The 72,089-nt window shown below is 41.6% G+C and overlaps 2 protein-coding genes across 2 annotated transcripts in view; both read right to left on the minus strand.

The window, feature by feature from the left end:
* Positions 1-26,488: 26,488 nt before the first annotated feature.
* LOC123081759 (type-5 thionin-like) lies at positions 26,489-27,363 on the minus strand. Its single transcript, XM_044504296.1, has 3 exons — positions 27,141-27,363; positions 26,693-26,770; positions 26,489-26,595 (listed from the first exon to the last, which is right to left on the minus strand). The coding sequence occupies exons 1-3, from the start codon at positions 27,361-27,363 to the stop codon at positions 26,489-26,491; spliced, it is 408 nt and encodes a 135-aa protein (XP_044360231.1).
* A 44,607-nt stretch (positions 27,364-71,970) lies between these two features.
* The window catches only part of LOC123081771 (uncharacterized), a 2,118-nt gene continuing 1,999 nt past the window's right edge, over positions 71,971-72,089 (minus strand). Inside the window, exon 1 of the mRNA XM_044504306.1 lies at positions 71,971-72,089. This exon is cut by the window's right edge and continues 1,999 nt beyond it. Coding sequence (XP_044360241.1) covers positions 71,971-72,089 — 119 coding nt within the window.

Consider the following 72,089-nt stretch of genomic DNA (forward strand, 5'->3'; position numbering starts at 1 on the left):
TGCACATGATGTGTTCGATGAAATGCCCGAGCCACACTAGTTAAGCTTTCTCCTCTCGAAGCTCGACCTAGGAGCTCCATTTTTTTGAGATTTGTCTAGATTTAGGGGTCCATCATGCCCCGTCCCCGTTCTCACCGCCGTTGATCGCCCGCGCCGATCTCGTCGTCGGCACCACCGTGGTGAGCCTCTTGTTCTTATCTTCTTTATGATACTTGTCTGATTTTCTTACTTTAGATAGATATTTGTCTGATTTTCTTAATTTTGACACACATAATTATATGTAATGCACACAGATGAACCGGCAATGGATGTATGGTGACAAACACACCTCTGAGTACAATAAGGGCGTGCATATTTTTCTCGAAGTGGCTGAGGCAAACAAGCAGAATGGTTTTATGTGTTGTCCATGCAGTAAATGTGGGAATACGAAGTCTTACTCTGACCGGAAAATCCTTCACACCCACCTGCTTTACAAGGGTTTCATGCCACACTATAATGTTTGGACGAGGCACGGAGAAATAGGGGTTATGATGGAAGACGGCGAAGAAGAAGAGGACGATGACAACTATGTGCCCCCTGAATACGGTGATGCTACAACGGGGGGAGCTGCTGAAGATCAAGAGGAACCAGACGATGTGCCCGATGATGCTGCAACGGGGGAAGCTGCTGAAGATCAAGAGAAACCAGACGATGTGCCCGATGATGATCTCCGCCGGGTCATTATCGATGCAAGGACGCAATGCTAAAGTCAAAAGGAGAAGCTGAAGTTCGATCGCATGTTAGAGGATCACAAAAAAAGTTGTACCCCAATTGTGAAGATGGCAACACAAAGCTGGGTACCGTACTGGAATTGCTGCAGTGGAAGGCAGAGAATGATGTGCCTGACAAAGGATTTGAGAAGCTACTGAAAATATTGAAGAAGAAGCTTCCAAAGGATAATGAATTGCCCGACAGTACGTACGCAGCAAAGAAGGTCGTATGCCCTCTAGGATTGGAGGTGCAGAAGATACATGCATGCCCTAATGACTGCATCCTCTACCGCGGTGCGTACGAGGATTTGAACGCATGCCCGGTATGCGGTGCATTGCGGTATAAGATCAGACGAGATGACCCTGGTGATGTTGATGGTGAGCCCTGCAGGAAGAGAGTTCCTGCGAAGGTGATGTGGTATGCTCCTATAATACCACGGTTGAAACGACTGTTCAGAAACAAAGAGCATGCCAAGTTGATGCGATGGCACAGTGAGGACCGTAAGAAAGACGGGAAGTTGAGAGCACCCGCTGACGGGTCGCAGTGGAGAAAAATCGAGAGAGAGTACTGGGCTGAGTTTGCACGTGACCCAAGGAACGTATGGTTTGGTTTAAGCGCGGATGGCATTAATCCTTTCGGGGAGCAGAGCAGCAATCACAGCACCTGGCCCGTGACTCTATGTATGTATAACCTTCCTCCTTGGATGTGCATGAAGCGGAAGTTCATTATGATGCCAGTTCTCATCCAAGGCCCTAAGCAACCCGGCAACGACATTGATGTGTACCTAAGGCCATTAGTTGAAGAACTTTTACAGCTGTGGAATGGAAACGGTGTACGTGCGTGGGATGAGCACAAACAGGAGGAATTTAACCTGCACGCGTTGCTGTTTGTAACCATCAACGATTGGCCCGCTCTCAGTAACCTTTCAGGACAGACAAACAAGGGATACCACGCATGCACGCACTGTTTAGCTGACACCGAAAGTATATACCTGGGAAGCTGCAGGAAGAATGTGTACCTGGGCCATCGTCGATTTCTTCCGACCAACCATCAATGTCGAAAGAAAGGCAAGCATTTCAAAGGCGAGGCAGATCACCGGAAGAAGCCCGCCATGCGTACCGGTGATCACGTACTTGCTATGGTCAATGATTTACACGTAATCTTTGGAAAGGGTCCCGGCGGACTAGCTGTTCCGAGTGACGCTGGGGGACACGCACCCATGTGGAAGAAGAAATCTATATTTTGGGACCTACCCTACTGGAAAGACCTAGAGGTCCGCTCTTCGATCGACGTGATGCACGTGACGAAGAACCTTTGCGTCAACCTGCTAGGCTTCTTGGGCGTGTATGGGAAGACAAAAGATACAGCTGAGGCACGGGAGGACCTGCAACGTTTGCACGAAAAAGACGGCATGCCTCCAAAGCAGTATGAAGGTCCTGCCAGCTACGCTCTTACCAAAGAAGAGAAGGAAATCTTCTTTGAATGCCTGCTTAGTATGAAGGTCCCGACTGGCTTCTCGTCGAATATAAAGGGAATAATAAATATGGCAGAGAAAAAGTTTCAGAACCTAAAGTCTCATGACTGCCACGTGATTATGACGCAACTGCTTCCGGTTGCATTGAGGGGGCTTCTACCGGAAAACGTCCGATTAGCCATTGTGAAGCTATGTGCATTCCTCAATGCAATCTCTCAGAAGGTGATCGATCCAGAAATCATACCAAGGCTAAGGAGTGATGTGGTGCAATGTCTTGTCAGTTTCGAGCTGGTGTTCCCACCATCCTTCTTCAATATCATGACGCACGTCCTAGTTCATCTAGTTGACGAGATTGTCATTCTGGGCCCCGTATTTCTACACAATATGTACCCCTTTGAGAGGTTCATGGGAGTCCTAAAGAAATATGTCCGTAACCGCGCTAGGCCAGAAGGAAGCATCTCCATGGGCCATCAAACAGAGGATGTCATTGGGTTTTGTGTTGACTTCATTCCTGACCTTAAGAAGATAGGTCTCCCTAAATCGCGGTATGAGGGGAGACTGACTGGAAAAGGCACGCTTGGAGGGGAGACAATAATATGCAGGGACGGATATTCTTGGTCTCAAGCACACTGCACAGTTCTACAGAACTCTACCTTGGTGACCCCTTATGTCGATGAACACAAGAACAGTCTGCGCTCCAAACACCCGGAGCAGTGCGACGACTGGATTACATGTGAACACATCAGGACTTTCAGCAGTTGGTTGGAAACACGTCTCAGAGATGAAAACACTGTTTGTGATGAGCTGTACTCGTTGTCCAGGGGACCATCTTCGACTGTTACGATTTGGAAAGGATACGAGATAAATGGGAATACATTTTACACGATCGCCCAAGATCAAAAGAGCACCAACCAAAACAGCGGTGTCCGCTTTGATGCAGCCACCGAGAGGGGAAAGGACACATATTATGGTTACATAGTGGACATATGGGAACTTGACTACGGAGTAGATTTTAAGGTCCCTTTGTTTAAGTGCAAATGGGTCAATCTGTCAGGAGGCAGGGGTACAGGTAGACCCACAGTACGGAATGACAACAGTGGATCTGAACAATCTTGGGTACACTGACGAACCGTTCGTCCTAGCCAATGATGTGGCACAGGTTATCTATGTGAAGGACATGTCTACCAAACCGAGAAAAAGAAAAAATAAGGAAGCGAATACATCATACGATGAGCCAAAGCGCCACATAGTTCTTTCAGGAAAAAGGGACATCGTGGGAGTGGAGGGCAAGACAGACATGTCCGAAGATTATGAAAAGTTTCATGAAATTCCTCCCTTCAAAGTCAAGGCTGACCCAAGCATCCTGATAAATGATGAAGATTATCCATGGTTACGGCGCAATAAGGAAAGGACACAAGCGAAGAAAAAGTGAAGACTTTCTCCACAACTATTATGATGATACCATGCCAACTTTCAACCTTTTTGTAGTTCATTTGAAATGCATGTTGTAACAGACAAGTTTCCGTATGAAATCCTGATACTTCGAAAGAGATTGTCCGTTTTGTACACGAAGTGCATCCAGTTTTTGTCGTAACCCTCTCAACTTTCTTGCATATGCTATGTGGATGAAATGATGATACCATGCCAAAATAAAAGAGAGGCGCAATGCTCACCTGCACGTTGCTTAGCTTCAGGCCAACGTGCAGGTGAGCACTGCGCTTCTCCCTTCATCGTCTCTACACTCAGGGCTTATAAACCGCTGCGAGTGCCTCTCGCTTGGCGAGGTGGGACTAAAAAACAGCTGCAGAAAGAATCAACTAAAAAACTCTTTTACCGGTTCATGCCACGAACCGGTACTAAAAGGTGCTCGTGGGGCCCCAGCCTTAAAACCTGTACCAAATAAAATGCCTTTGTAACAGCCTTAGAACTGGTACTAAAGGAATCAACTAAAAAGCTTTTATAAATCTCTAGTATTATTGAAACTAAAATTATATAGAATTTTGTTGCAAACTTTAATAGCAAAAAGAATTATCATAAAAGAAAATAAATAAGTAATTAGAATTTTGTTCAAAACATTAAAAGCAAAAAGAATTATCATAAAAGAAAATAAATAAGTAATTAGAATTTTGTTACAAACTTTAATAGCAAAAAGAATTATCGTAAAAGAAAATAAATAAGTAATTAGAAACAAAAAGAAAGCAAAAAAACTGGGAAAAATTTAAAAAAAGTGCCACCTACAGGGCCACCACGGCCTGCATACAACTAGAAACCCATTACTAGGGCCAGGATGCAGGCCCGCAGTAGGCCTAATAGGCCCACAAGTACAGAGAGTGATTTTAGGCCCATAAGCCTACAGTAGAGAGGAGCTCAAAGTGGTAGGTTCGGCAAGACTTATAAACCACTCTGAGCCCCTCTCGGCTAGCGAGGTGGGACTAAACATAGCACCGCACCGTGCCAGCACACGACCTTTGGTCCCGATTGGTGCCACCAACCGGGACTAAAGGGGTGCATTGGTACCGGTTGGTGGCACCAACCGGGACCAATGCCTCTCTTTTGTCCCGGTTTGTGGCACCAACCACGACCAAAGGTCTCTGTTTTCCGCCCTTTGGGCTGCTGAAAAGAGGCCTTTGGTCCCGGTTGGTGCCACTAACCGGGACTAAAGGGGTGCATTGTTCTCGGTTGGTGCCATGAACCAGGACCAATGCTCTGCCTATATAAGCAGCACTCGTGAAAATTTGGTTCAGTTCGTTCTTCCCCGCCGCGCGACGCCGCCAGGCTGCCTGTCCGTCTCTGCCTCGCCGTCGCCGTCGTCGCCCCGCGCCGCCCCGATGCCGTCACCGCCCCCCGCCCCGCGCCCCATGCCCCGCGACTCCGCCGGCCCCTGCCCGTCGCCGCCCCGCCCCGGCCCGCGCCGCACCTCACCGTCGACCGTCGCCGCGCCGCCCCGCCCCGCGCCGCGCTGTCGCCGTCGCTGTCGCTGACACCATCGCCATGAGAAAATATTTTGCTAATTTAATTTGATGTTAGTAGTAGTTAATTTAGATGTGTAGTATAATTTAGATGTATAGTTAATTGAGTTAGATTTTGTTAGATTTCTTTTCATATTTTTTTGTTACATTTTTTTGTAGTTCATAGATTTTTTTGTTAGATGTGTAGTAATTTAGATGTGTAGTTCATAGATTTTTCTGTTAGATTTTTTTTCATATTGTGTAATTAATTTGTTCATACTATGTTAGATTTTTTTCTGTTAATATTTTTTTTTTGTGATATTATTGTTGAATATGCATGTTTGTATGTTCATATATATGCAAAGATCGAATATGTCAAATTTTTATGATTTTTTTCTGTAGTAATTTTGTTCGTAGAATTTTAATGATTTTTTTGTTCATAGTATTTTCTTTGTCAATTTATGTATATGTTCATATTGTGTATGTATAGGAAAATTTTGCATGATCAATGTCATTTATGAATATGTTCATATTTAGAATAGAGGAAAAAGGAAAAAATAAGAAGAGAAAGTGTTTAATATAATTCGTTAGAAAAATAATAGAACTATAGTTAAACTAGTTTATTTTTAGTAAGTACTACTTTATTTTATTTATAGTAAGTGCTTCATATATAGTTGAACTAGCTAGTTGATTTAATAAACTACTTTATTTTACTATATATAGAAGTAGTTTGTTTTGAGTGAGTACTACTTTATTTATTTATAGTAAGTGCTTAGTAGTTGAACTAGTTGATTTAATTAATGAAACTACTTTATTTAACTATATATAGAAGTAGTTCCCGCATCGACGTCGATGATGCCTATCCCACATCCTCGTCGTCCTCGACTCGGCGGTGGAGGCCTGCTTGATCAGGGCCATGTTCGGGACTGGGCTCCGCCGGGCTGGTATTGGGAGGTGCTACCTTCTGGGGGACGTAGGTTGGTGAGGAGGCAGCCCGTTGTTGACCCGATCCTTCTTTGGTGGCGGTCGCGTGGGCCAGTGACGGTGCCGAGGCTTCCGGACACCGCGGAGGTGGTACGTCACCGTGTCAGCGAGGAGGACGAGCACGTCCGTCGCTACATGGTTGCATTGGAGGGAAGGTTCGACAATACCTGACAGGTTCTTCAGGGATCTCACTAGAGCTATGATCCTGTGATGGTTCCTTATCTTTGGGTGTCCACCGCCCGCGACGATACCCGTCGGGCGCTACGGTTCTAGCTGTATTAGCGATGCTATATGTATGATAGTATTCGAGGAGTATTAGTGATAATATTCGACGATGTACAGACACAAGAGATGATGTAGTTTTGGGTATAATTGAATGCATGCTAATTTGAATACTACTTTATTTTACGATTTGGTTTTGCTTGTTGAATGCTCATATTGGAAAAGTACTCCTACTATGAGTGCTAAAATTCAAGAGCACTCTATGCAGAAATCTAGGAGCCACCTCCATCATCCACGCCGTCGTGGGGGTAGCTTCTCCTTCATTTGGTGTAATAATGCACTCGGGAATGAAAGGAGGAGCTACCATCACCGATAGTCAACCCGTGATTAATAATAATGATCTAATTTAGGTTTTTTAGTACATATATTTAATTTTACAAGTTTAATATTTGAATTATGAACATAGGCCGGAAATGTCGTACTCGGACGACGAAAACCGCCCGGGGGAGTGCGACTGGTGCCACGACGACCGAGATATGTGCGACAGGTTCATTGAGCTAGACAAAGATCGGCGCTTCAGCATTAAGCTCGAGGAGACCTTCGATGTTCATACGGTACGCAACAACGACAATAGTTTTTTTTCGTAATTAAGCATGACTTCAAATATTTTAACGTGTATTTTTCATCTTTTCCAATTCGACTAGCTTATCCCATGCTAAGCAAGACGCTATGTCTTGGAGAGGATGGGTTTTGAAGACCATGAAAGTATGGAAACCAAAAAAATTCTCCTAAGGACCCATCATGGTGTGGATTTTAAAGTAAAGTTGTACAATGCTGAGAGTGTAACCCATTTTGGTTGCAAAAATTGGGAAGCACTTTGCAAGATGTATGGTTTTGATGAGGGTATGCTTGTCACCATGCATCTTGGTGATCCTACAATCGAGCAAGATAATATGGACATTTGGGTCCTTGTGGATACACCTCCAATTCTTCCCCCATGTAAGCTTAACATAGTTATTAAGTAATTTATATTGTTTATTTCAACATAATTGACAACTTATTTCCATTGATAGCTTATTTTCATTCTTCAAAGAATGTGCGGAAGATGGTAGACAAAACTCACTACACCAATGGCTCCAAATTAAGTTATAAGGAGAAAAATCATCTGATAGGATTTTGTACTGATCTTGAGAATTACAATGTCTACAATCGAACTCCTCAACATTATGGTCAATACGTGCCACTAGTGCACGTGTTGAACTACGGTAACTACCATGGAGATACCCTGGTAAGATTTTTTACTATTACGACATCCGTGCATCTTTTTGCATACTTCTAAAACTAGTACATCATTGCTAACTTATTACTATGTTTTTCAACAGATAATCCCGAATGATTGTGTGCCTCATCTGATGTATATGCACGGTCTCCTTGATGTTTTGAACATACAACCAGGTCGTCCTACGAATCTCAACTGTCCATACCGGATTTCTAAAAGAAGTGGAGACATGACAATCAAAGAATGGAAAAAATGTATGGATAGTCGTAAGGAGCTTCTTGGAAGCAAAAGGAAGCGAAGCGCAAGAATTGGAGACAGGATGATCTCCATTCTTCATAATGGAGAGTCAGGGTCTATATTATTTTATGCTATTTTATCTTAAGTGTGTTTAGGTCTACCTGATACTGATGATGTGCTAAGAACAATTATGTAGGGTTGGGTTCGATGACTATGAGTATGATGATCGTATGACTTGTTATTAATAACGAGTAGAAGTTGTATGATGATGCATGATTAGTAGGACTTGTTATTATCTATGATGATGTATGATGCGAGCATGAAGAGTTATTATATATCAGCGGGTGAAATGAACATAGCAGTAGCGTTGGTAAACTAAGCACGAAGATAAGAGAGGACACTTCTCTCTATTAGCTAGCTAATAACAACCTAAATTAACCCCCAAAACCCCTAAACCAGCCACTTTCAAAAAAAACCTCAGCTGCAGCCAGCTTCTAACGTGTGGATGCCTTTTGGTCCCGATTTATGTAACCAACCGGGACCAAAGGCCCCCCTGCCTGGGCTGCCCGCAGCGGCCACGTGGATGCCCATCTGTCCCGGTTCATGTAAGAACCGGGACTAAAGGGGGGAGGCATTAGTAACGACCTATTAGTCCCGGTTCAAGAACCGGGACTTAAAGGCCCTTACGAACCGGGACAAATGCCCTATTTTCTACTAGTCATCATATGCTTCTACATATTTCAATAATATCAAGTTTCCTCTCTATGTGCTTAAAGTTTTAAATTTATGCTTGTTTTGCCTTCCTATGCTAGTTGATTATTGTTCCCATAAGTTGTTTGCTCACAAAATCCCTACGCATAGGAAGTGGGTTAGACTTAAATGTGCTAGTCATATTCTTCATGATGCTCTCTATATGTTTCAATTCTTACCTTTTATACGAGCATCATTGAAATCATCATGCCTAGCTAGAAAGGCATTAAAGAAAGGCACTTGTTGGGAGACAACCCAATATTTACCCATACTGTTTTTGTGTGTTCACGTGATTAAGCTACTGTATTAATCATGTTTTGTAGCTTTTGTTTCAATAAAGTGCCAAGTAGAACCTTTGGGAAGACTTGGGTGGAAGTTAATGTGATCTTGCTGTAAAAAACAGAAACTTTGCACTCACAAGTTTAGCTGTCATATTTTACAGACGAGTGCTTTTAAGCTGATTCTTTTTATAGAAGATTAATAGACAAATTACTCAGGTCCACCAATTTATTTCAGAATTTTTGGAGTTCCATAAGTATACGTTTGATACAGATTACTACAGACTGTTCTGTTTTTGACAGATTTTGTTTTCTATGAGTTGTTTGCTTATTTCGATGAATCTGTGAGTAGTATCGGAGGGTAAGAACCATAGATAAGTTGGAATACAGTAGATATTACACCAATATGAATTTAGAATGAGTTCACAACAGTACCTAAGTGGTGATTTATTTTCTTATACTAACGGAGCTTATGAGTTTTCTGTTAAGTTTTGTGTTGTGAAGTTTTCAAGTTTTGGGTAAAGATTCGATGGACTATGGAATAAGGAGTGGCAAGAGCCTAAGCTTGGGGATACCCAAGGCACCCCAAGGTAATATTCAAGGACAACCAAAAGCCTAAGCTTGGGGATGCCCCGGATGGCATCCCCTCTTTCGTCTTTGTTCATCGGTAACTTTACTTGGAGCTATATTTTTATTCACCGCATGATATGTGTTTTGCTTGGAGCGTCATTTTATTTTATTTTGTTTTGCTTGCTGTTTGAATAAAATACCAAGATCTGAAATTATTAAATGAGAGAGAGTCTTCACATAGCTACATAATTATTTAACTACTCATTGATCTTCACTTATATATTTTTGGAGTAGTTTGTCATTTACTCGTGTGCTTCACTTATATCCTATGAGTAAATGGTTGAATGATTTGAATGTCATAAATCTGAAATTATATATGTTTCATATGTCTTTCCCATGGGAGTAATGCCTTCACATATAAGAAGTAGAGGTGGTAAATTTTTTGAAGGTTAGCAAACATTGTATTGGTCACTTGAACAATTCATGAAAGAATATTGAAGGAAGAGGGAGTTCACATATAAATATACTATCTTGGACATCTTCTATAATTGTGAGCCCCATTAATTATTTTCAAACCTGAGCAAATTAGTTGAAGCTGGACAAGGAAGATAAGATAATGAGTTATGCTTGGGTATATTTGTATAGAAGTTATATTGTTATGGATCCTCTAACATGTGGTGCTTGCTATTTAGAATCCTTTGCTAGCCAAAATATCTGTACTAAGGGGAATACTGCTTGTGCATCCAAATTCCTTGAACCAAGTTTATTCCATGAGTGTCCACCATATCTACCTATATGCGGTATTTACCTGCCGTTCCATGTAAATTTGCATGTGCCAAACTCTAAACCTTCAAATAATAATCTATTTTGTATGCCCGAATTGCTCATGTAGCGACTAGGGGTTGTCTGTATCTTCCATGCTAGGTGGGTTATTCTCACGATGAGTGGACTCCGCTCATCATTCGCGAGAAAATGGCTAGTAACTAGGATGCTCAGTCCTATGATCACAAGATCAAAAACAAATTCGCAAATAATTTAAACAAAACTCCCCCGGGATTGTTGATAGTTGGACGGCACCCGTTGTTTCGGACAAGCCGTGGAGTGTGATTGTTGGTGGAGGGGGAGTAAAATCTTTAACTTTCTGTTTGGGAACTGCCTATAATGCATCTAGTATGGAAGATATTGGGAACTCTTGGTTGTTATGTTGACAATGAAAGCATACCTCTCAAAATTATTTTCATCTTTTTTTTGCTTCGAGCTCTGGCACCTCTGCAAATCCCTGCTTCCCTCTACGAAGGGCCTATCTTTTACTTTTATGCAAGAGTCAGTCATATTCCTTCTCATTCCAACCTACTTTTTAGTTGACAAGCATCATGTGGTGGAGAAAGATCTAAGCATATATGGCCATTCAAATATATTTGATCATGAATTATTATTGTTGACAATTATCTATATGATAAATAAGTTGGGAGGCGAAACATTAAGCCCCTATCTTTCTCTGTGTTCAACGGATGCTATTTTTTCTAAAAATATGCTTTGAGTGGTAGCAATCATGGAAGACTATATGATAGTTGAGTATGTGGAATTTGCTAAATCAAAGCTCTTACATAGACCCTTCCTGAAAATAAGATGAATTGCAATTGTGTGATGATTGAGAACTGTTTGTTAGTTTTCAAGAAAGTTTATGATCTATACTTTAACATGTGAATAGCTTATCATGAGAAGTTTTATGATATGAGCTACTGTTATGACATATAATGATGCTAGAAAAAGTGATTGGAACTATCACTGATCAAACTTATGCACTTGCTAGCATTCTAACTTCATAATTATTTCTTTTATCATTTACCTACTCGAGGACGGGCAGGAATTAAGCTTGGGGATGTTGATATGTCTCCAACGTATCTATAATTTATGGAGTATTCATGCTATTATATATTTTGTTTTGGATGTTTAATGGGCTTTATTATACACTTTTATATTATTTTTGGGACTAACCTATTAACCGGAGGCCCAGCCCAAAATGTTGTTTTCTTGCCTATTTCAGTGTTTCGAAGAAAAGGAATATCAAATGGAGTCCAAACGGAATGAAACCTTTAGGAGAGTTATTTTTGGAACGGAAGCAATCCAGGAGACTTGGAGTATACGTCAGGGAAGCTTCGAGGAAGCCACAAGGCAGGGAGGTGTGCCCTACCCCCCTGGGCGCGCCCCCACCCTCGTGGGCCCCTCGTGGCTCCCCTGACCGACTTCTTTTGCCTATATATATATATATCCATATACCCTAAAAACATCATGGAACATAATAGATCGGGAGTTCCGCCGCCGCAAGCCTCTGTAGCCACCAAAAACCAATCGAGACCCTGTTCCGGCACCCTGCCGGAGGGGGGATCCCTCACCAGTGGCCATCTTCATCATCCCGGCGCTCTCCATGACGAGGAGGGAGTAGTTCACCCTCGGGGCTGAGGATATGTACCAGTAGCTATGTGTTTGATCTCTCTCTCTCTCTCTCGTGTTCTTGATTCGGCACGATCCTGATGTATCGTGAGCTTTGCTATTATAATTGGATCTTATGATGTTTCTCCCCCTCTAGTCTCTTGTAATGGATTGAGTTTTCCCTTTGAAGTTATCTTATCGGATTGAGTCTTTAAGGATTTGAGAACACTTGATGTATGTCTTGGATGTGCTTATCTGTGGTGACAATGGGATATCACGTGATTCACTTGATGTATGTTTTGGTGATCAGCTTGCGAGTTCCGTGACCTCGTGAACTTATGCATAGGGGTTGGCACACGTTTTCGTCTTGACTCTCCGGTAGAAACTTTGGGGCTCTCTTTGAAGTACTTTGTGTTGGTTTGAATAGATGAATCTGAGATTGTGTGATGCATATCGTATAATCATACCCATGGATACTTGAGGTGACATTGGAGTATCTAGGTTACATTAGGGTTTTGGTCGATTTGTGTCTTAAGGTGTTATTCTAGTACGAACTCTATGATAGATCGAAAGGAAAGAATAGCTTCGTGTTATTTTACTATGGACTCTTGAATAGATCGATCAGAAAGGATAACTTTGAGGTGGTTTCATACTCTACAATAATCTCTTCGTTTGTTCTCTGCTATTAGTGACTTTGGAGTGACTCTTTGGTGCATGTTGAGGGATAGTTATATGATCCAATTATGTTATTATTGTTGAGAGAACTTGCACTAGTGAAAGTATGAACCCTAGGCCTTGTTTCCTAGCATTGCAATACCGTTTGTGCTCACCTTTATCATTAGTTACCTTGCTGTTTTTATAATTTCAGATTACAAAAACCTATATATACCATCGATATTGCACTTGTATCGCCATCTCTTCGCTGAACTAGTGCACCTATACAATTTACCATTGTATTGGGTGTGTTGGGGACACAAGAGACTCTTTGTTATTTGGTCGCGAGGTTGTTTGAGAGACACCATCTTCATCCTACGCCTCCCATGGATTGATAAACCTTAGGTCATCCACTTGAGGGAAATTTCCTACTGTCCTACAAACCTCTGCACTTGGAGGCCCAACAACGTCTACAAAAAGAAGGTTGTGTAGTATACATCAGTGTTCCAGGTGGCGTGAGTTGCGAAACTATTCCGCATTGTTTCAAATGAAGACCAAACTCGTAACTCAAATATTCTCCTCTATGATCAGATCGTAGAAACTTTATTTTCTTGTTACGATGATTTTCCACTTCACTCTGAAATTATTTTTACTTTTCAAATGTTTCAGATTTATGTTTCATCAAGTAGATATACTCATATCTGCTCTAATAATCTATGAAGGTCAGAAAATAACGATACATGTCGCGAGCCTCAACACTCATTGGACCACATACATCAGTATGTATGATTTCCAACAAGTCTGTTGCTCGCTCCATTGTTCTGGAGAACGGAGTCTTGGTCATCTTGCCCATGAGGCATGGTTCGCAAGAATCAACTGATACATAATCAAGTGACAAAAGCCCATCAGTATGGATTTTCTTCATGCGCTTTACACCAATATGACCTAAACGGCAGTGCCACAAATAAGTTGCACTATCATTATTAACTTTGCATCTTTTGGCTTTAATATTATGAATATGTGTATCACTACGATCAAGATTCAATAAACCATTCACCTTGGGTGTATGACCATTGAAGGTTTTATTCATGTAAACAGAACAACAATTATTCTCTGACTTTAAATGAATAATCATATTACAATAAACATGATCAAATCATATTCATGCTTAACGCAAACACCATATAACATTTATTTAGGTTCAACACTAATCCCAAAAGTATAGGGAGTGTGCGATGATGATCATATCAATCTTGGAACCACTTCCAACATACATCGTCACTTCACCCTTAACTAGTCTCTGTTCATTCTGCAACTCCTATTTCGAGTTACTAATCTTAGCAACTAAACTAGTATAAAATACTGAGGGGTTGCTACAAACGCTAGTAAAGTACACATCAATAACATGTATATCTAATATACCTTTGTTCACTTTGCCATCCTTCTTATGCGCCAAATAAATGGGGCAGTTCTGCTTCCAGTGACCAGTCCCTTTGCAGTAGAAGCACTTAGTCTCAGGCTTAGGTCCAGACTTGGGCATCTTCACTTGAGCAGCAACTTGCTTGCCATTCTTCTTGAAGTTCCCCTTCTTCCATTTGCCCTTTTCTTGAAACTAGTGGTCTTGTCAACCATGAACACTTGATGCTTTTCTTGATTTCTACCTTCATCGATTTCAGCATCACGAAGAGCTTGGGAATTGATAACCCACAAGTGTAGGGGATAATTGTAGCCTCTTTCGATAAGTAAGAGTGTTGAACCCAACGAGGAGCTAAAGGTAGCACAAATATTCTCTCAAGTCCTATCTGCCACTGATACGACTCTACGCACGCTTAGTGTTCGCTTTACCTAGAACAAGTATGAAACTAGAAGTACTTTGTAGGTGTTGTTGGATAGGTTTGCAAGATAATAAAGAGCATGCAAATAAAAGGTAGGGGCTGTTTAGATAAAGATGCAATAAAGTAAATATAGCGAGTGTGGAAAAGTGGTGGTAGGAGTTGTGGAATTGTCCCTAAGCAATTGACTACTTTACTAGATTGGTAATCACTATTGCAATTCTATTTGAGGGAGAGGCATAAGCTAACATACTTTCTCTTCTTGGAGCATATGCACTTATGATTGGAACTCTAGCAAGCATCCGCAACTACTAAAGATCATTAAGGTAAAACCCAACCATAGCATTAAAGTATCAAGTCCCCTTTATCCCATACGCAAACAACCTACTTACTCAGGTCTGTGCTTCTGTCACTAACGGCACCCACCATGAGAAAATCATGAACATATTGCAAACCCTACAGCGGGGATCCCTCGCGCTTGAGCGACACGGAGGGCACTATAGGACAACACCAATGATAAAACATGCAACTCAAACCAATCATAGCAATTCATTAATCATCGATAGGACAACGGAAATCTACTCAGACATCATATGATGGCAACACATCATTGGATAATAATATGAAGCATAAAGCACCATGTTCAAGTAGAGGGTATAGCGGGTTGCAGGAGAGTGGACTGCTGAATATAGAAGGAGGACGGTGATGGAGATGTTGGTAAAGATCGCGGTGATGATGATGGCCCCCGGCAGCGCTCCGGCGCCACCGGAAGCAAGGGGGAGAGAACCCCCTTCTTCTTCTTATTCCTTGACCTCCTCCCTAAATGGGAGAAGGGTTACCCCTCTGGTCCTTGGCTCCCATGGAGTGGGAGGGGCGAGAGCGCCTACGAGGTTGGATCTATCTCTCTGTCTCTCTCTGTTTCTGTGTTCTTTGATTCTTCCCCTTCACCGTTTCTTTTATATCCGGAGATTCGTAACTCCGATTGAGGTGAATCATTCGCCCAGATCTTTCTCATAAAATTAGCTTTATTGCGGCAAAAGAAGAGCGTCAACCGCCGTACGAGGGGCCCAGGAGAGTCGAGGGCGCGCCTGCCTCCCTAGGGCGCCCCCCTATCTCCTGGCCCCCTCGGGCACCGTCTCATGTTGATTTTAAGTCCCAAAAAGCACAAATATTCCAAAATAATTCTCCGTTCATTTTTAACCCGTTTGGACTCCGTTTGATATGGGGTTTCTGCGAAACATAAAACATGCAACAGACAGGAACTGACACTGGGCACTGGATCAATATGTTAGTCCCAAAAAATAGTATAAAAAGTTGTCAAAAGTATATGAAAGTTGTACAATATTGGCATGGAACAATCAAAAATTATAGGTACGACGGAGACGTATCAGCATCCCCAAGCTTAATTCCTGCTCGTCCTTGAGTAGGTAAATGATAAAAAAGATAATTTTTGATGTGGAATGCTAACTAGCATAATCTTGATCATATGTCTAATTATGGCATGAATATTAAGACACGAGTGATTCAAAACAATAGTCTATCATTAGACATAAAAAACGATAATACTTCGAGTGTACTTAATAAAGCAATCATGTCTTTTCAAAACAACATGGCCAAAGCAAGCTTATCCCTACAAAATCATATAGTTTGGCCATGCTTCATCTTCGTCACACAAAATGCTTCCATCATGCACAACCCCGATGACAAGACGAGCAATTGGTTCATACTTTTTAACGCGCTTCAGCTTTTTCAACCCTCACGCAATAAACTAGCCCAAGCCATGGATATAGCACTACAAGTGGAATAGAATATGATGGTGGGGGTTTACGTGGAGAAGACAAAAAGGGAGAAAGTCTCACATCGACACGGCTAATCAACGGGTTATGGAGATGCCCATCAATTGATGTCAATGCGAGGAGTAGGGATTGCCATGCAACGGATGCACTAAGAGCTATAAGTGTATGAAAGCTCAACAAAAGAAACTAAGTGGGTGTGCATCCAACTTGCTTGCTCATGAAGACCTAGGGCATTTGAGGAAGCCCATCGTTGGAATATACAAGCCAAGTTCTATAATGAAAATTCCCACTAGTATATGAAAGTGACAATATAGGGGACTCTCTATATGAAGAACATGGTGCTACTCTGAAGCACAAGTGTGGTAAAAGGATAGTAACATTGCCCCTTTTCTTTTTTTTTTGTTTTTCTTTCTTTTTCTTTTTTTTGGGCGGGCTTCTTTGCCCCCCCTTTTTTATTTAGGCTTCTTTGGCCTCTCTTTTTTCTTTTTCTTTTCTTTTCTTTTTTTTCATGGGGTAATGCTCTATAATGATGATCGTCACACTTTTATTTACTTACAACTCAATATTACAACTCGACACTAGAACAAAGATATGACTCTATATGAATGCCTCCGGCGGTGTACCGTGATGTGCAATGATCTAGCATAGCAATGACATCAAAAACGGACAAGCCATGAAAACATCATGCTAGCTATCTTACGATCATGCAAAGGAATATGCCAATGAATGCTCAAGTCATGTATATGATGATGATGGAAGTTGCATGGCAATATATCTCGGAGTGGCTATGGAAATGCCATGATAGGTAGGTATGGTGGCTGTTTTGAGGAAGATATAAGGAGGCTTATGTGTGATAGAGCGTATCATATCACGGGGTTTGGATGCACCAGCAAAGTTTTCACCAACTCTCGAGGTGAGAAAGGGCAATGCATGGTACCGAAGAGGCTAGCAATGAAGGAAAGGTAAAAGTGTGTATAATCCATGGACTCACATTAGTCATAAAGAACTCATATACTTATTGCAAAATTTTATTAGCCCTTGAAGCAAAGTACTACTACGCATGCCCCTAGGGGGATAGATTGGTAGGAAAAGACCATCGCTCGTCCCCGACCGCCACTCATAAGGAAGACAATCAATGAAACACCCCATGCTTCAAATTTGTCACACAATGGTTACCATAGGTGCATGCTACGGGACTTGCAAACCTCAACACAAGTGTCTATACAATCCACAACCACCCACTAGCATGACTCTAATATTACCATCTTTATATCGCAAACTATTGCAAGGAATCAAACATATCATATTCAGTGATCTACAAGTTTATGTAGGATTTTATGACTAACCATGTGAATGACCAATTCCTGACATCTCTCTAAATAGATATAAGTGAAGCAAGAGAGAATTCTACAAATGGTGGTTTTCTATGTGAAGAGAAACATGCAATCCAGACTTCAAAAGATATAAGTGAGGCATGTGAAGCATTCTATAAAACCATACTCAAAAGATCTAAGTGAAGTGCAATGAGCATTATATAAATCAACCAAGGACTATCTCATACCAGCATGGTGCATAAAAGAAAAGTGAAAACTAAATGCAAAAGACGCTCCAAGACTTGCACATATCGCATGAACGAAACGAATACGAAAACATACCGATACTTGTTGAAGAAAGAGGGGATGCCTTCCGGGGCCCTAAGCTTAGACGCTTGAGTCTCCTTGAATATTTCCTTGGGGTGCCTTGGGCATCCCCAAGGTTGAGCCCTTTCCTCTCTTCCTTTTCCTCATATCGAGACCTCCTCGATCAAACACTTCATCCACACAAAACTTCAATAGAAAACTCGGTAAGATCCACTAGTATAATAAAGCAAATCACTACTCTAAGTACTGTAGCAAACCAATTCATATTTTGTTTTGGCATTGTGTCTACTGTAATATAGCTTTTCCATGGCTTAATCCACTAATATAAATTGATAGTTTCATCAAAACAAGCAAACTATGCATCAAAAACAGAATCTGTCAAAAAGAGAACAGTCTGTAGCAATCTGAACATTCACCATACTTTTGGTACCCCAAAATTCTACAAAAATTAGGAAAAATAAACAATTTGTACGGAAAGACAGTGCAAAAAGAAGCAGAACCATTTGGCATTCCAGTAAAACATGTAAAATCGTGCACTACAGCAAAAGTTTCTGTCCTGCACCGTACAAACCAACAAGCATTGTAAACATCCTAAAGGCAAACCTTGGCACATTATTTTTATAATACAATGGAATTGTACAAGGGGGATAATTATTTTTGATGAAAAATTTCTATAATCAAGATTCACAAAGTTTCCGTGAGCATGAACAAAGTTCAAGGAGCTCTCCCACTTCAACAATGCTTGTCTTTCTCACTTTCACTTTCCTTTTTGAAAAAGTTTTGGGTTCTGCTCTTTATTTTTTTTGTTTTTAAACTATATAAAAGCACTCAACAGAAATAAATTACTCTCTAAAACTTCTGGGTTGTCTCCCTGGCAGCGCTTTCTTTAAAGCCATTAAGCTAGGCATATAGTGCTCAAGTAATGAATCCACCCGGATCCCAAGGTATATCAAAGCCAATTTTAATTAACATTGATTTGTAATTTAGTAGTGAGCACAAAGTAACATATATCATGCAACAATGAAGTCTAACTCTCTTCCTATGCATCGGCATGTCATAAAAGAACAATTCATGCACACCAAGTAAAGGCCAATGCATAGTATAAGCAGTTTCTTGCAATTTTATCATATTGGAAACATAGAGAGGTGGAGATATAGTTCCTCTCTCATAATAATTGCAAGTAGGAGCATCAATCACATGCATATTATATCTATCAAAATCATCATGTGTAGTAGTAAAACACAACCCATCAATATAATCCTTAAAAAGCACAAACTTCTCCGATATAGTGTAGTCGGGAGAATTCAAAAAGATAATAGGACTATCATGCATGGGTGCAATAGCAACAATTTCATGTTTAACATAAGGAACTATAGCAAGTTCATCTCCATGAGCATAATTCATATTGGCATCTTGGCCACAAGCATAGCAAGCATCATCAAAAAGGGATATTTCAAGAGAATCAACGGGATCATAACAATCATCATAGCAATCGTCCTTCGGTAAGCACGAAGGGAAATTAAACAATGTATGAGTTGAAGATTTACTCTCATTAGAAGGTGGGCATGGGTGATCAATCCACTCTTCCTCCTTTTGTTCTTCTCTCTCCTCCTCATCTTTTCATCCAATGAGCACACAGTTTCATCAATTTATTCTTCCACAGACTCCTGCAAAATATTAGTCTCTTCTTGGACAGCGGAGACCTTCTCAATAAAAGCATCAATATTGGATTTATATTCATAATTCTCATAGCAATATTTCAATATAGCGGCCTATAAACATCATCATCTAAAGCTTCATACTTTTCAAACAAAGATTCAATTTCATAAGCACCCTTAAAAGCAACGAATTCTTCTATTTGTTCACATCATAGTAATCATATATACCATTAGCATAAGAAGCCAAGGCTTTATCATCATTAAATTTGCATGAAAAGGGAAGGTGTGGAGCCTTCAACCTAGAGCAACAAGTAATATCATATCTCAAGCATAGATCCCGAGCATACCAATGCAACATATAAATTTGATCCCATAATAGTTTCCCTTTTTGTGTCAAGCGATAATCCCTAAAGTATTCACATTGATCCAACGTGTCTCCCATAACAAAATTGAATGGGATTTTCTCAGGATTATCAAAGTAGTACATAGTATCTTGAACATAATGAGCATCGAGGGTTTTAGGAGGTTCCCCATCTCCATGAGTAGCAAGTACACCTAATTTTTTTGGTATTTCGTGTTCCATATCCATAACTAAAGGTAGAGAACAACTAAGAACAGCAAAATAAAAATTACTTCGTGATAAAGCAAACAAGCACACACGAGAATATTCACGCCACGCTATGACTCCCCGGCAACGGTGCCAGAAAAATGTCTTGATAACCCACAAGTTAGGGGATAATTGTAGCTTCTTTCGATAAGTAAGAGTGTAGAACCCAACGAGGAGCTAAAGGTAGAACAACTATTCTCTCAAGTCCTATCTTCCACTGATACGACTCTACGCATGCTTAGTGTTTGCTTTACCTAGAACAAGTATGAAACTAGAAGTACTTTGTAGGTGTTGTTGGATAGGTTTGCAAGATAATAAAGAGCATGTAAATAAAAGGTAGGGGCTGTTTAGATAAAGATGCAATAAAGTAAATATAGCGAGTGTGGAAAAGTGGTGGTAGGAGTTGTGGAATTGTCCCTAAGCAATTGAATACTTTACTAGACCGGTAATCACTATTGCAATTCTATTTGAGGGAGAGGCATAAGCTAACATACTTTCTCTTCTTGGAGCATATGCACTTATGGTTGGAACTCTAGCAAGCATCCGCAACTACTAAAGATCATTAAGGTAAAACCCAACCATAGCATTAAAGTATCAAGTCCCCTTTATCCCATACGCAAACAACCTACTTACTCAGGTCTATGCTTCTGTCACTCACGCCACCCACCATAAGCAAATCATGAACATATTGCAAACCCTACAGAGGGGATCCCTCATGCTTGCGCGACATGGAGGGTACTATAGGACAGCACCAATAAGAAAACATGCAACTCAAACCAATCATAGCAATTCATCAATCACCTATAGGACAACGGAAATCTACTCAGACATCATAGGATGGCAACACATCATTGGATAATAATATCAAGCATAAAGCACCATGTTCAAGTAGAGGGTACAACGGGTTGCGGGAGAGTGGACCGCTGACTATAGAAGAGGGAAGGTGATGGAGATGTTGGTGAAGATGGCAGAGGTGTTGGTGAAGATCAGGGTGATGATGATGGCCCCCGGCAGCGCTCCGGCGCCACCGGAAGCAAGGGGGAGAGAGCCCCCTTCTTCTTATTCTTCCTTGACCTCCTCCCTAGATGGGAGAAGGGTTTCCCCTCTGGTCCTTGGCTCCCATGGCGTGGGAGGGGCGAGAGCCCCTCCGAGATTGGATCTATCTCTCTGTCTCTCTCTGTTTATGTGTTCTCTGATTCTGCCCCTTCACCGTTTCTTTTATATCTGGAGATCCGTAACTCCGATTGGGGTGAATCTTTCGCCCAGATCTTTCTCATAAAATTAGCTTTCTTGCAGCAAAAGAAGAGCGTCAACCGCCTTACCGGGGGGGGCAGGAGAGTCCAGGGTGCGCCCCCCTATCTCCTGCCCCCCTCGGGCACCGTCTCGTGTTGATTTTACTTCCCAAAAATCACAAATATTCCAAAAATATTCCAAAATAATTCTCTATCCGTTTTTATCCCGTTTGGACTCTGTTTGGTATGGGGTTTCTGCGAAACATAAAACATGCAACAGACAGGAACTGGCACTGGGCACTGGATCAATATGTTAGTCCCAAAAAAGAGTATATTGGCAAAAGTATATGAAAGTTGTAGAATATTGCCATGGAACAATCAAAAATTATAGATACGACGGAGACGTATCAGGAATCGTTTCCGTTATCCCTTGCATATTATAGTTCATCACGAAGTTCTAGTAACTTGTTGATAGTGACTAGAGAACTTTGTCAATCACTATCTTATCTGGAAGATTAACTCCCACTTGATTCAAGTGATTGTAGTACTCAGACATTCTGAGCACATGCTCACTAGCTGAGCTATTCTCCTCCATTTTATAGGCAAAGTACTTGTCAAAGGTCTCATACCTTTCTACATGGGCATGAGTCTGAAATACTAATTTCAACTCTTGGAACATCTCATATGCTCCGTGGCGTTTCAAAAACGCCTTTGAAGCCCCGATTCCAAGCCATAAAGCATGGTGCACTAAACTATCAAGTAGTCATCATATCGAGCTTGCCAAACATTCAGCTGCTCTTGCAATCGGTCTGTTACCTAGCGGTGCATTAAGGAGATAATTCTTCTATGCAGCAATGAGGATAATCCTCAGATCACGGATCCAATCCGCATCATTGCTACTAACATCTTTCAACTTAGTTTTCTCTGGGAACATATCAAAAATAAAATAGGGGAGCTAAACGCGAGCTATTGATCTATAACATAGATATGCTAATACTACGAGGACTAAGTTCATGATAAATTAAAGTTCAATTAATCATATTACTTAAGAACTCCCACTTAGATAGACATCCTTCTAATCATCTAAGTGATCACGTGACCCATATCAACTAAACCATGTCCGATCATCACGTGAGATGAAGTAGTTTTCAATGGTGAACATCACTATGTTGATCATATCTACTATATGATTCACGCTCGACCTTTCGGTCTCCGTGTTTCGAGGCCATGTATGCATATGCTAGGCTCGTCAAGTTTAACCCAAGTATTCTGCATGTGTAAAACTGGCTTGCACCCGTTGTATGTGAACGTAGAGCTTATCACACCCGATCATCACGTGGTGTCTCAGCACGAAGAACTTTCGCAACCGTGCATACTCAGGGAGAACACTTATATCTTGAAATTTAGTGAGAGATCATCTTATAATTCTACCGTCGATATAAGCAAAATAAGATGCATAAAGGATAAACATCACATGCAACCAATATAAGTGATATGATATGGCCATCATCATCTTGTGCCTTTGATCTCCATGTCCAAAGCATCGTCATGATCACCATCGTCACCGGCGCGACACCTTGATCTCCATCGTAGCATCGTTGTCGTCTCGCCAACTATTTCTTCTACGACTATCGCTACCGCTTAGTGATAAAGTAAAGCAATTACATGGCGATTGCATTTCATACAATAAAGCGACAACCATATGGCTCCTGCCAGTTGCCGATAACTCCGTTATAAAACATGATCATCTCATACAATAAAATTTAGCATCATGTCTTGACCATATCACATCACAACATGCCCTGCAAAAACAAGTTAGACGTACTCTACGTTATTGTTGCAAGTTTTACGTGGCTGCTACGGGCTGAGCAAGAACCGTTCTTACCTACACATCAAAACCACAACGATATTTTGTCAAGTATGTGATGTTTTAACCTTCAACAAGGACCGGGCGTAGCCACACTCGATTCAACTAAACTTGGAGAAACTGAAACCCGCCAGCCACCTGTGTGCGAAGCACGTCGGTAGAACCAGTCTCGCGTAAGCGTACGTGTAATGTCGGTCCGGGCTGCTTCATCCAACAATACCGCCGAATCAAAGTATGACATGCTGGTAAGCAGTATGACTAGTATCTCCCATAACTCACTTGTGTTCTACTCGTGCATATAACATCTAAGCATAAACCTGCCTCTGATACCACTATTGGGGAACGTAGTAATTTCAAAAAAATCCTACGCACACGCAAGATCGTGGTGATGCATAGCAACAAGAGGGGAGAGTGTTGTCCATGTACCCTCGTAGACCGAAAGCGGAAGCGTTATGACAACGCGGTTGATGTAGTCATACGTCTTCACGATTGACCGATCCTAGCACGGAAGGTACGGCACCTCCGCGATCTGCACACGTTCGGCTTGGTGACGTCCCACGAACTCACAATCCAGTAGAGTGTCGGGGAAGAGCTTCATCAGCAGGACGGCGTGATGAGGGTGATGATGAAGCTACCGGCGCAGGGCTTCGCCTAAGCACTACGACGATATGACCGAGGTGGATTATGGTGGAGGGGGGCACCGCACACGGCTCAAAGATCAATGATCAACTTGTGTGTCTATGCCGTTCCCCCCTCCCCCGTATATAAAGGAGTGGAGGAGGGGGAGAGCTGGCCCTCCTATGGCGCGCCCCATGGGGAGTCCTACTCCCACGGGGAGTAGGATCCCCCCCCTTCCATGTAGTAGGAGTAGGAGAGAAGGAAGGAGGAGAGAGGGAGAAGGAAAGGGGGGCGCCGCCCCCCTTCCTAGTCCAATTCGGACTAAAGGGGGAGGGGTGCACGGCCTGCCCTAGCAGTCCCTCTTTCTCTCTCCACTGAGGCCCATAAGGCCCATTAAACTCCCCGGGGGGTTCCGGTAACCCCCCGGTACTCCGGTATATGTCCAAACTCACTCGGAACCCTTCCATTGTCCAAACATAGTAATCCAATATATCGATCTTTATGTCTCGACCATTTCGAGACTCCTCGTCATGTCCGTGATCATATCCGGGACTCCGAACTACCTTTGGTACATCAAAACACATAAACTCATAATACTGATCGTCACTGAACGTTAAGCGTGCGGACCCTACGGGTTCGAGAACTATGTAGACATGACCGAGACACGTCTCTGTAACCAATAGCGGAACCTATATGCTCATATTGGCTCCTACATATTCTACGAAGATCTTTATCGATCAAACCGCATAACAACATACGTTGTTCCCTTTGTCATCGATATGTTACTTGCCCGAGATTCGATCATCGGTATCTCAATACCTAGTTCAATCTCATTACCGGCAAGTCTCTTTACTCGTTCCGTAATGCATCATCCGCAACTAACTCATTAGTTATATTGCTTGCAAGGCTTATAGTGATGTGCATTACCGAGAGGGCCTAGAGATACCTCTCCCACAATCAGAGTGACAAATCCTAATCTCGGTCTATGCCAACTCAACAATTACCATCGCTGACACCTGTAGAGCACCTTTATAATCACCCAGTTACGTTGTGACGTTTGGTAGCACACAAAGTGTTCCTCCGGTATCCGGGAGTTGCATAATCTCATAGTCATATGGACATGTATAAGTCATGAATAAAGAAATAGTAATGTACTAAACGATCAAGTGCTAAGCTAACGGAATGGGTCAAGTCAATCACATCATTCTCTAATGATGTGATCCCGTTAATCAAATGACAACTCATGTCTATGGCTAGGAAACTTAATCATCTTTGATTCAACGAGCTAGTCAAGTAGAGGCATACTAGTGACACTTTGTTTGTCTATGTATCCACACATGTACTAAGTTTCCGGTTAATACTATTCTAGCATGAATAATAAATATTTATCATGAAATAAGGAAATAAATAATAACTTTATTATTTCCTCTAGGGCATATTTCATTCAGGAAATAGATAATGCACGTAATGAAAAATTAGTGATGTAACTCCTTTTGACTTAGGTTCTAACTAATAAAAACTTCTGCACATGCCATGTTTAATAATAACTCACAGAACATCTTTTTCTCCCAACAATTCTAATTTATACAAACTTTTGGATAAATATATATCAAAAGTGCTCGCCTGTTTAAGCGCGACCGTTGTTGACTAGTTATCGGCTAATGGTAGATGGAGACATGGTGGAAATACGACGGACTGCTAGACACATGCATCTGACTAGGGCAGTTACTTCTATGCGTCGAACATGTCTTTGAATATTGCAGAAAATGGGCGGTTTCATATGAAGTAGTAGCCCAGACTTGTTTGATCGATGCCATAAATATGAACGGATTGTCTTTTCAAAAAGGAGCTCAAAACACCCGGCATATCAACAAAATACTGTAGAGAGCTAATTGAAAATGCGGAAAACAAGATCCATTTCATGGTTTACAGCACAGACATCAAACAACATGAGGTCAAGCCTAATTAAGGTCCAAAGAATATCACGTGAACCATATGCTCAGAGTTTATATCCATAGGAAAATGATACAACATATGATATTATATCTCAATCATGGAGTCGGCACGTCCTGAACCAAATGGGCATATGCACCCACTTTTTGAAATATGCATTTTAAACATGTTTTAAAATGTCTAAAAATTCAAAAGAAAATTTCACATATACATGTTCACATATGTGTGTGCACGGCACAAAGTTTTGTGAAAAAAATGTCTCTTCGATTTGTCTCCGCAAAAAAGACAAATTTTGATGCTTCTAAATAGAGTTTTATGACATATTTTTTTGTCTTTTTTGCACATGCCACAAAAAATTATTTTTCCACGAAACTTTATGCACGCACATAAACACATGAAGGCGTCTCCGTGCAACCTTTTTCAGTTTATTTTAGCATTTAGAAATGTGTTTTTCAAAATGGGTTCATATGTACCCGAATTCATCGATGCACTTTCCCTCAATCATGGCAGTACATCAAGCAGGCAGCAACATGGCATCCACCATGATATCTTTTATTGTAGCAACTAGCAACGAAAGAAAATACAGACAAGCACATAAACAAACCGACACACTGGTTTGGGTACTCTCAATGGGATCCAGTTTTATTGAACACGAAGGCGAGACATAACTTTGGCATGTGAGATTTCAAACCATGCATATGCATTATTAGTCATCAAGATCAAGGGATGCCAGGAGAGCATTCCCCTTACATAAACTATCACAAGCATCACCGGAGAGTTTCACATAGAGTTTCATCTCTTTAGTGTTGGTAGCTGGTGCCAAAAAAACATAATATGTGTCAATTACTAACTTTTCAATTAGTTTGCACATACAAATGAAATATAAATATATTCAGATGGATTTATTTACCTATGTTGACCATGACCTTGTCGTCACACACGGAAGCCCTACATTCTAAGCTGCAATTCTCAATGGTGTTTAGTTCATCTGCCAAAACGAAATAGAGCTGTATTAGCATTTTCACAACTACTTTTCGGGATCGTGGAAACATTGTTCATGTCAAATATGATCATACAGATATCATCTAAACAAATTAATAATAGTTTATATTATGTTAGTAGGTAAACTTGGGAAAATACTCTTTTAGCATCAATGTCTACTTCAAAAAGGAGATAGTATATACTTCCTTCGTCCCAGTGGGACTGAGAGAGTAGCATATACTCCTCCTCATATTAATTGTCGCTCAACAAATGTATTTAGACGTATTTTAGTGCTAGATAGATCAGATTGAGTGTTATTAGTATATGAGACAGGAGGGAGTCTAAACTAAAAGTAGTAGTGAGTTATGTGTCTTTACCGGAGCTGCGTACAAAGGCCAAATCAGCAGGGAGGTAACAGCCACAGAAGTTTGCGCATTGAAACACAGTACTAGGACCCAGAAGGCAAGAATGGTAGCAGGCCACTTTGAAGATGCTCCCGCCGCAATCCACGCCCTCTACTTGCTTCACCTGCTCCAGGACCAGCCCCAGAACGAGTAAACACACGATCGCACTCTCCAGAGACATTTTGCTTCTTCCCATGGCTCTCCTGCAGAAGGCACAAGTAATAATTGGGGGCTTTGGTTCAAGGGCTTCTCAGACTAGATTTGGGTGGCTACTAATATCGATTTTTATACTAGGAGATGATGATCGTGAGAGTGTCTAGATGAGTACTGGTCGTTGCACGTGAAACCAAAGCAGATCGAGGCCATAGTTTCTTCTCCCACACGGGATAAAAAGTTAGATCGACGGCGCGCACAGGCAAAGTTGTGACCTGGGCGCATCTATCCAGTAGGGATGTTACGTGCACGCTGGCGTGTTTTTTTTTTACTACATTTCTAGTACACTCTCCATTTCTAAATATAAGTCTTTTTAAAGATTTCAACATTCCAACATAAACTGCATACGAAGCAAAATAAGTGAATCTATAATTTAAAATACGTCCATATATAGTCTGTATTAAAATCTCTAAAATGATCAGGCTGCATTTGGCAGCTCGGTATTTTTGAAGTTTTCCAAGGATAACATGGTTTTGGGAAAAAAATTGGTTTTAAATACGTTAGATAAATACGTTGAATATATATAAACCAACTGGGACAACTATATAAACCAACCGGGACAACTTTGATTGCAAAAATAAGTCACTATCGATCACTCTAAAGGGCACACCATGTTGACCAATATGCTTTGTAACAATCTTATTGCTAACAAATAAATTACCCTTCTTCATTGGCCTCTCAAGTTTTTCTAATAGATGCATGAACAACAAAGTTATGACCAAATCTTAATATAGGTCATTACTTGCTAGACACCTTTTCAAATAGGTTGGGAGAGCACAATGGTTGCATGCCTTGAATAATATCTTGCTCCGCTTTTGGATGACTCCCCAACACCTTGTCTTCATTTTTTTCTTGATTATTTGCATAATTAATTTTAAGATCTTTGTCAACCGAACTTTGTTTAGCTACTTATTCTTGTCCTTGAAGCTCGTCAACTTCTATGGCACGGAACTTATAGGGCAGGAAGTAGGTTCCATTAACTTCAAAAAAATATCAAGCATGACTGTTTTGTTATGTTTTCCATGTCTTTTCTCAATAATGCTTGCCTCTTTGGATTTGATGGATTTAGAATATATACTACTTAATTTGACTTTTTCAGTCAAAGCATTTTCACGTTCCAAATCTTTCTTTTCATTGATTCTACTAATTTGCAATGCTTCTTTTATTTGAGCCAATTCTTTTTTTATTTGTTCCTGACCCATAATCGAGTCCGCGAGCAGCCCACGGTCCAACGTCTTGGATAGTGGCACTACTATAGCAACTCGTCAATTAATCCGAGATTAATTAACTATTTCTGACCGGCAAAAATAAGTTTCGGCTCGTTCCCGCAGCGTGCACGTGTCGTGACGAGGCGGGCAGAGGAGGAGAAGCGTGTGTGTGTACAACTCCTCTTCCCAGACTCCCAATGGCATGTGGTAGAGCATCCCTTATAAAGGGATCTCACTCCACTCCATTAGCAGTATGGTACTAAACTTCCCATCACTTGCCATCCATCTAAATGGGCCTAAGAGATTAACCAGCACCCTGGGTGAGGAATAGTTATTCCTTACCCCCTCTCTATTTTGAAATCAATGCACCGTATTTTTACATTTTGTAAATTTAGTTTTATTTTATACATAAAAAGAGAATGTATGAAAATATATACTCGCCGTAAAAAATATTTTATGTTACGTAAAATTACGAATGTAAAAACATAGTGTAAAACATACATAAAATGCGATTTTCCTAGTCTTATAACCTATATTTTTGTTTTCTTATACCAAATTTTACGTAGTAAATCAATATGAATGTAACTATTTGTATTCCAAACGTAAATTATTTATGAAGTAATCGTAAGATTACCTCGGGTGAATAATTATTCTGCATCCTGGTTGATAAATAGTGTATATATATATAGGACAAATGTTTCCTACAAGCAGTGGTAGTTACCACCACTTGCGTTTTGTATGTTGTATGTAGTATCTGTCGAAACCAATAATATGTGCGTGTATTATGTAGTATATATCAATGATTAGGTAGTATATATACTATTTTTTGGGTAGTATGTACCATGTTTTGAGTATGCTTTTTTTATATACAAATATGTATGTATTTCACAAATATAACAAAAACTATGGACTCATATGCAATTTTTTCATGTAACTTGATTTGAAATATCTTAGATATAGTATATTAACATATTTAAAATAATAAAATAATATATATACTACCACATGGTAGTATATGAGATATGTGGGGTAACTACCATCGGGTGGTAGAATGGATTTTCCCTATATATATATATATATATATATATAAATGGATGGATTTGCTTGTTTCATATTTGGCTTACATTTGGTCTCAAATGAGACATGTATGTTCTAATTATTTTGGTTTCAAAAACATAAAGCCAAGTTTGAATTATGTTGAGAAACCCGATGCTAGTATAATTTCTTATTCAAGAAGTGTATAGAAAAATGTTTCTAATGTATATGTAAAATATACAACATGTATGGAAAAAAAGTAAACATCAAAACATATATATGAAAAAAAAATGTTAAGTAAGTGTCCAATTGTCTTCATTAGTCAACATATTATTCAATAACAATTCAGCTTGATCAACAGTTCTTTGCCTAAAAACACAACCAGCACAACTATCTAGGTGGTCTCTGGAAGTATCGGTTAGCCCATTATAAAATATATCAAGTGTTTCATTTTTCTTGAGAGGATGATCAGGCAAAGCATTAAGTAATTGGAGAAGCCTACCCCAAGCTTGTGGGAGACTCTCTTCTTCAATTTGCGCAAAATTATATATTTCTCTTAAAGCAGCTTGTTTCTTATGAGCGGGGAAATATTTAGCAGAGAAGTAATAAATCATATCCTGGGGACTACGCACACAACCAGGATCAAGAGAATTAAACCATGTTTTAGCATCACCCTTTAATGAGAACGGAAATAATTTAAGGATATAGTAGTAGCAGGTTTTCTCATCATTAGTGAATAGGGTGGCTATATCATTTAACTTAGTAAGATGTGCCACAACAGTGTCAGATTCATAGCCATAAAAAGTATCAGATTCAACCAAAGTAATTATCTCAGGATCAACAGAGAAATCATAATCCTTATCAGTAACGAGATAGGTTAAGTAGCAAAAGCAGGGTCATATTTCATTCTAGCATTCAAAGACTTTTCTTTCAGCTTAGCTAATACTCCCTCCGTCCGGGTTTATTAGGCCTCTTAGCATCACAAGCATGTCCCTTTTTATAAGGCCTCGTTTTGGAAAGGTGCATGCATGCAACCATTTCATTAGTTGCATTGAAAGTCATTGTTGTTGGTGCCATGGCTCGGAAATTAATACACTTCATGCGTGTTTTTGCATTGGCTGCATGCATGTGAGAGAGTGCATTGGGAGTGAAATGGAAGAATTAATGTGCACAAATTACTATATGTCTTGGTCTAAGAGAAGTCTCTTTAGGCCTAATAAACCCAGACGGAGGGAGTAATTTCTTAAGATCAGATCTATCGTTGCAAGAGAGAAAAGATCTATCAGTTTCTTCATCCATAACATAACCCTCAGGCACAACAAGCAATTCATATCTAGGGGGAGAATCTTCATCATCACTATCATCTGTTGGGGAACGTAGTAATTTCAAAAAAATTCCTATGCACACACAAGATCATGGTGATGCATAGCAACGAGAGGGGAGAGTGTCGTCCACATGCCCTCGTATACCGAAAGCGGAAGCGTTAGAACAATGCGGTTGATGTAGTCGTACGTCTTCACGGCCCGACCGATCAAGCATCGAAAGTACGGCACCTCCGAGTTCTAGCACACGTTCAGCTCGATGACGGCCGTCGAACTCCGATCCAGCCGAGTGTCAAGGGAGAGTTCCGTCAGCACGATGGCGTGGTGACAATGTTGATGTTCTACCGTCACAGGGCTTCGCCTAAGCACCGCTACAATATTATCGAGGAGGACTATGGTGGAGGGGGGCACCGCACACGGCTAAGAGATCAATGATATGTTGTTGTCTCTAGAGGTGCCCACTGCCCCCGTATATAAAGGAGCAAGGGGGGAGGGGGCGGCCGGCCAGGGAGGGGGTGCTCCATGGGGAGTCCTACTCCCACCGGGAGTAGGACTCCTTTCTTTCCTTGTTGGACTTGGAGAAGGGGGGAAAGAGGAGGGAGAGAGAGGAAGGAAAGGGGGGGGGCGCCGCCCCCTCTCCTTGTCCTATTCGGACTACAGGGAGGGGCGCGCGGCCCGGTCTTGGCCGCCTCTCCTCTTCTCCACTAAGGCCCATCATGGCCCATTAAGCCCCCGAGGGGTTCCGGTAACCCCTCGGTACTCCGGTAAAATCCCGATTTCACCCGGAACACTTCCGATATCCAAATATAGGCTTCCAATATATCAATCTTCATGTCTCGACCATTTTGAGACTCCTCGTCATGTCCGTGATCACATCCGGGACTCCGAACAACCTTCGGTACATCAAAACTCATAATATAACTGTCATTGAAACTTTAAGCGTGCGGACCCTACGGGTTTGATAACTATGTAGACATGACCGAGACATGTTTACGGTCAATAACCAATAGAGGAACCTGGATGCTCATATGGGCTCCTACATATTCTACGAAGATCTTTGTCGGTCAAACCGCATAACAACATACGTCGTTCCCTTTGTCATTGGTATGTTACTTTCCCGAGATTCGATCGTTGGTATCTCAATACCTAGTTCAATCTCGTTACCGGCAAGTCTCTTTACTCGTTATATAATGCATCATTCCGTAAATAACTCATTAGCTACATTGCTTGCAAGGCTTATAGTGATGTGCATTACCGAGAGGGCCCAGAGATACATCTCCGACAATCGGAGTGACAAAACCTAATCTCGAAATACGCCAACTCAACATGTACCTTTGGAGACACCTGTAGAGATCCTTTATAATCACCCAGTTACGTTGTGACGTTTGGTAGCACACAAAGTGTTCCTCCGGTAAACGGGAGTTGCATAATCTCATAGTTGTAGGAACATGTATAAGTCATGAAGAAAGCAATAGCAACATACTAAACGATCAAGTGCTAAGCTAACGGAATGGGTCAAGTCAATCACATCATTCTACTAATGATGTGATCCTGTTAATCAAATGACAACTCATGTCTATGGTTAGGAAACATAACCATCTTTGATTAATGAGCTAGTCAAGTAGAGGCATACTAGTGACATTATGTTTGTCTATGTATTCACACATGTATCATGTTTCCGGTTAATAGAATTCTAGCATGAATAATAAACATTTATCATGATATAAGGAAATAAATAATAACTTTATTATTGCCTCTAGGGCATATTTCCTTCAGTCCCCCACTTGCACTAGAGTCAATAATCTAGATTACACAGTAATGATTCTAACATCCATGGAGCCTTGGTGCTGATCATGTTTTGCTCTTGGAAGAGGCTTAGTCAACAGGTCTGCAACATTCAGATCCGTATGTATCTTGCAAATCTCTATGTCTCCCACCTAGACTTGGTCCTGGATGGAATTGAGGCGTCTCTTGATGTGCTTGGTCCTCTTGTGAAATCTGGATTCCTTTGCCAAGGCAATTGCACCAGTATTGTCACAAAAGATCTTCATTGGTCCTGATGCACAAGGTATGACACCTAGATCGGAAATGAACTCCTTCATCCAGACTCCTTCATTTGCTGCTTCCGAAGCAGCTATGTACTCTGCTTCGCATGTAGATCCCGTTGATACGTCTCCAACGTATCTACTTATCCAAACACTTTTGCCCTTGTTTTGGACTCTAACTTGCATCATTTGAATGAAACTAACCCGGACTGACGTTGTTTTCAGCAGAACTGCCATGATGTTGTTTTATGTGTAGAAAAGAAAAGTTCTCGGAATGTCCTGAAAATCCACGGAGGCACTTTTTGGAATTAATAAGAATTTCTGGGCGAAATAAATACACCAGGGGGCCCACAACCTGTCCACTAGACAGCCCCCCCCCCCTATAGGGCACGCCCCCCTATCTCGTGGCCCCCTGGACCTCCACCGACCTCAACTCCAACTCCATATATTCACGTTCGGGGAGAAAAAAATCGGCGAGAAAGTTTCATCCCGTTTTACGACACAGAGCCGCCGCCAAGCCCTAATCTCTCTTGGGAGGGCTGATCTGGAGTCTGTTCGGGGCTCCGGAGAGGGGGATTCATCGCCGTCGTCATCATCAACCATCCTCCATCACCAATTTCATGATGCTCACCGCCGTGCGTGAGTAATTCCATCGTAGGATTGTTGGACGGTGATGGGTTGGATGAGATTTACCATGTAATCAAGTTAGTTTTGTTAGGGTTTGATCCCTAGTATCCACTATGTTCTGAGATTGATGTTGCTATGACTTTGCTATGCTTAATGCTTGTCACTAGGGCCCGAGTGCCATGATTTCAGATCTGAACCTATTATATTTTCATGAATATATGTGTGTTCTTGATCCTATCTTGCAAGTCTATAGTCACCTATTATGTGTTATGATCCGACAATCCCGAAGTGATAATAATCGGGATACTTATTGGGATAAGAAAAGCTGGTATGAACTCGACCTCTCTTGTTTTGGTAAATATGATGAGTTCGTCGTTTCTGAGTCAGCTATTATGAAGTAACCCTATTTGCAATGACATTTAGATATTATAGTTTCTTGTGCCATGCTTGATTAGCTATCAGTTATAATGGTTTACCTTGCGTGCCAACATGCTATTGGAATGATTATGATGTGATATGGTGGGATGGTATCCTCCTTTGGATGAATTGAGTGACTCGACTTGGCACATGTTCACGCATGTAGTTGAATCAAATCAACATAGCATTCACGATATTTATGTTCATGGTGGATTATATCCTACTCATGCTTGCACTCGGTGTAAATTAATTTTAATGCATGTTTATGACTGTTATCGCTCTCTCAGTTGGTCGCTTCCTAGTCTTTTGCTAGCCTTCACCTGTACTAAGCGGGAATACTGCTTGTGCATCCAAACTCCTTAAACCCCAAAGTTGTTCCATATGAGTCCACTATACCTTCCTGTATGCGGTATTTACCTGCCGTTCCAAGTAAATTTGTATGTGCCAAACTCCAAACCTTCAAATGAAATTCTGTTTTGTATGCTCGACCAGCTCATGTTACAACTAGGGCTGCCTATATCTTCCATGCTAGGTGGGTTATTCTCAAGAGGAGTGGACTCCGCTCCTCATTCACGAGAAAGGGCCGGTAACCGGGATGCCCAGTCCCATGATCCAAAAAGATCAAAGAAAATCAAAATAATTAAACAAAACTCCCCCAGGGCTGTTGTTAGTTGGAGGCACTCGTTGTTTCGAGCAAGCCATGGATTGATGCTCGTTGGTGGTTGGGGGAGTATAAACCTTCACCATTCTGTTTGGGAACTGCCTATAATGCATGTAGTATGGAAGATACATCCATCTCATAGTTGTTGTGTTGACAGCAAAAGTATGCCGCTCAAAATGTTATTCAATCTCTATTTTAAAATCCAGCTCTGGCACCTCTACAAATCCCTGCTTCCCTCTGCGAAGGGCCTATCTATTTACTTTAATGTTGAGTCATCACACTTCTTATTAAAAGCACCCGCTGTAGAGAACACTGTCATTTGCATTCATTACTATTGGTTTATATTAGGTATGACTTGACTGGATCTCTTTTACCATGAATTACAATGTTTAGTCATTCCTTGATCTTTAAAGGTGCTCTGCATTTATGTTTTGCGGTCTTAGAAAGGGCTAGCGAGATACCATTTTGTTATATCATGTAATAATTATTTTGAGAAAGTGTTGTCATCCGAGTTTTATTATTATGGCTCGCTAGCTGATTATGCTATTGATAGGAGTAATTGTGAGACCTAGGTGTTATTGCTAGTATGGTTAGTTCATAATATCTGCTGAAACTTGAATGCTGGCTTTTCATGTTTACAACAACAAGAGCAAACAGAGTTTGTAAACGTTTTTCTTTATCACTTTCAGTTTATCAACTGGATTGCTTGAGGACAAGCAAAGGTTTAAGCTTGGGGGAGTTGATACGTCTCCAACGTATCTACTTTTCCAAATACTTTTGCCCTTGTTTTGGACTCTAACTTGCATGATTTGAATGAAACTAACCCGGACTGACGCTATTTTCAGCAGAACTGCCATGATGTTGTTTTATGTGTAGAAAACGAAAGTTCTCGGAATGTCCTGAAAATCCACGGAGGCACTTTTTGGAATTAATAAGAATTTCTGGGCGAAAGAAATACACTAGGGGGCCCACAGCCTGTCCATGAGACAGGGGGCACCCCCCCATATAGGGTGCACCCCCCTATCTCGTGGGCCCCCTGGACCTCCACCAACCTCAACTCCAACTCCATATATTCACGTTCGGGGAGAAAAAAATCAGAGAGAAAGTTTCATCGCGTTTTACGACACGGAGCCGCTGCCAAGCCCTAATCTCTCCCGGGAGGGCTGATCTGGAGTCTGTTCGGGGCTCCGGAGAGGGGGATTCGTCACCGTCGTCATCATCAACCATCCTCCATCACCAATTTCATGATGCTCACCGCCGTGTGTGAGTAATTCCATCGTAGGCTTGCTGGACGGTGATGGGTTGGATGAGATTTACCATGTAATCAAGTTAGTTTTGTTAGGGTTTGATCCCTAGTATCCACTGTGTTCTGAGATTGATGTTGCTATGACTTTGCTATGCTCAATGCTTGTCACTAGGGCCCGAGTGCCATGATTTCAGATCTGAACCTATTATGTTTTCATGTAATATGTGTGTTCTTGATCCTATCTTGCAAGTCTATAGTCACCTATTATGTGTTATGATCTAACAACCCCGAAGTGACAATAATCGGGATACTTCTCGGTGATGACCGTAGTTTGAGGAGTTCATGTATTCACTATGTGTTAATGCTTTGTTCCAGTTCTCTATTAAAAGGAGGCCTTAATATCCCTTAGTTTCCGCTAGGACCCCACTGCCACGAGAGGGTAGGACAAAAGATGTCATGCAAGTTCTTTTCATAAGCACGTATGACTATTTACGGAATACATGACTACATTACATTGATGAACTGGAGCTAGTTCTGTGTCACCCTATGTTATAACTATTACATGAGGAATCACATCCGGCATAATTATCCATCACTGATCCATTGCCTACGAGCTTTTCATATATTGTTCTTCGCTTATTTATTTTTCCGTTGCTACTGTTACAACTACTACAAAAAACCCAAAAACGGTTATCTTTACTTTTGCCACTATTACCTTTATTATCATATTACTTTGCTACTAAATACTTTGCTGCGGATACTAAGTTATCTAGGTGTGGTTGAATTGACAACTCAACTGCTAATACTCAAGAATATTCTTTGGCTCCCCTTGTGTCGAATCAATAAATTTGGGTTGTACTTCACCCTCGAAAGCTATTGCGATCCCGTACACTTGCGGGTTATCACCCGCCATGACGCTTTGTTTAGAATAGCACCAACTGACAGCTCCACCGTTCAATATAAACACATAGCCGGTTTGTGATTTAGAATCGTCCGGATCAGTGTCAAAGCTTCCATCGACGTAACCATTTACGACTAGCTCTTTGTCACCTCCATAAACGAGAAACATATCCTTAGTCCTTTTCAGGTATTTCAGGATGTTCTTGACCGCTGTCCAGTGATCCACTCCTGGATTACTTTGGTACCTCCCTGCTAAACTTATTGCTAAGCATACATCAGGTCTGGTACATAGCATCGCATACATGGTAGAGCCTATGGCTGAAGCATAGGGAACATCTTTCATTTTCTCTCTATCTTCAGCTGTGGTCGGGCATTGAGTCTGACTCAACTTCACACCTTGTAATACAGGCAAGAACCCTTTCTTTGCCTGATCCATTTTGAACTTTTTCAAAACTTTATCAAGGTATGTGCTTTGTGAAAGTCCAATTAAGCGTCTTGATCTATCTCTATAGATCTTGATGCCCAATATGTAAGCAGCTTCACCGAGGTCTTTCATCGAAAAACTTTTATTCAAGTATCCCTTTATGCTATCCAGAAATTATTTATCATTTCCAATTAATAATATGTCGTCTACATATAATATCAGAAATGCTACAGAGCTCCCACTCACTTTCTTGTAAATACAGGCTTCTCCAAAAGTCTGTATAAAACCATATGCTTTGATCACACTATCAAAGCGTTTATTCCAACTCCGAGAGGCTTGCACCAGTCCATAAATGGATCGTTGGAGCTTGCACACTTTGTTAGCACCTTTTGGATCGACAAAACCTTCTGGTTGCATCATATACAACTCTTCTTCCAGAAATCCATTCAGGAATGCAGTTTTGACATCCATTTGCCATGTTTCATAATCATAAAATGCGGCAATTGCTAACATGATTCGAACAAACTTAAGCATCGCTACGGGTGAGAAAGTCTCATCATAGTCAACCCCTTGAACTTGTCGAAAACCTTTCGCAACAAGTCGAGCTTTGTAGATAGTTACATTACCATCAACGTCAGTCTTCTTCTTGAAGATCCATTTATTCTCGATGGCTTGCCGATCATCGGGCAAGTCAACCAAAGTCCATACTTTGTTCTCATACATGGATCCCATCTCAGATTTCCTGGCCTCAAGCCATTTTGCGGAATCTGGGCTCATCATCACTTCCTCATAGTTTGTAGGTTCACCATGGTCAAGTAACATGAATTTGAGAATAGGATTACCGTACCACTCTGGAGCCGATCTTACTCTGGATGACCTACGAGGTTCTGTAGTAACTTGATCTGAAGTTTCATGATCAATATCATTAGCTTCCTCACTGATTGGTGTAGTTGTCATAGGAACCGGTTTTTGTGATGAACTACTTTCCAATAAGGGAGCAGGTACAGTTAACTCATCAAGTTCTACTTTCCTCCCACTCACTTCTTTCGAGAGAAACTCTTTTTCTAAAAAGGATCCGAATTTAGCAACAAAAGTCTTGCCTTCAGATCTGTGATAGAAGGTGTACCCAATAGTCTCTTTTGGGTATCCTATGAAGACACATTTCTCCAATTTGGGTTCGAGCTTATCTGGTTGAAGTTTCTTCACATAAGCATCGCAGCCCCAAATTTTAAGAAACGACAACTTTGGTTTTTTGCCAAACCACAGTTCATAAGGCGACGTCTCAACTGATTTTGATGGTGCCCTATTGAACGTGAATGCGTCCGTCTCTAAAGCATAACCCCAAAACGATAGCTGTAAATCAGTAAGAGACATCATAGATCGCACCATATCTAGTAAAGTACGATTTACGACGTTCGGACACACCATTTCCTAGGGTGTTTCGGGTGGCGTGAGTTGCGAAACTATTCCGCATTGTTCCAAATGTAAACCAAACTCGTAAATCAAATATTCTCCTCCACGATCAGATCGTAGAAACTTTATTTTCTTGTTATGATGATTTTCCACTTCACTCTGAAATTCTTTGAACTTTTCAAATGTTTCAGACTTGTGTTTCATTAAGTAGATATACCCTCTGTTCAAATCATCTATGAATGTGAGAAAATAACGATACCCACCGCGAGCCTAAATATTCATTGGATCACACACGTCAGTATGTATGATTTCCAAAAAATCAGTTGCTCGCTCCATAGTTCCAGAGAACGGCGTTTTAGTCATCTTGCCCATGAGGCACGGTTCGCAAGTACCAAGTGATTCATAATCAAGTGATTCCAGAAGTCCATCAGTATGGAGTTTCTTCATGCGCTTTACACCAATATGACCCAAACGGCAGTGCCACAAATAAGTTGCACTATCATTATTAACTCTGCATCTTTTGGCTTCAACATTATGAATATGTGTATCACTACTATCGAGATTTAATAAAAATAGACCACTCTTCAAGGGTGCATAACCATAAAAGATATTACTCATATAAATAGAACAACCATTATTCTCTGATTTGAATGAATAACCGTCTCGCATCAAACAAGATCTAGATATAATGTTCATGCTCAATGCTGGCACCAAATAACAATTATTCAGGTCTAAAACTAATCCCGAAGGTAGATGTAGAGGTAGCGTGCCGACCGCGATCACATCGACTTTGGAACCATTTCCCATGCGCATCGTCACCTCGTCCTTAGCCAATCTTTGCTTAATCCGTAGTCCCTATCTCGAGTTGCATATACTAGCAACAGAACCAGTATCAAATACCCAGGTGCTACTGCGAGCATTAGTAAGGTACACATCAATAACATGTATATTGTTCACCTTGCCATCCTTCTTATCCGCCAAATACTTGGGGCAGTTCCGCTTCCAATGACCAGTCTGCTTGCAGTAGAAGCACTCAGTCTCAGGCTTAGGTCCAGATTTGGGTTTCTTCTCTTGAGCAGCAACTTGTTTACTGTTCTTCTTGAAGTTCACCTTCTTCTTCCCTTTACCCTTTTTCTTGAAACTTGTGGTCTTATTGACTATCAACACTTGATGGTCCTTCTTGATTTCTACCTCTGCAGCCTTTAGCATTGCGAAGAGCTCGGGAATAGTCTTGTCCATCCCTTGCATATTATAGTTCATCACGAAGATCTTGTAGCTTGGTGGCAGTGATTGAAGAATTCTGTCAATGACACTATCATTAGGAAGATTAACTCCCAGTTGAATCAAGTGATTATTATGCCCGGACATTTTGAGTATATGTTCACTGACAGAACTATTCTCTTCCATCTTGCAGCTATAGAACTTATTGGAGACTTCATATCTCTCAATCCGGGCATTTTCTTGAAATATTAACTTCAACTCCTAGAACATCTCATATGCTCCATGACGTTCAAAACGTCGTTGAAGTCCCGGTTCTAAGCCGTAAAGCATGGCACACTGAACTGTCGAGTAGTCATCAACTTTGCTCTGCCAGACGTTCTTAACGTCGTCAGTTGCATCTGCATCAGGCCTGGCAACCAGCGGTACTTCCAGGACGTAATTCTTCTGTGCAGCAATGAGGATCATCCTCGGGTTACGGATCCAGCCCGTGTAATTGCTACCATCATCTTTCAACTTGCTTTCTCAAGGAACGCATTAAAATTCAACGGAACAACAGGACGAGCCATCTATCTACAACAAACATAGACAAGCAAAATACTATCAGGTACTAAGTTCATGATAAATTTAAGTTCAATTAATCATATTACTAAAGAACTCCCACTTAGATAGACATCCCTCTAGTTATCTAAGTGATCACGTGATCCAAATCAACTAAACCATGTACGATCATCACGTGAGATGGAGTAGTTTTCAATGGTGAACATCACTATGTTGATCATATCTACTATATGATTCACGCTCGACCTTTTGGTCTCAGTGTTCCGAGGCCATATCTGTATATGCTAGGCTCGTCAAGTTTAACCTGAGTATTCCGCGTGTGCAACTGTTTTGCACCCGTTGTATTTGAACGTAGAGCCTATCACACCCGATCATCACGTGGTGTCTCAGCACGAAGAACTTTCGCAATGGTGCATACTCAGGGAGAACACTTCTTGAAATTTAGTGAGAGATCATCTTATAATGCTGTCGTCAATCAAAGCAAAATAATATGCATAAAGGATAAACATCACATGCAATCAATATAAGTGATATGATATGGCCATCATCATCTTGTGCTTGTGATCTCCATCTCCGAAGCACCTTCGTGATCACCATCGTCACCGGCGTGACATATTGATCTCCATCGTAGCATCGTTGTCGTTTCGCCACCTATTGCTTCTATGACTATCGCTACCGCTTAGTGATAAAGTAAAGCAATTACAGGGCGCTTGCATTTCATACAATAAAGCGACAACCATATGGCTCCTGCCAGTTGCCAATAACTCAGTTATAAAACATGATCATCTCATACAATAAAATATGGCATCACGTCTTGACCATATCACGTCACAACATGCCCTGCAAAAACAAGTTAGACGTCCTCTACTTTATTGTTGTAAATTTTACGTGGCTGCTACGGGTTGAGCAAGAACCGTTCTTACCTACGCATCAGAACCACAACGATAGTTCGTCAAGTTAGTGATGTTTTAACCTTCGCAAGGACCGGGCGTAGCCACACTCGGTTCAACTAAAGTTGGAGAAACTGACACCCGCCAACCACCTGTGTGCAAAGCATGTCGGTAGAACCAGTCTCGCGTAAGTGTACACGTAATGTCGGTCCGGGCCGTTTCATCCAACAATACCGCCGAACCAAAGTATGACATGCTGGTAAGCAGTATGACTTGTATCGCCCACAACTCACTTGTGTTCTACTCGTGCATATAACATCTACGCATAAAACCAGGCTCGGATGCCACTGTTGGGGAACGTAGTAATTTCAAAAAAAATCCTACGCACATGCAAGATCATGGTGATGCATCGCAACGAGAGGGGAGAGTGTCGTCCACGTACGCTCATAGACCGAAAGCGGAAGCCTTAGAACAACGCGGTTGATGTAGTCGTACATCTTCACGGCCCGATCGATCAAGCACCGAAAGTACGACACCTCCGAGTTCTAGCACACGTTCAGCTCGATGACGTCCCTCGAACTCCGATCCAACCGAGTGTCGAGGGAGAGTTCCGTCAGCACGACGGCATGGTGTCGATGTTGATGTTCTACCGTTGCAGGGCTTCGCCTAAGCGCCGCTACAATATTATCGAGGAGGACTATGGTGGAGGGGGGCACCGCACACGGCTATGACATCAATGATCTGTTGTTGTCTCTAGAAGTGTCCCCTGCCCCCGTATATAAATGAGCAAGGGGGGAGGGGTGGCCGGCCAGGGAGGGGGCGCGCCATGGGGAGTCCTACTCCCATCGGGAGTAGGACTCCCTTCTTTCCTTGTTGGACTTGGAGAAGGGGGGAAAGAGGAGGGAGAGAGAGGAAGGAAAGGGGGCGCGCCGCCCCCCTCTCCTTGTCCTATTTGGACTAGGGGGGAGGGGCGCATGGCCCAGCCCTGGCCGCCTCTCCTCTTCTCCACTAAGGCCCACCATGGCCCATTAAGCCCCCGGGGGGTTCCGGTAACCCCTCGGTACTCCGGTAAAATCCCGATTTCACCCGGAACACTTCCGATATCCAAATATAGGCTTCCAATATATCAATCTTCATGTCTCGACAATTTCAAGACTCCTCGTCATGTCCGTGATCACATCAAAACTCATAGCCAAAAAAATTTCTTTTTTGAAAAGAAGTCAAAGGGGTATTTTTTTTGTGGATTTTTTTCTCACGAGTACAATAGAAGGTCAAGTTTATTTCAAAAATATTTTCAGGAATTTTCGACTTTTTGTTGAATTACTAAAAAAATTTCCCATATAGGGTGCATATGTCCCCATAGACCAAAAGTTCCCCTCTCCGAATGTAGTCTCTATAGTGGAATCTCTAAAAGGACTTATATTTAGTAACAGACGGAATAGTAGGCCCAGTTAAACAGGAGCCCACTAATTGCGCACACCCTTGAGCTTTACGTTCCCAATTCGTCTAACCTCCCCAATCATGATCGATCGAGAAAATGAGTCAGAACATCAGGCGATCTAGCCCTCCACCGCTGGCTCGCCTCCTTGCCGCAGCGCTGCCCGAATCAAACCGATGGTGCCTCAAGGCGTTGTTTGCACGGGAGGCGTCAACATCGCCAGTGCCCCTCTTAAAACTGCAAGGGAGCATTCAACGGAGGGAAACAAGCAGCAGGTTCTTTTCTTCGCCAATCTTCGTTTCTTATCTTTTATCGGAACAAGTGTCATATTATGCTAAGATTTATGTCAATATGAATATTTTTTACACGTTATAAGTACCTAGTGGACTCGAAAATTTGATATTTTTGGGATAAAGAAGGGAAGATTCAATCAATGGGAGTCGTTGTTCTTGAGAATAAATGAAACTACTTAAAATAATTTCTGTTGATTATCTTGTCCGATTGTTGACCACTTGGCGAATTTATTGTGTTGATTTCATCATGGCTTTGATTTTTTTTTATTTCCTTTAAATGTCGGCTCTGGGTAACTTCAAATCCTGGATCCGCCACTACCGCTCCCGGGATGGATCCCACCAGCTCTGCAAGCCGTCGGCCGCGTGGCTAGTCCAGCCGCCGCGGGCCGCTTGTCAGCTCCACGATCGATAGGTGAGAAACGAAAAGTCCAAGTGGTGAACGAGGATGTGTACTGCTCGTGTTCCTTAGAGTACTTACGTTGGAAATTAACTAGGCTGTAACTGCTAAACTTCTTGCTTGGTAGGCCTAGACGCCGGTTAATTAGTCCATTAGGTCACTACTTAAGGAAGCCCAACACAGTTTGCCCGGGTAAACCACGATCTGAAGGAGGATTTACCCCGTTGTGACAAGTCACCATACATTGTCCAATAGCCAGCGAGCCCCGGCAAGTGCCTAGGGTCTCCGGGCGCTAGCTCCGCCCCCACCCAACATTAGTAGCAAAAGGGTCAAATGTGAGACACATTAGTGCCGCTTTAAATTTGAGCCGGCACTAATGTGTCCATTAGTGCCGGTTCCAACGGCTAGCCGGGAGGAGCTCTTTAGTACCGGTTCGTGGTGAACCTTTAGCACCGGTTCGTGCCACGAACCGGTACTAAAGAGAGTGCTGGCAGGATGTTGTCAGTCTGGGGCCCCTCTAGTACCGGTTCGTGGAACAAACCAGTACTAAAGGTCGCCCTACATAAACCCTTCGTCCACCCGAACTCGCTCTATTCTTTCCCTTTCCCCTCTCCTCTCTGTTCTTCCTCTTCTCCCCTCGAGCTCATCACACATTTTGCCCAAATTTTGTCAAGATTTAAAGGCCCTCATCCATTCAAGTGATCACGAAGGTTAGCAACTTTGTCCTTTCTTTTCTCATTGCTAGATTAGCTCTTGCAATGCTTTATATAGTGATTAATTTGTGGGTTTTTGTAATTTGGGAGGAATTATATGTGGTAGTATATTTGATTTATATGCAATTTGAGCTTAAAATAACTCTTAGTTTGCATATGTAGGTGTGGTTTACTTAGTGCCTTCCCGTCTCCGTCGTAACTACCGTCGATCGTCTGCACTGACCCGTCGCAAGCACCACCTTGTGGTGAGCCTCTTGTTCTTATCTTTTTTATATAAAAAAATCATGTTTGTGTGATTTAGATATATAGTTACTTGTATAATTATCTTACCCGTACGTTGTTTGTTATACAGAGTGCCATGGTTTTGATATCCGTCTCCGTCGGCCCTCGTCTGTGTTATGGTTCGGATGTGGTTTATTCTCTTTTAAAACTATTTGTTGCATTTCGTGTTTATGACAAATTGTGCCCATGAAGTTGACATATATATTTTTATCTAGGAGGTATGTGAACCGAAAATTCCAACCGATCCTATTGCCGAGAGGTTAAATTTAGTTGAAAGAGAAAACAAGTATTTGAAAGAAAAATTGAAAAGAATTGATGGGGAGAAGATGGAATTGGAGTTGCATGTTGCCGATGTCGTCGATGATCACAAGATCAAGATGGAGAAAATGCGGTTGAAGATTAGAAAGATTAGAAAATATGCCATTGATAGTGTGGCTTGGTATCATTATGTTATTGGATCAATTGTTACCTTAGTTGCGATCTTGATCGCATTTGTTGTTGCATTTAAATTCTTTAGCTAGAGAGTTATTTGTATGTTGCATTTAAGTGTTGTATATGAACTTTATGTATGAACTTATATTAATTTGGTCTATTCGGTGGTGTGTAATGAAGATGCGCCAGCAATGGATGTACGATGACCGATGCTCTCCCCAGTTCATTGATGGCGTGCATACTTTTCTGATTGCAGCTCAGGCAAACAAGTGGGCGGATGGTTTTATGCCTTGTCCATGTGCTGGCTATAAGAATGGTCACAATTACTCTAACTCAAGAACCATTCACGTCCACCTGTTTGAGTCCGGTTTCATGCCCCACTATAATGTTTGGACCAAGCATGGAGAAAGAGGGATTATGATGGAAGACAATGAAGAAGAAGAGGATGACGATAGCTATCCTAGCCATGGGTTCCCTGAATACGATGATACAACAATGGGGGAAGAAGCTGAGCCGGCCATGCGGGAAGAAGCTGAAGAAGAGGCATCAGATGAGCCCGCTGATGATCTAGGTCGGGCCATTGCCGATGCAAAGAGAAACTGTGCAAGTGAAAAGGAGAAGAAGAAGTTGCAGCGCGTGTTAGAGGATCAGAAGAAATTGTTGTACCTAAATTGAGAAGGTAACAAGAAAAAGCTGGGCACCACACTAGAATTGCTGCAATGGAAGGCAGAGAATGGTCTATCTGACAAGGGATTTGGAAAGTTGCTGGTAATAATATAGAATATGCTTCCAAAGGACAACGAATTTCCCGAGAGTACGTACGAAGCGAAGAAGGTTGTCTACCCTCTAGGTTTAGAGGTGCAGAAGATACATGCATGCCCTAATGACTGCATCCTCTACCTCGATGAGTACGAGGATTTGAACGCGTGCCCGGTATGCGGTGCATTGCGCTATAAGATCAGCCGCGATGACCCTGGTGATGTCGAGGGCGAGCGCCCCAGGAAGAAGATTCCTGCGAAGGTGATGTGGTATGCTTCTATAATACCACGGTTGAAACGTTTGTTCCGAAACAAAGAGCACGCGAAGGCGATGCGATGGCACAGAGAAGACCGTAAGAAATACGGAAAATTGAGAGTACCCGCTGACGGGTCGTAGTGGAGAAAAATCGAGAGAAAGTACATGGAGGAGTTTGCAGGTGACCCAAGGAACGTATGGTTTGGTCTAAGCGCAGATGGCATTAATCCTTTTGGGGCGCAGAGCAGCAACCATAGCACGTGGCCTGTGACTCTATATTTTTATAACCTTCCTCCTTGGTTGTGCATGAAGCGGAAGTTCATTATGATGCCAGTGCTCATCCAAGGCCGTAAGCAACCTGGCAACGACATTGATGTGTACCTAAGGCCATTAGTCGAAGAACTATTACAGCTGTGGAATGGAAAAGGTGTATGTGCGTGGGATGAGCACAAACAGGAAGAATTTGACCTAAAGGCATTGATGTTCGTGACCATCAATGATTGGCCTGCTCTCAGTAACCTTTCAGGACAGACAAACAAGGGATACCGCGGATGCATGCATTGTTTGGATGATACCAACATTATATATTTGGATAGTTGTAGGAAGAATGTGTACCTGGGACATCGTCGATTTCTTCCAAGCAGGCATCCCGTAAGAAAGAAGGGCAAGCATTTCAAAGGTGAGGCGGATCACCGAATGAAGCCTTGCCACCGTACTAGTGCTGATGTACATGATATGGTCAAGGATTTGAAGGTAATCTTTGGAAAGGGTCCTGGCAGAGAACCTGTTCCGAAAGACGCTGACGGACGCGCACCCATGTGGAAGAAGAAATCTATATTTTGGGACCTGCCATATTGGAAAGACCTAGAGGTCCGCTCCGCAATCGACGTGATGCATGTGACGAAGAATCTTTGTGTGACCCTGCTTGGCTTCTTGGGCGTGTATGGGAAAACAAAAGATACACCAGAGGCACGTGAGGACCAGCAACGTATGCACGGAAAAGACAGCATACATCAGGGTCAGGCCAGCTACGCTCTTACCAAAGAAGAGAAGGGAATCTTCTTTGAATGCCTGCTCAGTATGAAGGTACCGTCTGGCTTCTCGTCGAATATAAAGGGAATAATAAATATGGCAGAGAAAAAGTTCCAGAACCTAAAGTCTCATAACTGCCACGTGATTATGACGCAACTGCTTCCGGTTGCATTGAGGGGGCTTCTACCGGAAAACATTCGATTAGCCATTGTGAAGATATGTGCATTCCTTAATGCAATCTCTCAGAAGGTAATCGATCCAGAAATCATACCAAGGTTACAAAATGATTTGGTGCAATGTCTTGTCAGTTTCGAGTTGGTGTTCCCACCACCCTTCTTCAACATCATGACGCACGTCCTAGTTCACCTTTGCGAAGAGATTAATGTTTTGGGTCCTGTATTTCTACACAATATGTTCCCTTTTGAGAGGTTCATGGGAGTCTTGAAGAAATATGTTTATAACCGTGCTAGGCCAGAAGGAAGCATCTCGAAGGACCATGAAAATGAGGAGGTCATTGAGTTTTGTATTGACTTTATTCCTGATCTTAAGCCGATTGGTGTTCCTGAATCGAGGCATAAGGGCAGGCTAGATGGAAAAGGCATGCTAGGAGGGGATCAAATAATATGTATGGACGGGCATTCTTTCACTGAAGCACACTACACAGTTCTACAGAATTCCGCCTCGGTGGCTCTGTATATGGAGGAACACAAGAATTTTCTACACTCCAACCACCCGGAGCAGTCTGACAACTGGATTACATGTGAACAAACAAGGACTTTTGCCGGTTGGTTGCAGACACGTGCCATGCATGATGGCGACATTGAAGATGACATGTACTCGTTGTCCCAGTTACCATCTTCGAATATAATGACTTTCATAGGGTATGAGATAAATGAGAATACATTTTACACGATTGCCCAAGATAAGAAGAGCACCAACCAAAACAGTGGTGTCTGCTTTGATGCAACAACCAACACGGGAAAGGAAACATATTATGGTTACATAGAGGACATATGGGAACTTAACTATGGAGGTGGTTTGAAGGTCCCTTTGTTTCGGTGCAAATGGGTCAATATGACTCAAGGCGGGGTAACGGAAGACCCATAGTACGGAATGACAACAGTGGATCTCAACAATCTTGCGTATGCAGACGAACCATTCGTCCTAGCCAATGATGTGGCGCAGGTTTTCTATGTGAACTAGGCCGAGAAAAAGAAAAGATAAAGAAGCGACTGGATCATACGATGAGCCAAAGCGCCACATAGTTCTTTTAGGGAAAAGAAACATCGTGGGAGTGGATGACAAGACAGACATGTCAGAAGATTATGAAAAGTTTAATGAAATTGCTCCATTCAAAGTGAATATTGATCCGAGCATCCAGTTAAATGATGAAGATTGTCCATGGTTATGGCGCAAAGGGACACACGCGAAGAAAAAGTTTCACACCCAATGATCCCACACTAGCATGTGATAGGCTTCACCGTCATCACTTTCTTCTGTAGTGGCTTTCCAGACTTGTATATCTGGAAAGTGCCGCTACGAACAAACCGGAGGGAATCTTTGTAATAGTTAGGATACTTATGTGTTTTGGTATTTGAAACGCGATCAAATTTTATGTGCAAAAACTGGATGCACTTCATCTACAAATTAGTTGGTCAAATAATTCAAATTTAAACTATTCAAATTTGAAAACTCCTGGCACTAACAGAAAGTTTGTAATTTTTTGTAACTATAGAAAAAATATTCAGAAATAAATAAATGAAAATAAATAAAGTAGAAAAGAAAATAACTAAATTTTGGTTGAGACAAAAACTAAATTAAAAAAAATTAAACTATTCAAATTTGAAAACTACTCGCACTAACAGAAAGTTTGTAATTTTTTGTACCTAATTTTTTTTCAGAAATAAACAAATGAGAATAAATAAAGTAGAAAAGAAAAAAAACTAAATTTTGTTGAGACAAACACTAAATTAACAAAAATAAACTATTAAAATTTGAAAACTACTCGCACTAACAGAAAGTTTGTAATTTTTTGTACCTAAAGAAAAAACATTCAAAAATAAATAAATGAAAATAAATAAAGTAGAAAAGTAAAAAACTAATTTTTATTGAGACAAAAACTAAATAAAAAAAGCCCACAACTGGGCCATAGCGGCCTGCATACGACTAGAAACCCAACCTGTAGCTGGGCCAGGATGCAGGCCCGCTAGCCCAGTAGGCCCAACAGGGCAGAGTAGGACAGGTAGGCCCAAAAGGCCTGCATTAGAGAGTAGCTCAATGCAGTGCCCGCGTCAGGGTTTATAAACTGCGGCGCTCCTCGACTAGCGAGGTGGGACTAAACTTGCGCACCGCCTGGAGCCAGCGCACCCCCTTTAGTACCGGGTCGTGGCTCCAACAGGTACAAAAGGGAGGGGGGTATTTAGTACCGGTTGTAGTCACCACCCGGTATTAAAGGGGGTGCGCTTCCCGCCGCTTCGCCTGGCCAAAACAGACCTTTAGTACCGGTTAGTGGCTCCAACCGGTACTAAAGGTAGGTTCGATATAAGTGAGCACTTCAAAAAAAATCGTCAATTTGTTCCCTCTGCATCTACTCCTCATCTGCCCCATCGCCGCCGCCCCTCGTCGCCGCCCCCATCACCGTCGCCGTCGCCGTCCGTCGCCGTCGCCGCCACCCCCGTCCCTGTCCCCATCGCCGTCCCCTCTGCCTCGTCGTCCCGTCGCGCGCCTCGCCGTCGCCGTCGCCTCGCCGTCGTCGTTGCCGTCGCCCGCGATGTGAGCCCCTCTCCCCGGCCCCTCCAATCGAAGCCGTCGGCGCGCGCTCGCACGCACGCACACACACACACATGCACACACACATTTAGTTTTTAGTTTTTAGTTTTTTCTGTTTTTAGTTTTGTCTATTTTTCTGTTTTTATACACATGTTTTAGATGAATTAATTAATTAGATTAGATTAATGTCAAATAGTATATAGAAATGTTAGAAATGTTATAGAAATGTTAGAAATTTTAGAAATGTTAGTTTTAGCTAGATGAATTAGATTAATTTCAAATTGTTATAGAAATGTTAGTTTTTAGTTTCTTATAATTTTAGTTATACAAATTTAGAATTTGCATATAAGAAATCACAATCCAATCATTTAAAAAATGTTACTTTTGCGGCGTATAGTATTTGTTCTCGACGATGCCTGGCCCGCATCCTCGCCATCGACCCGTTCGCGACGACATCCAGCTTCAGAGGACCCATGTCCGGGACTAGGCTCCGCCACGCTGGCACTGGGAGGTGCTACCTTCAGGGGCTCGCCGCTTGGTGAGGAACCCGGGTCCCATCATCGACCCTGAGCTCCTTTGGTGGCGTTCCCGTGGGCCACTTTCAGTGCGGAGGGAGCCGGCCCCGCCGAAGGTGGTGCGTCGCCGTGTCAGAGAGGAGGACGAGCACGTCCGTCGCTACATAGCTGCTATGGACGTCAGGTTCTCCAATACCTGGCAGGGTCTTTGGGGAGATGACCGGAGCTATGATCATGTGATGGTTCCTTCTCTTTGGGTGTCCACCGCCCGCGCCTCAGGAGCCGCGAGTGGCCTAGATTATTATGTAGTAGTCGATCTTTATTAGCTAGCTAGCTAGTGATGTATTAGATATATAATATTCGAGACGATGTATTCGAGATTATATATTATTCGAGATGATGCATATTATGTACTATGATTCAGGATTTCCTCTTATTGATTGCATGCATGCATATTGTAATTTGAAAACTAAATTGTGTTATATTTCTTCTGGATTTGTTAAATAAAAGCTATGGCGGACAATACCAGCAGAGAGGGAGAAGAGGCCATGTTTGATATCATACGCTCCCCTCGCACGCCAGATAATCGAAATGAAGAAGATGACGGCTCCCAATATCTGAACAATACCGGGGAGGGTGATGATATGATATTCGATCGCGACGGCCGAATTGATGAAGTCATGGATTATGATGGCGAAGAAATTAATTATTATGATGGCAACAAAATTAATGATTATGATGATGACGAAATTAATGATTATGAGGGCGAAGAAAATGTTGATCTTGATAAAACAGAGACCGGCGAGGTATATTTATATAAGCAGGCATCTGGTGATCATCACATGTTTTAAATGATTTGAAGATATATTAACAGATCGATCTTTCTTCTTCTCAGCCCTCCGGATCGAGCAAATCTTCTACAGGCAGAGTGCGAGGCAAGGGAAAAAAGTTGAAGGAGGGCGTAAAGTACAACATCGAGGCCACCAAAACTAATGGTGAACCAATAGAGCCTAAGAACATTGCAAACAAGTTCGTTCGTCAGTGCGGAGTTCTTGTGAAGGACAAACTCCCGATCTCCCTTCAAGAATGGAAAAAGCCATCAAAGCCCCGTCCAGATCTTACTTTTGTCGATGACAGAGCAAAAAATGCGCTTTGGGACGAACTCATGGAACATTTCACCCTACCATATCATTTTACAGCTGCAGATGTGGAGAAAGTCAAGGACGCTGCTCTTAGGAAGATGGCAATTGCATTCAACAACCATAAGAAAACTGTATGGAAGGACTACGTCAAAGCAGGAAAGAAGACTCCAGAATTCAAGGGAACACTTGAGAACCAAAGAGAACACTAGGACAATCTCGTGAAATTCAAGGAATCAGGATTATCTAAGGAACGGTCCAGAAAAAACAAGGCCAATGCCGCCAAAAGGAGCAATTCCATAGGCTGGGCCAGGTGGCTACACGGTGGCAATGCCTAAGTGGGATAAGTCTAAGCAAGAGATGGTGGATTCAGGGGTCACTCCAGTTACTACGAGCTGGCCCCCCAGTGCAAAAGTTGGTTCTATGCGCATGGGGGGCGTTGGATCCGAAGACAGGCTTGGTTTCGAAGAAGGTAAGTCTTAAAGGAGTCGATGAAAAGTTAGTTGAAGCAATAGAAGAAGCTCGAACGGGGTGTTCACGCCCAACAGAGAGAACGACGAGCTTACGCGTGCCCTTGGAAATCCTGAACACCCGGGAAGAACACGAGGCAAGGACGTTGTTCCGTCGTATGAGGGCTTTTCTGAGTGGAACGCCGACTACAGAAGCCGTGCGAGAAGGAAGTGATACGTCCATTTTGCATCATGCTTTTATATCAATATTTATTGCATTATGGGCTGTTATTACACATTATATCTCAATACTTATGGCTATTCTCCCTTATTTTACAAGGTTTACCATGAAGAGGGGGAATGTCGGCAGCTGGAATTCTGGCTGGAAAAGGAGCAAATGTTGGAAACCTATTCTGCACAACTCCAAAATTCCTGAAACTCCACGAAACAACTTTTTGGATTTAATAAGAATTTATGAGCGAATGAAATAGGCCAGGGGGCCCACACCCTGTCCAGGAGAGAGGGGGCACCCCCTATAGGGCGCGGCCCCCTATCTCCTGGGCCCCCTGGTGGGCCTCTGACGTCCATCTTTTTCTATATCATCACTTTTACCCTGGAAAAAATCATGGGCAAGCTTACGGGATAAAACTTCGCCGCCACGAGGCGGAACCTTGGCGGAATCAATCTAGGGCTCTAGCGGAGCTGTTCTACCGGGGACACTTCCCTCCGGGAGGGGGAAATCATCACCAACGTCATCACCAACGATCCTCTCATTGGGAGGGGGTCAATCTCCATCAACATCTTCACCAGCACCATCTCCTCTCAAAACCCTAGTTCATCTCTTGTATCCAATCTTGTATCAAAACCACAAATTGGTACCTATGGGTTGCTAGTAGTGTTGATTACTCCTTGTAGTTGATGCTAATTGGTTTACTTGGCGGAAGATCATATGTTCATATCCTTTATGCATATTATTACTCCTCTGATTATGAACATAATATGCTTTGTGAGTAGTTACGTTTGTTCCTGAGGACATGGGTGAAGTCTTGCTATTAGTAGTCATGTGAATTTGGTATTCGTTCGATATTTTGATGAGATGTATGTTGTCTTTTCCTCTAGTGGTGTTATGTGAACGTCGACTACATGACACTTCACCATTATTTGGGCCTAGAGGAAGGCATGGGGAAGTAATAAGTAGATGATGGGTTGCTAGAGTGACAGAAGCTTAAACCCTAGTTTATGCGTTGCTTCGTTAGGGGCTTATATGGATCCATATGTTTAATGTTGTGGTTAGGTTTACCTTAATACTTCTTATTGTAGTTGCGGATGCTTGCAATAGGGGTTAATCATAACTGGGATGCTTGTCCAAGTTAGGACAGTACCCAAGTACCGGTCCACCCACATATCAAATTATCAAAGTACCGAAGGTGAATCTTATGAACGTGATGAAAACTAGCTTGACGATAATTCCCAATGTGTCCTCGGGAGCTCCTTCCTCATTATTAGAATTTGTCCAGGCTTATCCTTTTCTACATAAAGGATTGGGCCACCTTGCTGCACTTTATTTACTTTATTTACTTGTTGCTCGTTACTATTTATCTTATCACAAAACTATCTATTACCTACAATTTCAGTGCTTGCAGAGAAAACCTTACTGAAAACCGCTTAGCATTTCCTTCTGCTCCTCGTTGGGTTCGACACTCTTACTTATCGAAAGGACTACGATAGATCCCCTACACTTGTGGGTCATCAGGAAGATGGAGGAGGAGAAGAAGAAGAAGCTGGAGGACGAGTAGAGGAAGCAGGAAGCAGAATGGCTTCAAGGCCTAGAATCAGCGCACGCGGACTTGGCACTCAAATTCCAAAGGCAGCAGGAGCAGATCGACTCGCTTAGCCAGGAAAGGGGGTCTCAGCAGCGGCCGCAGCTAGCGCATGATCCAGCATTGGATAGCACCATCCCATCCATGCTGAGAAGCAGCGTGGGTTCCGCCCTGGGCGACGCACTGCTGGATAGATACCCTGTGGATGACATCAAGGAGAACACTAACTGTGAGCTACACTTCAAAGTAAAGAACATATCCGTGAAGGCGGCGGATGCCGTTGCCTATACAAATCCCCCCGGAGGAACCTACCATTGCCAAACGATTCCAGCCAGCTATGCTCGTGTCGTGGTTGATGAGGCGGTGGACCATTATTCAGGGCCACAGCTTGACATTCCTGGAGGTGACGAGGAGCACACACTGGGAGAGGCCATACATTGTATCATCCTATGGAGAAAGGATTGCATCATCTTTCCAAGGCCATCGACACCTCCTCAGCTAGAGCTTGAAATTCCAAGAGGTGACGAGGAGCAGACGACTCACGCTCCTCCAATGCGTGAGGCCACTCCTCCTTCTTCAACTCAGCCAACGCGTGAGGCCACTCCTCCTGCTTCAACTCAGCCATTGTGTGAGGCCACTCCTCCTGCTTCAAGTCAGCCAACGCGCGAGGCCACTCCTCCTTCTTCAACTCAGCCAACGCGTGAGGCCACTCCTCCTCCTCCAAGTCCACCAACGCGTGCCACTCCTCCTCCAAGTCCGACACCGCGTCAGCCATCTCTGCTGCCTCAGCAATCGCGGAAGAGAGCCGCCACAGCTATGGTGCATAGTGCTACAAGTCGAGGTAGTACAGGAGGTACAGGCGGAGGCAAGCGATTTCAATATGGTCCAAAAAGCCTCGCACCTCTTCCGCAGAGGCCTTACGACATGACCAAGGAGCAAAACGATGCCATAGTGAAGGCCCAAGTGGAGGCCCATTTCACACCAAAACCAGCACCGCCGCCAAGGGAGAAAGTGCCCGAGGAGAAGATTGACCACTTTATTCGTATGGCGCGACCACCAGCTCCCAAGCTTGTTGACTCAGACTATGAGCGCCAAATCAGGAAGGCACATCGAGCACGACAACAGGCCGGGTCGAGCTCGAGCTCGAGCCAAGCAGCTGGCCAAAATGCGGGAAAACCGTTCCCCAGCTAGGAGAACAGGCGGCGCAATCGACCCCCCCGCTTGTTGTACCAACACATGAGAGTACCGGCGCCGGTCTGGTAATAACTGAGGAGCATAGACGGAACGCTGAAATGCTCGGCATCACTGTTGGACAACTCCTCGAGATTGAGTCCATGCCTAAGCTTAAGGAGGATGAGATAAAATGGAAATATGCCCGTGGCCAACCACTACTAGGGAAAACCTTATACACAGAATCTTACCAGTAGCGCGTGTTAAAATGAGGCGCTACTGCTAATTAGCAGTAGCGCGTCTACCAAAACCGTGCTACTGTTATCCCCTTAGTAGTAGCGCGGCAGGAACTAAACGCGCTACTACTATAATTTCCACACCGTTCCCGGCGTGTTAGGTATAGTAGTAGCGCTCTTCTAGAAACGGCGCTACTACTACCAATTTTAGCAGCAGCACATTTTCCCCTCGCATGCTACTGTTATATCTATTCTCCCCTAACCCCCTGCGCGGCCTGATTCCCTCCTCTTCCTCCCCCAACTCACCACTCTCTCTTCTCCCCCTCGTCGCCTCCGTCTCGCCGCCGTCTCTCCCGACCCCGCCTCGCGACCGTCTCCCCCGACCCCGCCTCGCCGTCGTCTTCCCCGGCCCCGCCTCACCGCCGTCTCCCTCGATCCGCCTCACCACCGTCTCCCCCGACCCCGCCTCGCCGCCGTCTCCCCCAACCCCATCTCTCTCCCCGCCCTCTGTAAGCACTCTCCCCGTCTGATCCCTCTTGTTAATTTGCTTAGTATGAACCCTAGCTATTTAGTGCTAGTTAGTATGAACCCTAGGCTATTTTTACTGTTAGTTAGTTAATTTAGTGTTAGTTAGTTAGTTAGTATGAACCCTTAGTAGTAGTTCCTAGGTACTAATTAGTTAGTAAGAACTAGGTACTAATTAGCTAGGTAGTAGTTTATTTTTATTTATAGTAAGTTTATTTTCAGTAAGAACTAATTGAATTAATAGGACATGTTAGTAAGAACTTGTTGCTATTTTTTTAGTTAAAGTAATTTTTCCCGCATCGACGTGGACGATGCCTATCCCGCATCCTCGTCGTCGAGTCAGTGGAGGACGACACCTGCTTGACCAGATGGGCCATGTCCGGGACTGGGCTCCACCGGGGTGGTACTGGGAGGCGCTACCTACCGGGGGGGCAGGTTGGTCAGGAGCCAGCCTGTCGTTGACCCGAACCTTCTTTAGTGGCGGTCGCGTGGGCCAGTGACGGTCCAGAGGCTCGAGGACCCTGCGGAGGTGGTGCGTCACCGTGTCAGTGAGGAGGACGCGCAAGTCCGTCGCTACTTGTTTGCGTTGGAGCACAGGTTCTCCAATACCTGGCAGGTTCTCCAGGGATCTCACCGGAGCTATGATCCCGTGATGGTTCCTTCTCTGTGGGTGTCCACCACCCGCGCCGATACCCGTCGTGTTCTAGGGTTTTAGTTGTATTAGTGATGTTATATGTATGACACTATTCGGGACGTATTAGTGATAATATTTGATGATGTACGAACACGCATGAGATGATTTACTTTTGCTTATTCAATGCATGCTAATTTAAGTCCTATAAGATATTTTGAAATGTATATCTTGTGTTGCTCAAATATGATATGTGCTTGCCCAAGTGGCCGGTCATGTTTGCAGGTTACACCTCCGAGTGGCCTATGTTTTGCCGGAGTGTTGATTCATTTCCGTTCCGGCAAATTTCAGGCGCTCGATATGTCCTATTTTAGCAAAGGTCATGCCGGATTTTTTCCGTGAATTTTGGCATGACTTGTGCCAGAATATGTAGGAAATATTGAGTGCCCCGGATTTGTGTGTTGAGTATCCTGGTACTTGTCTTCGATCGATTTTCAATTAATGTTTTAACAATGAACATAGGAAATGTCTAACGACGAAAAGGATTTCGGTATTTGCAAATACTGCGAAGACGAGCGCGGCCTCTGCGACGGAATCTTCCTAGATGATGATAGGCGCTTTAGCATCAAGCTTGACGAGAACTTCGAAGTGGATACAGTAAGTCACAACGACAAGTCTTTTTTCGTAATTAAGCATGACATATGCTTCATTTGCTTCAACTTATAATTTGTTTTTACTATTCTACTAGCGTATCCCCTGCCATGCAAGAGTTTTTGTATTGGATAAGATAGGTTGCAGTCGTACTATGGAGGTAAAAAAATTTACTTGAAGACCCAGCATGGTTGTATTTTCCACACAAAATTATAAAATTCAGACGACTACACCTATTCTGGATGCAAAACGTGGCGAGCACTATGCAAGACTTATGCATTTGAGCCTGATATGGTTATCACCTTTGATATTCATCCGGAAGATGATATTGAAGGTAATACCGACATCTGGGTCGATGTGCAGACGCCTCCAGTTATACCAAAATGTGAGTTTCTCAACCATATTTATGTCTTTGATATTGTTTATTCAAAAATAGTTGACAATTAATTTCTATTGATAGCTTATTTCGGTGCAAGCAAACATGTCCAGCGTTTGGTAGACATGACCGTATACTGTGCCGGGGCTGAACTCAACTGCGAGGAGCTCAGTCATTATGTTTCATGGCTTGCGGATCTTGATACTGTCAAGACAAATTTTCTTCCTGGATTTAGAAATGTTAGTACTGAAAACGTGCGACCAATAGTGTTCGTACTGAACTACGGTCACATCTATTTAGGAAGGATGGTAAGATTTTTAATATTTGTCCTCAGTGCATCTTTTCCATACATTATTTTTGAAGCTAAACTTCATTGCTAAGTATGTTACCATACGATGTTCTTCAACAGGGAGTCCCGATGAATGTTGTGCCTTATGGGATCGAGACTAAAGGTACCATGAGTATTATTAGCTTACGGCCAAGATATCCTACAGATTACTGTAGTGCATTCAAGATTAGCGACGGATGCTTAATAGTGCAAGACTGGACCAAATATGTGATGGGGGAGCGCAGAGAAGTACTAGGGGGTAGCAAACAGAAGCGCATCCCACGATTAGGAGACAGGTTCATCTGCATGCTCCAACTTGATCAAGAAGGAGAGCTACACATGTTTTATGTTATTTTACCTAAGAGAGAGCAGCAGGAGTGATTAGCTAGCTAGAAATGAGTTTGAGGATGATGATGTGCTACACATTTACTATGATGATAAAATAGCTAGTGTTGGTGGTAATGACTATGATGATTATTATTAGCTAGTGTTAGTGGTGATTAAATAAAAAATGTTGGTGGTAATTACTATGATGATGATTAAATAGCTTGTGCTGGCGGATTAGATTCAAGTGGAGGCAACATGTGGTGCACATCGAAAGTACTACTAGTCCAAATTAGATCAAATTTGGATTAGTAGTATACTTTTGACATGCACCACATATTGCCTCCACTTGAACCTAATCCACCTTCATTTGACACACTGGACATAATGATGTAAACCTCATAACTGGTATTGTACCAATATTTGTACGATGGAGAGAAAACCGCATAAATACACTAAAAATAAAAAAATAAAAAATGAATACTAGTAGCGATGGACAGAAAACGCACTGTCACTAGTTTCATTAGCAGTAGCGTGGGGATGAACAAACGCTACAGCTATTTGTCTTAGCAGTAGCGCGCGCCGGCACGCGTTACTGCTAAGCAATAGCTGTAGCGCCTTATTAGTAGCGTGCCTGCCCACGCTACTAGTGAGCACAAAACCAGCACTACTGCTAGGGTTTTCCCTAGTAGTGAACCTTTGGTAAGGCCTGAGGGGGTCAAGAACCTCCCAATGAGAATGTATCAATTGCATGATTGATACATGAAAAATTACCAAGAGTAGCAATCGAGAGGGCCTCATGGTGAAAGTCAAGGAAGAGTATTACTTCCATAAGCTAGCTCTGTCCATTGAGTATTCAGAACTATTTTAGTTATTCCATCAAGACGCACTCGACAAATCCATCGTCAGTTTGTATTGACTGTAAGTGATTTCTTTCTGTAATTCAGGTCTCAAGCTAGCTGTACTGCTCATTGATCGATCATTACCTGTAATTATCCTCAGTATATTCTTTTTTGTGGTATATTATGCAGGATGAAGATGTATGAAATGAAAAAAGCTGGATGCTATGGCATTGGGTTCATTGACCCAAATACCATTAATGAAGAAACATGAGGATATGCATGGTATCACACAGAGGTAGAGAAAAACATGCTACTTCCTTACAACTACACGTGAGTCACACTGTCTTGTACTTCAAATTCTGTTTTTACTTACTAGCTAGCTAGATATTAATAATTAAGTGTATAGGGTTTAGGGTAGTTGATGAGTGTTATGCACATGCCCGCTTAATTAATACATGCAAACGTGTGTGCATGCAGTTTCCATTGGATCTTGTTAATCATTAAATTTGACGAAGGAACAGTTGAAGTACTGGACTCACTACTCAAAAAGAAGAGAGAGTACACAACCGTGAAGGGGATAATCGACAGGTAATTTCAATCATTATTAACTATATGTCGGCCTCTTTAGTTCGTCATTTCCTGATATCAACTATTTAATAACTCGTTTATTCATTTTCTTTGCCGGCGGGCAGGGCTTGGGCAAAGTTCAGGAATTCGAAAGATGTTTTAGGCGAATGGAGAGAAAGGCTGTATTGATTTCGACTCAAGGTATAATTAATTAAGTAGTACTAGTTATCTACCATGCATCTCTTTAATTCCGGGCTATAGAACCGACACCGAAACTCATGAATCAGTGGCAAAGAAAAAAAAGGGTCCCCCGCTGACCCACGATCTCTCCCCTTCCCTGACCTCCCGACTCCTCTCCTCCCCTGCATCGACGCCGGTTCCCCACCACCCGCTTCCAGCCCACCGCCGCCCCTCTCCATTGGCTTCCACCGCCCCGCCCCAAGCCGGCGCCACCGCCCCCATCCCGGCCCCAAATAGCGACACCCCGCCTCGCCCCCAACCATCGCCGCCGCCGCAACTTCTGGCGCGAGGCCGCCACCACCACCTTCTCCCGGCGCGTCGCCGCCCCCGCGTCCCGACGTGCCCCCTGCCACCGCCGGCCCCCGCCCCGCCACCCAGCACCTCTCTGTCGTGGGCCAGTACTCCACCGCCCAGCACCTCGCCGTCGCCAGCTGGAATCCCCCAGCATGCCTGCCAGCGCCGGGGCGCCACCGCCCATAGCTGGTCCAGTCGGTGACTCGTCCTTGTTGCTTCGCCGTCGCGACCTGCCCCTGCACCGCGCCGCGACCTTCCCCTGCACCGCGCTGCGACCTGCCTCCCGACGGAAATTCAGCCTATGCATGTGTCCCTGTTCTTCTCCGATTGTCGCGGCCGTTCCTCGCTGCCCACCCGGTTGCGTCGAGCAACATCTCGTGCTCTCCAGCGTGAGTTGCTGCTGCCTGCTAGTGCTACAAGCATGTACCCTGCCTCTTTCTCGAATCCGTGCTACCAGGAGAGTCGTACTTTGATGATGAATTGATTGTAAATGACTGTGTTGTTCATGAGTACGTTGGTGCAGATACCATGTGCTTCTGTATGCACGTGTGGATGATGAATTGGTTATCCAGTACACCCATTCAAATATATGTGTTTCTATCTACTTTGTATAAATCAAAATTTGAGATTTGTGAACTAATGTGGATACATTGCTTGAGAAATTCGTCATAGTGTGTTCTCTGTATCCTCTACCTCATCCACCTCCCAGTTTATACAGTAGGATGTGGAGTGTGCAGCTGTGGCGTTTAGTGGTTGGAATCGTGATAGGGGTTGCATCTGGCTGGGCCGCTGGGGATGTGCTCGCGAATGAGGAAGCATGTGTAATTATATGTTGCCACTACGGTATTTCTCCGGGTTATCCGTAAGCCATGTTAAGAAATCACACAAACAAAAAGAGTACACATCTCATCTATTTCTCTTGAGGAAAATTACCATGGTGTTTGAAAAAAAGGGGGAGATATATTTGTTTAGTTCCAAATCGAGGTACAGTGGCACGAATACATTGTACCTCTGTTGATTCTACCTCGATGAGCTGCACAAGATGATATGCTTTGTTCCACAGTCAATGGATGGTCTGATGCTACGCAAGCAAACTACATAGAACATTGCTGCACGTACAACACTCCTTGTACGATTTGTGTACAACAATTCAGCTTAGCCTTCCATTGCAAACAGTCGTACCTTCTGTGTCTAAAGTGTTTGGAAGTTCACAGACTAAAACCAACCAAGTTTATTGGGTAAAAATCATTGGCTCAGGTGCGAGGGAAAACCAACTGCTCGGTCCGATGAAGCCTGGTCCAAAATTCAAGATACACTGTTTTATGCCTTGAGAGAAAAAAAATTAAAGTATATCTTTGTCTTGTTTGATTGTTTCTGTTTTACTTCAAAATGTTTTTTATTTTCTAAAAATGAACTAAGAAGTTAAAATTAAAATAACATAAAATCTCAAAGTTTATAAGAAAACTAGAATTTACAAGTTAAAAGAATCGATGCAATTATACCCATAAAAGCAACGATTTTGGAAAAAAAATCTTCTAAAACATGAGCAGTTCAAAATTCCTAAAAAAATATTTTTACTCTTTCTAAATAAAAAACTCTAGAAGCTCAAATTGAAATAACAGGCTGGTTCAAATATTTTTTTTACAAAATTAGGATTTTCCTGTACTTGAAAGAAATAAACAAGGAAGTCCAAATTACAAAAATAGAGCACTTTGATATTTATGATAAAAGCAGATTTTCATTGTTACTAAAAAATAAATCAAGCCATTTAAATTAAAAAAACAGGGTAGTTCGATATGTACAGAAAACTCAAATTTTAGGAAGAATAAAAGCATGAAGTCCAATTTCTTAAAAGTTGTTTGATGTTCATTTAAAAATCACATTTTTCTACGAATCAAAACTAAGAATTTCAAATAAAAATAAGACAAATGTTTGAAGGTTATTAAAACCTAGGATTTACATCCGCAAAAAACAAAAAAAGAACAAAAACGTCATTCTAGCGTTCTTAAAGATGCTCATAAACGACGATGAATACAACTAAGAAGTTCAAATTTGAAAAATGGTGATGTTCGATGTCTATTAAAAATTTAGTTTTTTCTCATTATTGAAAGAATAAACCAAGAAATTCATTTTTTATAACAAACAAGTTAAACACTCAGATTTTTTTTGTTATTAAAAGAATAAGAGTAAGAAGTTCAAACTAAGATAATGGAGCAACTCGATGTACAAAAAATATATTTAATTCAATTCAAGAAAAAAGTTGTTCAATGTTTACATACAAAAATTAATTTTCTATTTTCTAAAAATAAAACTAAGTAGTTCAAATTAAAATAAGAGAGAAGTCTGAAGTTTATAAAAACATAGAATTTACAAGGTAAAAGAATCGATGCTATTATTGGCATTTTGAAGACTACCCATAAATGGCGACGAATTTTAAAAAATTTGATAAAATTTTTTACTTCTCAAACATAATCTTTCCAACGGTATATCATGCGTATTATTCCCATAATATAATTTGAATGTTTTGTGTATATCATTCAAAACAAGTCTTAGCATGTTCAAAATATGCTCTTAACTAGTCATGATTTGTTAAAAAAATGCTTTCCAATGCTATCATTTGCTCAAAGTCGACGAGTCCTTTGGGAGTTACGGACAACTTTTTTACAGAGAAGTTCTAATTGAAATGGCTAGAAGTTCACGTGCTGCATGGTGTGTGTTTTCATATGAGAAAATAGAATAAAAAGTTGAAGTATAAAAATTTCGCTGCTAGAAGTTCAGGTGCTCAGCACGGGGAATTTCAAAAACTTCTTGTGAGAGAGGTAATCGGCACTATATATCATTTGTGCAACTCCCATGAACGGGTGAGAAATTACGAACAAAAATACATGGTAGAAGTTCAAAGTGAAAGCAACTGGAAATTCAATGATTATAGAAAACTTAGATTTTTCCTCGTTATTAAAGAATGGAAACAAGAAGTTAAAAAATAAAATAACAAGAAGTTCAACTTCTAAAAATAGAGCGCTTCAAAATTTCATAAAAAATATTAAAGAAATAAAACCAGGAAGTCCATATTAAGAAGATGGAGAAGTTTGATGATTATAGAAAACTCATATTTCCTCGTCATTAAAGAATGGAAACAAGAAGTTTAACTTTTAATAATAAAGCGCTTCAAAATTTCCTAAAAGATTAAGATATAAAACCAGGAAGTCTATATTAAAAAGATGTAGAAGTTCGATGATGATAGAAAACTCAGATTTTTCTCGTTATTAAAGAATGGAAACAAGAAGTTCAAAAATTAAATAACAAGAAGTTCAACTTTTAATAATAGAGCGCTTCAAAATTTCATAAAAAATTAAGAAAAAATAAAACAAGGAAGTCCATATTAAAAAGATGGAGAAGTTCGGTGATAATAGAAAACTCAGATTTTCCTCGTTATTAAAGAATGAAAACAAGAAGTTCAAAAATAAAATAACAAGAAGTTCAACTTTTAAAAATAGAGCGCTTCAAAATTTCATAAAAAAGATTTTCTCTGCAAAAATAAACCTAGAAGTTAAAATTGAAAAACGGAGCGGCTCGATGTCTATCAGAAAGTATGATTTTTTTTCCGTTACTAAAAGAAATAAAGCCAGGAAGTCCATATTAAAAAGATGGAGAAGTTCGATGATTAGATAAAACTCAGATTTTTCTCGTTATTAAAGAATGGAAACAAGAAGTTCAAAAATAAACTAACAAAAAGTTCAACTTTTAAAAATAGAGCGCTTCAAAATTTCATAAAAAAATTAAGAAAAATAAAACCAGGAAGTTCATATTAAAAATATGGAGAAGTTCGATGATTATAGAAAACTCAGATTTTCCTCGTTATTGAAGAATAGAAACAAGAAGTTCAAAAATAAAATAATAAGAAGTTCAACTTTTAAAAATAAAGGACATCAAAATTGATAAAAATGATTAGGAAATTCAAGTGCTGTGTCCGGGGAAGTTCAAAAATTCTTGCGAGAGATGTTCACCTTGTATTTCCATATTCGAAAACACAAAAAAGAAATTGTTCTAAAATGAATTAAAAGTCAAGGTCCAAATTTTTTGTTATAAGTTCAAGTCCTCGGTTGGGGAAAGTTAAAAAAATTATTGTGAGAGAGGTTTGTACAAAAGGAATATCATTCGTGTAACACTGACAAAATGGATGAGAAAATTACAAACAAAAATACGTCACAGAAGTTCAACATGAAAACAGCAGGAAGTTCAACTACTACACTGAATGAATTTCATAAGAAAAACTTTTAAAACCGTCGCGAGTATGAAAAAATGATCAACACGGAAAAGTTGCGTGTTTATAGCAGCTTTCCATCGGTATATCACTTGCTTAATTCCGATGAGTGAATGAAGAGCTACGAGAAATAAAAAGCACGTGAAAAACAGAGTGAAGTTCAAGCAGAACTGCCACAGAAGTTCATGTACTTCACGCGATGCATTTTCGACGAATCTGTTTCACGATAAAGGCAGAATGAGTGATCTCGTCGTTTCTGAAATATACTTGAAAATGACTGGGATTCAGAGAAAAACCATCAACATGAAAAAGTTTCACATTTTTTGTAGCTTTTCAACAGTATATTATTTGACCCGTTCCGATGAAGTTTGTAGAAATTACGACGAAAATATGTTTTTAGTCATTTGAAAATCAACGTAAAACCGTAATGAATTTGGAGAAACAATATATACCAAAAAGTTTTGCATTTGTTCAGGCTTTCCAACCCCATATCATTTGCTACATTTGGACGTATGATTTAAAAAATAGATCAAAAATACAAACTTGGTAGAACTTGTACCGTTTTCTAAATTACTCTTAAACCATTCAAAAGTAGAAAAAAATTCAACATGACAAAAAACACATTTTCATAAGCTTTCCAACGCCATATCATTTGTCTCAATTGGATTAGGCGTTTAGAAATGACATCGGAAATACGAACTCGGTTGTTCGGTTTGTGAAATTTTACAATTTTCCACATTACTCTTTAACCATAGGGAATTAGAAAAAAACTTTCCACGTGTGGATGGAGCGGCTTTACAGCAAGTTTTCAATGCCATATTATTTGCCTCATTCCGAGAAACGGTTTAGAAATGCGATCGAAAATACGATTCACATTTTTTGTAAGAAGAAACTACTCTTAAACCACTTACATTTTGCCAAAATTTTAAGTTGGGTCATGATACTGGTGTCTCTAGCTTTCCAATGGTATATCGCAAGCCCCATTTGGGCAATGTTGACGGAAGTTCAACCTAGCACTAGGGGAAGTTCAGGTCGAACAACTCAGGCAGTAAAATTGCAAAAAATGCAATTTCATCACGACCTGAGAGCAAAATCCACCAACGAGCAAGATTTATATTTAAAACTGGTATTTAATTGCTAAAAAACGTTTCTAGATTACACTACCATCATATAGAATAGTACTAACCAGAATAATTCGCAGGGGAAGCCACGGTTGCAAAGATAGCCCGAAGGTCGGGTTCGTACAAAGGGAAGTTCAGGCGCGTGCACAAACAAAATTACGTCACAGAAGTTCAACGTGAAAACAGCATGAAGTTCAACTACTATGCTGAATGAATTTCAGATGAAATTTTTTAAAATCGTTGCGAGTATGAAAAAATAATCAACACGGGAAAGTTGTGTGTTTACAATAGCTTTCCATCGGTATATCATTTGCTCAATTTCGGTGAGTGGATTGAGAGCTAGGAGCAATGGATAGAGATATACGAGCAAAAAAAGCACGTGAAAAACAGAGTGAAGTTCAAGTACACGTGCCGAGAAGTTTAGGTTCTTCACGCGGTACATTTTCGAAGAATCAGTTTCGCGATAAAGGCAGAACGAATGATTTCGCCATTTTTGCAATTACTTGAAAACAGCTAGGAATCAGAGAAAACCATCAACATGTAAAAGTTTCACATTTTCCATATGTTTTCAGCGGTATATTATTTGCCCCATTCCGATAGAGTATGTAGAAATTATGCCAAAAATACGATTTTAGCCATTTTCTAATTTGACTTAAGGCTGTAAGGAATTAGGAGAAACAATATATACGAAAAAGTTTCACATTTCCTCAAGCTTTCCAATGCCTTATTGTTTGTTGCATTCGGACGTACGGTTAAATAATTAGCTCAAAAATACAAACTCGGTGGAATTTGTACCGTTTTCTGAATTACTTTTAAACCGTTCCAAATTAGAAAAAACTTTTAAAATGAAAAAGTAGCGCATTTTCACAAGCTTTCTAATGCCATATAATTTGCCTTAAATGGATTATCCGTTTAGAAATTACATTGAAAATACGAAGTCGGTTGTTCGGTTTGCGAAATGTTACAATTTTCAAAATTACTCATTCGGATTTAAACATGTGGAAGGAGCGGTTTTGCAGCAGATTTCCAATGCTGTATTATTTACCTCATTCGGATTTACGTTTTTTGTATGAAGAAAAAACGGTTTTCAAAACTGCTCTTAAACCGCTTACATATTGCCAAAAATTTAACTTGAATCATGATATTGTTGTCCATAGCTTTCCAACGGTATATCGCAAGCCCCATTTGGACACATTTTAGCTGAAGTTCAACCTAGTACTCGGGGAAGGTCAAATGCGTTACTCAGGAAGTTCATGTTGTGATCAGAATATTATTCTGATCCCGTGATCAGAATATATATATTATGATAACACCCCCTTAAGAGTCTTATTCTGCACATCACTTTCTTATTATGCTAACACCGAATAAACTACTCTACCCACCCACCCGCGCTACAGAGGCAAAATGAGACAAACTACAAACGAAGGAAAAAAACTACCTACACCTTCCCCACCTCTCGCTGCCCCCCGTGCACCACCTCCTTCTCCCCCGTCGACCCCCTCCCTTCTCCACCTCCCCGGCGACCACCGTGCCGCACCGTCCCGGCCACCACCACACGCCGCCCTGCCCCGTCTCAGCCACCACCACGCGCCGCCCGTTCCCGGCCACCACCACGCGCCTCCCCGCCCCGGCCACCACCTACGCCGTCCCGTCCCGGCCACCGCGGCCACCCCGTCCTGACCACCACCACGCGCCGCCCTATTCCGGCCCCCAACCACGTGTCGCCCCGCCCATCCACCCCGGAGCAGCCGCAGCACCTCCATTGGATCTGTCGGTGGCTGCTCTGGATCTGGTGATGGGGGAGCCCCACCGCCGCCCGGTGCAGGTGGAGAGGGCCTACACCGAACTCGCCACGCCTCGTCGCCCGCATCAATGCCCCTCCCCAGCTTGCCTCCTTCCTTCATCCCGGTTACCAGGGGATGGCCGGCGTTCTGCGGGGGATTCATCCGGTGATGGTTTTGCTGCGGTTCATCGATGGATTTCCCACGGGATCTCGCTACTGGGAGGGAAAGGCCTAAGCAGCTCGGTTGCTGCTCCAGTGCAGCTCGGTTGCCGAAGGGAGAGCGGTGGTGACCTGTGATGGTGGTTGGATGCCTGGTGGCGCTCCGGCACCCTCCTCCTATGCCCTTCCTCCACCCTTCTTCGTCGTCGGTGCAAATTAACAAAGATCGAGGGTAGCCGTGCAGTTCCTTTCTTGATTTTGATTTGCTTCCCTGTTCCTTTTTTCTTGCAGTGCAGTTTCGACGAGCAGGAAGGCATCGAACAAGAAGAGATGCTGTTCGGTTGATGCGCCCATGCAGTTTGGCTTGACTTCGAGGTGTTGCTCGTTGTGCCATGGAATTTTTTATGTGTTTTAGATTTTTTTTTCGAGCAGCTCATCAGGGACGCCGGTGCCTAGCATTGTGGTTAAGAGTTTAATTTCATGTCAGATTATCGATGTAGTGTTTTTTGGTGTGCTGTCAAAAACTCCGTTGTGTTTTGGACCAGTTGGCTAGTCTCCTATCTGCAGTGCAGTATTGATGTCTTGAATCAAATTTGTTTGAAGAGAGACAAACATGTACTTCGCTCCATTTGTGTAGCAGCTCATTACCCCTCTGTATGCAATTTTTTTCGTGCGTCTGAAAATGTAACCGACTACATCAACACTTGCAGTGCGGTTGGTCCTCGGATGTGGTTCATTTTTTAGAGTGATGCCGTTCGCTTGCGCCTAACATGAAAAGTGCGATTTTTTTTAGCAAAACAAAAAGATAGTAATGCAGCTCACTTCAATATATGTCGTGGTTCACTTGCCCCGTCTCTGCGGTCCGCTCTCGTTCACATTTTTTTCTAAAAGACAAGAAAACTCGTCTGAGAAAAATTTACGTCCGACAAAAGAAATCATGAAGTTCACTTGACCGTCCTATGCAGTGCGGTTTTCTGTCTGAAGCAGTGTGCTCATCAGTCTAATGCAGTACACATGATGATTTGGGTTTCGCGAAAAACAGAGTGTCTGCATTTCGATAAATTTGAAATTCCTCTTAAACCGTAAAGAATTAGAGATAGTGTTCTACATGAAAAAGTTGCGTCTCGTCGACATCTTTCCGACGGTGTATCATTTCAGTCATTCCGACGAGTGGTTTATTTTTTTTTCGCAAAAAACGTCTGCTGCCTCTCGTCATCAGACATACGGTTTTCAAAATTAACTAAAAACCATAAGGATTCTCAAAAACATTTCAACATATGAAAGTTGCGCCTCGTCCGTAGCTTTTCAACGGCGTATTACACGCCTTGTTTTGACAAACGGTTCAAAAACTGGAGCCAAAACAGTACGAAAAATTACAAGAAAATCGAAAAAGCAGAATTCCGGGATTTAGCAAATTCGAAACTGCTCCTAAGCCGTAACGAATTACAGAAAATGATATATATGAAAAAGATGCGCCTCGATCATATCTTTCCAGCAGCGTATCATTTGCTTTATTCCGATGAACGGTTTAGAAAAAATCGCGAAAATACGCTCGCCGCCACTCGTCGTCCGCCGCGCCGTTTTTGAAACTGCTCTTAAACCGCAAGGAATCTCGAAAATTGTTCAACATAGCGAAGTTGTGCCTAATCCATAGCTTTCCAACAGTATATTATACGCCTCGTTCCGATAAACGGTTAAAACTATACCGAAAACAGTATCAGAAAAACACTGTATGCAATTTTTTTGACGCGAAGTTCACTAGTCTGTATTGCAGTGCTTGTCGTCAAACTGATGCAGTGCGCTTCTGTTGAGCGTGCCGTACCGAAGTGTTATCAGAATAACTATTCTGCTAATATTAGTAGAATAGACCGGCTGTATATATATATATATCCTACCACCCGGTGGTAGTTACCCTACAAGCAGTGGTAGTTACCACCACTTGCGTTTTGTATGTTGTATGTAGTATCTGTCAGAAACGAGAGCATGTACGTGTAGTATGTAGTATATAACAATGATTAGATAGTATATATACTAATTTTTAGGTAGTATGTACCATTTTTTGAGTATGCTCATTTTTACGTACAAGTATGTACGTATTTTATAAATATAACAAAAACTATGAGCTCATATGCAATTTTTTCATTTAACTTGCTTTAAAATATCTTAGATATAGTATATGAACACATTTAAAATAATGAAATAGTATATATAGTATCACATGGTAGTATATGAGACATGTGGGGTAACTACCACCGGGTGGTATGCATGTGTATGTGTGAATTAATGGTGCGGTTGTGAGACATTTGATGATGCGGGTGGTAAAATGTTTGGGGCACCTAGGTGCCTGGGCACCTTGATCGGGTCCAACCCGTTCGTGCATTGTTTTAGAATTTTTTATTTCTTTCCTAGTATTTGAATGTAGGACTTTCCATGTATGAGATATAATCAAATGTTTTAAATTCTTCGAATTAGTACATCTCCTTTTTTACTTTCCTTCTCTTATACATTTTCATGCAGACTACGTATTTGCGACTATATACTCAAATTGATTCGCTACTGTGGCTTCACATTTGTGTAGACATATATCCCAAAAAAAGTTAGGTATCATACCCACTTTGTAACTACGTATAAATACCTATGTATTGTTGCGATCCCTACACATAATTTTCACGTGAGGGTATGTAATTGTAGATAAATATATTAAGTATGCACATAACTAAAAATATATTGAGTACTCTCAGTTTCGCATATCCGTAATTGTATTGGGTATTATCAATTTAAAAATATATTTGACGAGTATATACCCGTATATGTTGACATAATCAAATAATATACTCTTTTGAATACATACACATAAATGGTATTGGAGACAGACCCCAAAAATAATATATCCAAAAATAAAATACATCTATATGCCTTCAATGCATACCAGTAAATGACATTTGAGACATACCCGTAAATGATATTTGAGACATACCCGTAAATAATATACAAAAATAAAATATATGTACAATGTTATAAAAAAATTACACATACTATGTTTTAAAAATTAATTGATGTAATTTTAATGGTGAAATACCCAAAAATAATATACCCATTTTGAATACATGCCGTAAATTGTATTGGAGGCATACCTGTAAATAATATACCAAAAACAAATACACCTATATGCCTTGAACAGATACCCATAAATGATACTGGAGATATACCCATAAATAACATATCAAAAACATAAATAAATGTACCCTGTTCTAAAAAAATACACGTATATGCGTTGAAGACATACCCGTAAATAATTTAAAAGATATACCCAAAAATAAAAGAAGTGCATGTATAAGAAAGAAAGAAAGAAATAAGGGCACGTATATGGAGCATGCATGGCCATTAATTGCTGATTTTAACTCTTCTGCCTAATGTGAGCATTAGGTGTCCATATGCAACAATAATTAGCAATAATGTTTCCTAATAAAAGAGCTAACGGGTCACCCATTAGTGGCAATACTCGTTACACATGCACACATCTCAATGTAATCTAATGGTTTATAGGCAAGGTGTCTGGGCACCTAGGTGTCCCAAATGGCCGTCATATATATATATACACGTAGTTACTCCCACTTTTGTTTAATGCGTTCTAGGTAGTATCTATCATATTGTAGAGTATGTACGCGTAGTATGTAGTATATAATAATGTTTAGGTAGTATATATACTACTTTTCTTGTAGTATGTATCATATTTTGTGTATACTCTATTTCACATACAAATATGTACGTATTTTACAAATAAAATAAAACCATGAGCTCACTTGCAATTTTTTCTTATAAATCACTTTGGAGTATGTTAGATATAGTATACGAACATAATAAAAATAATAAAGTAGAGTATATACTACCACATGGTAGTATATGAGACATGGGTGTAGCTACACCTAGTAGTAGGATGCATTTTCCCTATATATATATATATATATATATATATAATCGGTTCTACGAGAAATTCTATTTATATATATGCATAACGTGTATAATATGTAGTATCATGAAAAAGCAGCAAACGGAAAAGAATTAAATGAAAAACACAAAATTAAAGGAAAAATAAATAATAAAACCAAAACCTCAAAACATTTTAGTACCGGTTGGTAACACCAACCCGTACTAAAGCTCTCCCCACACCCGGCCCTGGCTCATGCCACGTGGTGACCCTTTAGCTGCGGTTCGAACCGAACCGGTACTTTAGTCCCCATCCTTTAGTGCCAGTTGCAGAATCGGTACTAAAGCCCCTTACGAACCGGGGCTATAGCCCGGTTCTGCACTACACTAGTGCAAGCACAATCATCTTCATCATGCATCCGAAATACGCACACTATTCCGCTAGCACAGAGGCCATCTTCAACACCTGCTCATCCCTTTTTTGCTAGTGACTGCAAGAAAGTGCGATCGATCACAGTGAAAAGAACTGCTAGTGAAAGACACCATACAACAAGTGAATGATTCTTATAGATCAACATTCAGAGATATCACTTACAAACATTGCCTCGTTTTGCAATAAAAATGGGGCGGGGGCAACCCCTTTTCTTCATAGAAAAAAAGATCACTTTACTAAGCAAAGGTAGCAAGGAAATGACACCAATTAATCCAGAGATGCATGAGAAATACAAACTACCAATCCAAAGACACATGAGTACAAACTACCGATCCAAATTCCGAAGATACGTGAGTCCAAACCAGAGGTACATGAGTGCAACCGCCAAACCAGAAAACAACTACCAATTGAGAGATACACGAGTGCAAAGCACCAAACCAGAGATACATGAGTGCAGACTCAGCTAGAGACTGAAGGAGAGTACGGATTAGCGAGAGAGACTACACCACCAGGTAGCTTAGCATTCGACGGACTTCTTCGATGGAGAATTTGATGGAAATGCTTTTTGACGACACTGA

Source organism: Triticum aestivum, chromosome 1B, assembly GCF_018294505.1.
Source record: "Triticum aestivum cultivar Chinese Spring chromosome 1B, IWGSC CS RefSeq v2.1, whole genome shotgun sequence".
NCBI classification, from domain to species: Eukaryota; Viridiplantae; Streptophyta; class Magnoliopsida; order Poales; family Poaceae; genus Triticum; species Triticum aestivum.

Coding starts and splice junctions, on each gene's coding strand:
- LOC123081759 (XM_044504296.1), bottom strand. CDS start 27,363: ATGGGAAGAAGCAAAATGTCTCTGGAGAGTGCGATCGTGTGTTTACTC. Junction 26,771..27,140: donor GGCCTTTGTACGCAGCTCCG/GTAAAGACACAT, acceptor TCGTTTTGGCAG/ATGAACTAAACACCATTGAG. Junction 26,596..26,692: donor CAAGGTCATGGTCAACATAG/GTAAATAAATCC, acceptor TTTTGGCACCAG/CTACCAACACTAAAGAGATG.